Source organism: Nuphar pumila, chromosome 11 (assembly GCF_984573655.1).
Source record: "Nuphar pumila chromosome 11, dmNupPumi1.hap1.1, whole genome shotgun sequence".
Taxonomy (NCBI): Eukaryota; Viridiplantae; Streptophyta; class Magnoliopsida; order Nymphaeales; family Nymphaeaceae; genus Nuphar; species Nuphar pumila.
This window is the reverse complement of record NC_143259.1, coordinates 18,523,388-18,595,476: the sequence shown is the minus strand read 5'-3', so window position 1 is coordinate 18,595,476 and position 72,089 is coordinate 18,523,388. Positions and strand designations below refer to the sequence as shown.

General features: G+C 36.6%; 2 protein-coding genes across 2 annotated transcripts; one reads left to right on the top strand and one right to left on the bottom strand.

The window, feature by feature from the left end:
• Window positions 1–22,528: 22,528 nt before the first annotated feature.
• LOC149822139 (kxDL motif protein) lies at window positions 22,529–31,784 on the top strand. The gene is made up of 3 exons (XM_089980700.1): window positions 22,529–22,678; window positions 31,256–31,408; window positions 31,602–31,784. Exons 1-3 carry the CDS (start codon window positions 22,554–22,556, stop codon window positions 31,723–31,725), a joined length of 402 nt encoding a protein of 133 aa, XP_089836826.1. The 5' UTR covers window positions 22,529–22,553; the 3' UTR covers window positions 31,726–31,784.
• A 222-nt stretch (window positions 31,785–32,006) lies between these two features.
• LOC149822138 (S-adenosyl-L-methionine-dependent methyltransferases superfamily protein) lies at window positions 32,007–67,623 on the bottom strand. The gene is made up of 7 exons (XM_089980223.1): window positions 67,568–67,623; window positions 67,413–67,471; window positions 66,484–66,553; window positions 34,711–34,903; window positions 33,994–34,070; window positions 33,715–33,870; window positions 32,007–32,755 (listed from the first exon to the last, which is right to left on the bottom strand). Exons 1-7 carry the CDS (start codon window positions 67,621–67,623, stop codon window positions 32,632–32,634), a joined length of 735 nt encoding a protein of 244 aa, XP_089836349.1. The 3' UTR covers window positions 32,007–32,631.
• Between the last annotated feature and the right edge of the window lie 4,466 nt (window positions 67,624–72,089).

Genomic DNA, 72,089 nt, shown 5'->3' with positions numbered 1-72,089 from the left:
CTAACTTTAGAGGGCATCGAGAATACCCTCACTACTGAAATGAGGGACCCTGGTACCGTATCTACTGAAGAGGTCAAAGCTACTTTCATAAAATATAAAATGGACAACAAGTTAGTAAGAACTATCATGCTAACATATATGGACGATGTCCTTATTAGAGTATTTGAAGATTACCCTACGGCTAAGTCCATGTTTGAAGCAATTTCTAAGAAATATGATACTACTTCTAAAACACACATACAATTACTATTAGAACAATATAATTCATGTCGTATGCAAGAAAATGATAATGTCATTGACCATATAAATAAAATACTTATTATGGCAAAGGATCTAGTGATAGTTGAGAATGTGATTCCTGATTGTATGCAGATATCCACCATTCTGCATAATCTCCCATCTTCATGAAAGATGGCACAAACAACTCTTAGGTTGAATTCTAAAAATCTAACCTTAAAGGAGCTTCCTTCTCAACTAAAATTGAGCAGCAACATATACAACAAGATAGAAAAAATAAATTAAACTTCACTAAAGATGCTCCCAATCGCAGCTATAGCCCTTCTAGTCGCACACAATTTAAGAAGAATTTTTTTAAAGGCAATGGAAAATTTGATAAGAAGAAAGGTTCAACATTCTGCAAGTCGCCTCCCATGTCAAGTACTTCAAGTATGAAAAAACTGGATACTTCAAGAGAGATTGCAAGAGCCGATCAAACAATAATATTGGCAAGAATAACAAAAATAACCAACAAAAGGAGATGCGAGATATAATTTGCATGATATCGAAATGCTCATATGTGGATCAAGCTCTTTTCGGTTGGTGGGTAGACTCTAGGACAACACGTCATATAGCAATGAGCAAACACATAAATTTCAATAATATGCATGTGAAGTTTGTATATAAAATAATATTTAATTAACATGCATACAAATTTGTATGTAAAATAATATTTAATTAATAAGCATATAAAGATTGTACGTAAAATAATATTTAATTAACATGCATGTATATAATATTAAGATTTTAATAAGTCTACGTACTTTAACACATGCATGCATACTTTTTATATATATTTTAATGATTTTCAATATAATATATATACCTATAAAACAATATTTTAATATTATAAAATTCTAAGTAAAATAATATAAAAATCCTTACCTCAAAATTCTTGCATATTCTTTGAAAAGAAGGAGAAAATCCCTAAAGTACTAGAAGGGATTTTCCTCCAAAATAAAGTGATTCTACTATGAAAATTGCATTTACAAGCAAAAGTTTGAATGCGGTCAGGGTGATTCATACATTGATCCTCGCATAATGTATACAGATGAAAATGGGCACGATTGATTGATTGTGGCCTAGTATTCATGCGATATGTGGATCCGACGACAGAGTTGGCAGAGATGATCGCGGGGAAGCACTGCACCTTGTGCTGGTGCAATCACCAGCGAAGCAGGTTATATGTTCCCCCCTCAGAACATGCAGGTGCATGTTCTCGGGGCTGAATAAGCACCATGTAAGCACGTGGGGCTCGTTTCCCTGTGTGTGTTTGCATCACTTAGCATCAAAGTTCGATGCATTTGCAAAGACTTAAGTATCCTTTCCCACCATTAGCGCCATGAAACGACATTTTGAGTAATGTACCAAAATGTCCTCCAGCCAAAAAATAGAGGATAACCTTTTGTTTTCGCCCTATGTAGTAAACACCTCTGCTTGAAGAGTCTTAACCTCAAAATATGTCACCCTCTCTGTTCTGAATCACCCTTACACCTCCGGAGGAGCACCCTTTGTCGTTGTCTGTTGTCGAACCACCTTTTACTATCGTCTATTGTCGGACCACCATTTGTTAGTTGAGGATCTATCAGATATTAAATCAACAAGAGCAGATTCAAAAGTATACTCTGCAGCTGGCAGCTCCATGTTCTTCTGCAGAAGTTTTGACAACAACTTTGTACCAGGGGTCAGATCCCACATATTCTTTGCAAACAAACGAGCGCATTCGTAATGGCAGCCCACTGCACCATTCAAATCGATACATACTCATTGAAGAGAAATAATTGAAGATCTTTACAAAGAATGGGTTGACCCTGCCAAATGAAAGGTGGTTGAAAGCATGACAAAGCATGATAAGGTGGTTGGAAGCAAACTTTGTAAACTTTGTTCAACATTCAATGTCATTCAGTTATTTGTAATGATCTTCGAGTTATTATTTACCATGCCAATAAAAGTAATGATTTATAGTATTAGCATGTTTTGACGTGATTCAAACGACAAATATCATAATAATTGACACTAGAAAACACATAATATCTATTTACAATGATTCATACTTCAAATAATGTATAGCAATTTTAAAAGAAATCGCTAAATGGGCAACAATTTGAACACATAAATCGATGTACATATCGCATAATATACTACAAATCGATATGACAATTCAGCATAATCGCTTATTCATATTACAAATCGATACGATAAACGTAAGCATAATAGCTTACAAATCGATATTAACAAACAAAATAATACCTCTCAAATCGATAGTATATTACTACAACCGCGATTTGCGTTATACTATTCCAATATTTTCTATACAAAGGCAAATCGTTGTAGCCGACATAGACGTCATTGCGTAAATCTCATAAATCGTCAACCGAAATATAGGTCTCACAAGGCATATCAATTTTTGACAACGAGCGGGATGTGAAACGATGTTTCTTTTATAAATAAATGACACATATTTTGGTAACAAAGCTAAATCGACATGATTTATGATTTATGATTTATGATTTATACATTTAAAGCAGCAACGATTTATACATTTAACGTAGTAGCAATTTATGATATATAAAGTTACCAAGATTTGTACTCAAGTTTGCTAAATTGTACAACAAGGTTTACTGTTGAAGCCCAAACGTTACAATGATATGTACTTATAAAGGGTGTGATTTCTACATCGATTTGTAAGTTTGGAGCAGTTATTTGTATGTTTAAAGCAGGAACGATTTATACGTTTGATGCAACAGCAATTTATATTTGTTGATGATAGCGATTCATGTGACAGCTATTTAATTACAGGTATGACGCTTTAAAGCGATTTCCATAGAAATCGCTAAATGAGCAATGATTTGAATACGCAAATAGCCACCTCATGTTGCTACAATTGTTATTCCTCATGCACAGGTTTTAATTACATACTACAAATATCTAACCCTAAACCCTAAACCCTCACCGTAAACCCTAAACCTAAATCCTAAACCCTAACCTTAAACCATAAACCCTAAATATCTTACTAAACTCTAATGACAAACACTAAACCCTTAATATATTACTAAACCCTAAACACTAACCCTAAACCATAAACCCTAAAACCTAAACCCTAAACCTTAAACCTAAACCATAACCCTAAACCATAACCCCTAAACCCTGAACCCTAAACCTTTTTTTCGAAACCCGAAATCCTAAATCCTAAACCCTAAATCATAAACCCTAAACCCTAAACCTTAAATCATAAACCCTAAACCTCAATCCCTACAACTTAAACCCTTATTATATTACTAAACCCTAAACCCTAAACCATAACCCATAAACCCTAAACCTTAAACGATAAACCCTAAACCCTTAATATATTACTAAACCCTAAACCCTAAACCCTAAACCCGAAACCCTAAACCCTAAATTCTAAACCCCAAACCCTAAACATTGTGTCGATTTGTTCTTTAGTAAGTCTAAACATCGTGTTGATTTGTTTATTGTTTTTCCTTTCCGCCTTTTATGAATTGGTATCAAGTAAATCGCTATACGATATATCGTTCATGTAGAAAATACTCGTAAAAGCAAATCGTGATAGTTATAAAGTTGTAAATCGATTTGTACTTTACTAAGTCTAAACGTCGTGTCGATTTATTACTATACCTTAGCCTAAACCCTAAACCCTAAATCCTAAACCCTAAACCCTAAACCCTAAACCCTAAACCCTAAACCTAAACCCTAAACCTAAACCCTAAACCCTTAATAAATTACTAAACCCTTAACCTTAAACCCTAAACCCTAAACCCTAAAACCTATACCATAACCCTGAAACCCTAAATCCTAAACCCTAAACTTCGTGTCGATTTGTTCTTTAGTAAGTTTAAACATTGTGTCAATTTGTATACAACTATTTCCTTTCTGCCTTTTATGAATCAGTCATTAGGTAAATCGTGATACGACATATCGTTCACGTAGAAAATGCTCGTAAAAGCAAATCATGATAGGATATCGTTCACATAGATAAAGCTCGTAAATGCAAATCACGATAGGAAAATTCATTTCTGATTTAGGTCCGTTGTTGTACAGATTTTGATAGAACACTTCTTCTATAAAATAGTGATAACGATTTGCAACTTTAACTTAATGTCTGTTGTTGTACAGATCGTGATAGAATACTTCTATATAACAGTGATAGCGATTTGCAACTTTTTAATAGTTATCAAGTTGTAAATCGATTTGTACTTTACTAAGTCTAAACGTCATGTCGATTTATGTACACATGCATAAAATCATATTCTATATAAAACCCTAATATTGATCTGTGTAAAAACCTATTCTATGTAAAACCCTACCCTACCCGACCGAACCCGACCCGTTGTCTATGTCTAAAATCCTAATCTATTTAATCTCGCTTCCTCTTTTCTACGGCAGCGCAACTTCTTCTTCTTTCTCCTCCACCTTATTCTTCTTCTTCTCCCTTGTATTTTTCTTTCTTCTTTGTTCTTCTGTGTTTCTTCTACCTGTGCTTGATAGATGGGTTTTGATGTTGATAGCGTAGTTGTTTTACGTTGTGAGGAAAGATCTGTATAATCTTCGATAATGATTATGGTTGTTATTTTCTATGTATACATCGATATATTCATGACACATACGACTATGGCATATTTTTCGTGAAGTATATCAAAGCTTACGCAGAATATAATGACCATAATCATCTTCAATCATTGCCATCATACCAGAGCAAGCACAAATATTCTACATGATAGACAGAGGGCGATGTTAATGTTCATCTATTTGATCTATTCCTACTGTCAGACCCTCCATTGTTCGCAAACCATAATTCGTAGTTGGAAAAATATATGCCTACCTTTGATATACTTCATGACAAATATGCACATAGAATCGGTTTCTTCTAGCGGTGAGTGCCTGAGATGAAGTTTGTGAAGCATATTCTCAAGAGTGCACTCATTTTCTGCTGCAAAGCGATTCTATATGTCGATCGAATATATATATCTCTAGAGCTCTTGCTAGCTGGAATATGAACTCTGTACCAGGAGTGATAACATTGGAGGATCTCTGAAAACAAAGAATGTGCAGCACTCTGAAAGCAAAGAATGTTCAACTGAGGATATTTGCATGAGAAGCAAAGAATATGCATCACTCATATATTTTGTAATGAATGTGGTTGTAATGTATCGTTGAAGTTAACTCGATTTATAGTTTACTATGCCTAAACATCGTGTCGATTTGTTTATTGTATTTTCCTTTTTGCCTTTTATGAATCAGTCATTGTATAAATTGCGGTAGGACATGTTCACATATACAAAGCTCATAAAATTAATTCGCAAAAGGACAATCAGTATCAAGCAAATTGCTATATCAATTATCGTACAGTGATATCGATTTGCTACTAAGTCAGGATTTGTAGTTTACTAAGTATAAACATGGTATCGATTTGTTTATTTTTTTTCTTTTTCTTCTTTTATGAATCAGTCATTGTGTAAATCTTGATAGGATATATCATTCACATAGACATTGCTCGTAAAAGCAAATCGCAATTTGTTTAGTTTTCTTTTCATCATTTATGAATCAGTTATTTTGTAAATCGTGATGGAACGTATCGTTTGCATAGACAAAGCTCGTAAAGGTAAATCACAATAGGATATTCAAAGGGATTTAGTTTGATTATCTGATGGGTTTTGTGGCAAGGTTGTACAGATCATGATGTAGCAAATCATGATAGTTCATAGTCTTTATACGTATAAATCGTTTATACATTTAAAGCAACAATGATTTATATATTTAATGATTTATGATTTATACATTTAAAGCAACAATGATTTATGATTTATATAATGAGGATTGAGAATGATAAAGAAAGGGATTTACAAATTGTGTCATATCTTACTAAACCCTAACACTAAGCCCTAAACTAAATCCTAAACATTATACCTAAACCCTAAACCCTAAACGATGTGTAAATTTGAAGGCTAGATAAGACAACGATTTGTTTGTGCAATTGTATCGCGATTTCCATCCAGTTGTGGCAGACATAGACGTCATTGTGTAGGTTGAGATAGGACAATACATGGTATAACATCTTAAAAATCGATACTAGAAAATACCTAATATCTTACACATCGATATACATATCGCATAATATATTAATCATCGATACGACAATTCAACATAATATTCTTAATATCGATTTAAGATATTATTTTGATTCATAATATCAATTTCTATTGTAATTCTATATATCGATTTAAGATGTTTTGATTATTAATATCGATTTAAGATATTATTTTGATTCTAAATATCTATGTTTAAGATATCAATACGAATTTTCAAATCGACTTAAGATATTGTTCTGAATCTTAATATTGATTTCTATGCTGATTCTTAATATGGATTTAAGATATTGTTTTATTCTTAATATCGGTTTATAAGCTATTAATATTAATTTCCATATCAATTTGTATGATATTTGATCATCTGATTGCGTTATACTATGACAATATTTTCGCAACAAAGGCAGATCTTTGTGGCCAACAACGACGTCATTATAAAATCTTTTATTATAAGATGTGAACCTCCAAAAACATGAACCGACAAAAATCTTTGGCTGGTCCCATAAGCATTAAACTCCTTGGCTATAAAAGGAGTTCTTCACAATATTTCTCCCCTAAACGTTCCATAAAAATTTTAACGCTTAATCTTCTTTTGCCGGAGCACCCTTTGCTGTCTCGGTAAGTTTTTGTGTTGTGCAGGTTACCAATGGCTTATATTCCTAAGAGAAGAAACGCTTCGTCGCCAGCAGGGAAAACTCTTGACGAAATCATCTAAGAGTATGCTTTGTATGAGCAAGTAGAAGCATACTACAGAATAATGAAGATTGAAAATGATAAAGAAAGGGAGTAATTTGCTCATAAAGTATAGATCAGAGCCTAATCTGTCAGATATTGAAGATGATAATCCAACGATGAAAAAGAAGAAGGATGACAAAGAGAAGGATAATGAAAAAAACAAAGGAAACCAAGGCAAAGGAAGGAGGAGGTGGAGGATAGGAGAAAGCAAAGGAATAATAAGAAGGAGGAAGAGAAGCGAAGGCAAAAGGAGGAGGAGGAGAGGGAAAAGAAAAGGAAGAATAAGGAGGAGGAGGAGGAGAGGGAAAAGCAAAGGAGAAGGAGGACGAGGAAGAGAAGGAAAGACAAAGGAAGAAGCATGAGGAGGAAGAGGAGGAGAGGGAAAGGCAGTTGAAGGAGGAGGAAGAGAAGGAAATGGAACTGATGAAGTAGGATTTTTTTGAAAAGCAAAGGAGGATAAGGCAAATGAAGAAGGAGGCGGAGGAGAGGGAAACTCAAAAAAAGAATAAGGAGGAGAGGGAAAGGCAATTGAAGAAGAAGAAGGAGGAAGAGAAGGAAAACCAAATGATAAAGATGGAAGAAGAAAGGCAAAGGAAGAAGCATCAGGATGAGGAAGAGAAGGAAAGGCAAAGAAAGGAGAAGGAGAAGGCATACGAGGAAGAGAGGGAAAGGCAAAAGAAGGGAAGGAAAGACAAAGGAAGGAGAAGGAGGACGAGGAAGAGAAGGAAAGACAAAGAAAAGAGGAGGACGAGGAAGAGAAGGAAAGACAAAGGAAGAAGCAGGACGAGGAAGAGAAGGAAAAAGCATGCAATGACTGCGAAGGACGGAAGGAAAGAAGAAGTACAAAAGCAGAGGAAGGAAGGGGATGAAGAGGAAAAAAGTATGACCAAGGTACGTTAATCGCTACTGTATGTCGCGGTGTACTGTTAAAGGTATTATTATGTATAGTGATTACTATGAATAGTGATTTCTCTGTATAGTGAATTCTATGTATAGTGATTATCATGTATAATGATTACTACGATAGCGATTACTATGTATAGTGATTGACTGTGATTTGATATTTTATGTTACAGTCAGGTCAGAAGAGAAGAAGAGCAACAAGTGAAAAGCTAAGAGGGCGGTGTCAGTGGCCTGTAGTTCTGTCGTGGTTCAGAAAGCTGAGTGAATATCAGAAGGACCGATTACGAAAGATGCACTTTGGCAGTCTGGACCAACATTATTTTGAAAATTGCTGGAACACCATGACCCACTTGGTCAATAAGTGGAACCATAAGACGAACATGTTCCAGTTTGAGGGTTTTGAGATGACCATGACCCTAGAAGATGTGGCACAGATTACAGGTCTTAAGTGCCATGAAAGTGTTGTCTTAACACGAGATTCAAACTATAACCCAAGAGACAATTGCACGACCCTTCTAAGAATGTCGATGGAGGAATGGCATGAGTGTATTTTTGGTGGAGAAAATTCCTCATCAATGAAAGTTCATTTTTTCCGTAATAAATGGGAAGGTCGGTCCGCTGCATGTGCATCTGAAGCAGCTGACCAAGAGTTGTGCGGCTTCCTTCTTTATTTTTTGGGACTTACTTTATTTTTTTATTGTTCTGGTTCGATAATAAGTTACTTGTGGCTACAGTTCCTGAAAGACTTAGATGAAGTCAACAACTGGGCATGGGGTGCTGCTATGCTCACACACTTGTACAGTCAACTTTACCGTGCGAGTAGGGGTACGAAAACTGTCGGGGGTTTTTGGCCATTTGTCCAGGTATTTGTTTATTATATATTTAGTGCTTGCAGACTAAGCTCGTTGAAGGTTATAGTCTTACTAATATATTATTTTTGTAGGCCTGGACTTGGGAGCATATTGTTTCCTTGCATCCTTAATGTGGCCCTACGGTTTGTGGTTTTCCCATGATCGGCGAGTGGGCTTCAATAAATGTCAAGTGCGAAAATGCTCAATTCATTTTGGGTGGGCTGCAATTAAATGAAGTAAATGGTTTAAAATTGGTGTAATATTTAGCATTCTTAAGTAATCATCGCTTTATAATTTTGTCTTCCTTAGTACAAATTGTTATCTCCTTTGCATCTAACTTTCATTAGCGTAAATCGTTATATGGTTTAGCATTCTTAAGTAATCACCGCTTTAGGATTTTGTCTTCCTTATTAAAAATCGTTATTGCATTTGCATCTAACTTTCATTAGCGTAAATTATTGTAATGTTTAGCATTCTTAAGTAATCATCGCTTTAGGATTTTGTCTTCCTTAGTACAAATTGTCGTTGCTTTTGCATCTAATTTTCATTACCGTAAATCGTTGTAATGTTTAGCATTCTCAAGTAATCATCGCATTCAACATTTTGTCTTCCTTAGTACAAATCGTTATCACATTTGTATCTAACTTTCATTATAGTAAATCGTTGTAATGTTTAGCATTCTTAACTAATAATTGCATTCAGCATTTTGTCTTCTTTAGTACAAATTGTTATCGCATTCAGCATTTTGCATGAATAATTATGTCTATATCTAAACTACAATCTCGATTGTACAGGTTGTGTGGAGACCTTATGGGGATGGGGAGGACGAGGATAACGAGGTTGTTGCCAAGGTTGTGGGACTATCTGTTTGTGATATTTGGCTCTTTAGCAAATGTGAAGCCGAGATGCAGCATGGTAGTCGAGTATTTCTATAAGCTGGCTTGGGACAGTCGATACCAAAATTGCCTGTGGCATTAAAAAGGAAGATGAATAGCGGTGGGGCCACAAACGTAAATTGGCATGAACGCTTCAGGAAGCAATTGGATAGCTGGAACAAAAGAGGTGTTCGTGTCATACCATATGATTATAAAGAACGACAATATGACCCCAACTATTTCAAACAATATTGGCAACCCATGCATGAAAATCGACAGATTGAAGAGAAGCAACGTGAAAGTGAGGTCACTCTTGTCCCCAAGCGTGCCATCCTCCAACATAGACGTAACATCCATCGTGTCCATTTGGAAGATAGTATGATTTCATTTGTTACAGTATATGATAAGGAGCAAACATATCTCCCAAAGGAGAAGGTATCGTCTGACCAAAGGTTAGCGATGCTGAAGAGTGAGAATAAGGAGTTACGGAAGGATGTGCAAAACTTGAGTAAATAAATTGGGTCGCTGGTTGAGATGATTACCAGTGGATTTTATAAGATCAAGCGAATGAAGAGGCCACCGAATAAAGAGACTCCACCAAGTCCAAGAAAGAGACGAGTTTTATGTCCATCTGAGTCGTCAAGCGCAAGTGAATAAACATATGTGATTTGTGTATCCCGACAATTCTATGTTGTAATTCTGACATTCTTTGTTGTAATTATATAATTCTTTCCTTAATATGTGTAACACAGAAGTGCCACTAAAAAATCGACAAGACTACATAAACTTAGGTTTGTAATTATATAACTCTTTCGTGATTTCTACTTACGTATAGCAATTAATGACTTAGGGTTTATTATATATCGTGATTCCTGTTATAGTGATTACTCTGTATAGCACTTAATATGTATAGTGTTTAGAAAGTTACCACGATTTGTACTTACGTTTGCTAAATCTTATAGCGATTACTAGCTTAGGGTTTATTACTTTTAGTGTTTCTTGTGATAGCGATTACTTAATATATTGATTACTCAATATAGCGATTATAAAGATACCATTATTTATACTTACGTTTGCTAAATCATATAGTGATTACTGGTTTAGGGTTTATTATTTATAGTGTTTCCTGTGATAGTGATTACTTAGTTTAGTGATTAATATGTATAACGATTATGCAGTTACCACGATTTGTACTTACGTTTGCTAAATCGCATAGCGATTACTAATTTTAAGTTGATTATGCATAGTGATTCCTTTAGTTGCAAGAAACGTTGCATTACATTAGTTTAGAGTTTAGGGTCTAGAGTTTAGAGAGACGTCATCTGACACCCTAGTGATGTTATGTTACGTGTCATTCATTTACATGTACTAACATCGTGTTGATGATACTAGCAAATGAAACAATGTATTTTAATTAATGCGCAATGTAATGTATTTATTTGTTAATAGTCTTTTTTGCGTGATTTTTAAAAACTGACGGGATGTGAAACAACTTAAACAATAAATGAATGAAGTGTCATATTTCGCAAGACACACAAGACATTTCCTTTAATAGCATGGAACAGACGACGTTTCATTTAAAGAAGAAAAGGAGCCTTTTCTATAACCTGCTTCGTGAGCAATGAACAGAAAAACCAACGTTTCTTCTAACCTCCTTCGTTGTAAAAGCTATATCGATGTCTAAGAAAGATGCTACGATTCAGTCGAACGTCCACAAAAAAGGGTACCTTCAATTTCTATAACTTGCTTCATCTTTTTTTACGTCATTTAGAGTTCGTTTACTGAATATAATGCTACAGTTATTTTACTGAATATTCAGCTAATTTCAGTGCAATATCTATAAAACAAGGTGCCAGAAAACTCAATAAAGTACTCGAAGAGAACATCGACCGATGCGAGATGAATTTGTAGAAAGATACACTATCAGTAATTTTATACGTATGAAACCACTATCAGTTATACATTAAAGTATGTCATGGGTATGTATATTAACAAATGCACATTTGTTGTAAACAGACTATACACGATTTCGTCATGTATATTCAAAGCAAGGGAAGAACCATGTCGGTCTGCGTCGTCACCCCTTATTTTATGGTATATTGGTTATCTTATATGTTTATTTTGTCATTTTATTTACTAATGTACCTTCGTGTTTTAAACTTACTATTATTACTATTATGTTCAACAGAGTATTGTCCACTAAATGCCATACGCGGTTGGATTTCTAGACGGAATATAATACTGGAGTGATGATGACCAAATGGTAGACTTTTGTTCAAGTAAAAAGGTTTGTGACCATATCGATTTATAAGATGTTAAATCTATTTAAGATCTTGTTTTGATTCTTAATATCGATTTAAGCTATCAATAGGAATTTGCATATCGATTTAAGATATTGTTTTGATTCTTAATATTGATTTCTATGTTGATTCTAAATATCAATTTTTCATATATTGTTTAGATTCTTAATATCGATTTAAGATATTGTTTTGATTCTTAATATCGATTTCTATCCTGATTCTAAATATTGATTTTTAAGCTATCAACATATCGATTTAAGATATTATTCTAATTCTTAATATTGATTTTTATGTTGATTCTTAATATCGATTTAGGATATTGTTTTGATTCTTAATATTGATTTTTAAGATATCAATACGAATTTCTAAATCGATTTAAGATATTGCTCTGAATTTTAATATGGATTTCTATGCTGATTCTTAATATCAATTTAAGATATTGTTTTGATTCTTAATATCGATTTCTATGCTGGTTCTTAATATCTATTTTTAAGCTACCAATAGGAATTTCCATATCAATTTAAGATGTTGTTTTGATTCTATGTTGATTCCTAATATCGATTTACGATATTGGTTTGATTCTCAATATTGATTTATATGTTGATTCTTAATATCAATTTTTATGGTATCAGTATGCATTTCCATATCTATTTTTTAAGATATTTTATAATCGATTTGCAGATATTGATTCCTACATTATGGCAATCGGAAAAGCATTGGGTCTTATACATGTTGGATGTACGAGAACAAAAAATATGGCTATACAACTATTTGGACTATGACATTGGTGTAGACCGTGACATTGTGCATTTGGTAAGTTTCTATCTTTAAGATTATTGTATCTTGTACCGTGGCTCAGAATTTACTTGCTTTTGCATAAACCACAGGTTGGATTTTTCAGAGACATGTTGGGTATCGGCATTGGGCCGTGGAGGCTTCACGTCGCAGAGGATACTCCTTTACAAAATAATGGCATCGATTGTGGCGACTTTATAATGAAGTATATTAAAGCAATATACTATGGACGAGCACCAAAATTCACCGATGTATGTTGTACACTTAAACATGTTTTATTAACCTATATTATTGATGACTACATTTTTATATTGGTCTCATTTTCGGGTTTTTTTTAAGGATGATATACCTAGATTTCGCAAAGAACTATGCGAAGAATTGAAAGATTTTCTAGTTGAGAAAGATACAAAAACCCAGATTGCAAGATTACCTAGAAAGCTACAAAGGATGCGAGGCCCCCAGAAGTAAGAGAAAGTCACTTTAAACGTGTACCTGATATCAAGGATAACGTGAAGAGGGTTACGTTCTACTGCTGAGAGAGAGAGAGAGAGCAATTTTTTGTTCAACTTTCAATTTTCAGATTTTTTGTGTACAGACATTTGTAACAAATTTTGTAAGACTGTGTACAAAATTTACATTGATCCATAAACCAAAATTATGAACCTATCACACGTGTGTTGAATAAGTAAATCACCACCTCATGCACCCAAATCGCAATAATGTAAATTCTGCAATAATTTAAGATATTATATCAATTTTTGTGAGATATTGTTTTGTTAATATCAATTTGTAAGAAATATTGTTTTATTAATATCGATGTGTTTTCTAATGTCGATTTATGAGATATTATTTTGGTTGTTAATATTGATTTGTAATATATTATGTTGAATTGTCGTATACCAATTTGTAATATATTATGTTGAATTGTCGTATATCGATTTATAAGATTATATGTGTTTTCTAGTGTCGATTTGTGAGATATGATTTTTTTGTTAACATCGATTTATGTATAAGTGTAGCACACAAATGCCACTAAACAAATCGTTGTAATGATAGGCATTCGAAAATAAAAATCAAACAAGCGTTTAGCATTATGTATAGTGAAAATGCCACTGATTTGCTTTTATGAGTTGTGTTCCTATCGCGATTTACATAATGATTGATAAAAGTCTGAAACGATTTGCACAAACATTGACCGTGCAATTTTATCGTGATTTATACTCATGCACAGTGTGATTTTTATTCAGATGTGGCCGACATAGATGTCATTGTGTAAATCGTTATACCATTGCGATTTACACAATGACGTATGTCTTTTAGATAATGGGCTTTGTCTAAGTGAATGACACGTACCATCGCGATTTATACAATGACGTATGAAGGCTACGTGCTATAGTGATTTGTTTTTACGGGCTATGTCTATATGAATGATATTTTCTAATCGCTTTTACGGGCGATTAGGGTTTAGGTTTAAGGGTTTTGGGTTTTACTTCATTGATACAAATTGCTAATCCCTTTTGTGATTTTCATCGCTAATTTCTTTACAATCCTTTGTACACCGCATACATCGCTAATCCCTTTTGTAATTTTCATTCACATAGGGTGAGCATCACAACAATTTCTTAACATTACACATATCTAATCGCTTATTGAATTTTCATTATGAAGGGTGAATATTACAGGCCTTTGTTCACTGCATACATCGCTAATCCCTTTTGTGATTTTCATTCATGTAGGGTGAGCATCACAACGATTTCTGAACAGTACACGTTTCTAATTGCTTATTGGATTTTCATTGATGAAGGGCGAACATTACAAGCCTTTGTACACCGCATATATCGCTAATCCCTTTTGTGATTTATAAGATATTATATGTTTTCGAGTATCGATTTGTAAGATATTATATGTTTTCTAGTGACGATTTTTATGATATTTGTAGTATAATTTCTATTATAGAATTAGAACAAAGAATTATAACATTACAAAACAGAATTATCGATTTACAACAAAGAATTATAGAATTACAATAAAGAATTATCGATTTACAACAAAGAATTATAGAACTACAACAAAGAATTATAGAATGATAAACATTACAACGATTTGTAAGATATGAAAGTTAAATGCTATAACTATTTTGAAGCTGAAGAATCCACACATGATTCTTGTGTTGCGTTGCTCGCTTTTGAATTAAACAGAGTCTGTCATGAAACAGAACAATATCAGACACTACATTAAGTTCAACAAGAAATGTTAACATCCTCCCAAAATTGTTACATACCAAAGACTTGTCATACTCATGCCATCGTTTCACTCAAACAGGTCGGGTGGATTGCAGGTTCCAACATTGCAATGCACATCTGTATGGTATTGCTGCATGTTGAAAATTACACAAGATATTGATAGGTTGCACGTAATACAATTTACATGGGAAGCAATATACTGTATTACATACCTGTTCATGCGAAGGGGTTGGTTGTTTCTTAGACATTTTCTTGCCAACCAATTCCAGTACACCCTTTGTCCTCCGACGACTTCGATCAGAGGCAGGTTTCCTTTTGATACCCTTCGCTAGGTGAATATTTCTATCATAATCTACAACGTTTACTCCTGACTTGTCGAAGATGATGTTTACGCTTCAGAGCAACTTCTCACAAAAGTCAGAGAAAGTGTAATTTTTACCTATGTTATTCGATCCCGTTTTCTTAGATTGGTCTTCACGAGCTTCAACAGACTCATGGTAAATTAACTGCACTTTTTTAAGTAATTTTCTTGACACGTTTCTCAAACATACATAGGCGTCGTCACTTTTCGATGCCAAATCTACAACATGCATAAGTGACCTACATAGTTGTTGGTAACGGGAGGCTATCTGGCACTTCTCATCAATACTAGATGGACTGACATTATTTATCTCTAGCAGTTCAAACTTTGCTTGTCTCATCCATCTTCGCATTATATATAACTTAGGTATTTCTTGTATATTCTCTTAATTAAGTGTCTTTAATGCATGACAATATAAAATACCTTTGAATTTAAACATTTTGTACATACATTCAACTGTTTTGTTGTCAACATTGTATGTAACATGTGCTTCTTGCCTTTTTGGATATTCTTCTCCATCCCATACAACATGGTATTTGTGCATATTCTTATATTGCATATGTCCTTGTATGTTGTAATTCATGACTTGTATGATCTTCTTCTTAGTCCATTCAAATACAGTTAGTGTATACAGATCTGCAGGTTGCATCAATATTTTTATGCTCAAAGTTACAGGGCGGGTGTTGAAGCATTTCACATCTTGTTCAAGCTCATTCTGTCTAAGACCGTCTACAAATAATTTATATTGTTCCATAAAATGAAACATTGTTAAACATGAATATAATATTTTTTTCAGTGTGGCATGCATAGATTCAACTCTTTGTGTACTTATCATACATGAACAAAAGTATTATCTTCCATATGCCAATGCTCACTTCTCTTTGTCTATATATAAATGTGCTAACCACACAGTCTTCAAGGTCGTACATCTGAATCATTTGCTCTCAATCAGACATAAAGGTGACCTCGTCTATGCTCTCAAGTACACACTATCAAACCCTGTCTTCTGATTAAAAAAGTGTCATATGTTCTTTGCTGCATTTTAAAAGATATGCCACAAACATAGGTGATGATGTGCATATGGTCATACATGAGACACTGCAGCTGCAATTGCATGATCACCATCTGTAAGTACAGCTCCAGGGTGCTTCCCATTCATTGTCTGTGTAAATACTCTGAACAACCACTCAAAGGTTTCCTTGGTCTGGTCATACAAAAAAACACTGCCTAATATGCAACTCCGTGAGTGATGGTTTACTCCGACAAACTACGCAAATGGCCACTATTCCGCATTAAGCTCCACTATCATATAAAAAACAAGTACATCATTGAAGCATTCATAATCCACTCTTGACTTTGAATCTACCCAAAACATATTCACAACATACCCATCTTCATCCAGTTGCATTGCACTAAAGAAACCAGGGTCAATGTTTGATTTTTTCTGTAGATAATCAACCAAAGAACATATCCCTTCATTCTTCATGTTTTCTGACCTCTTCCTTCTCAAGTGGTTTCTTAGATCCATAGGTGTGAATGGTATATTCTCACGACCACCATCTACGTGCATGCAAAAATTATATGTCTTACTTGGTGCAATGCCGGCGGTATCAGCTATTTCAGCAATTATAGCCTGCACTTCAATTACTTTATGATGTGACCTTAACATAGGAGTCATAAATGAAACAAGTAATTCATGGTTATAATAATTGATTAAAGTACGAACTACATATTTCCCATTCGAAAGTCTTCTTAACAGCATTCTTGCTGGACAACCGCATCTTGAATCTGACTTGCTCCTTGTTGGATTTTCACTTGACTTCTTATAACCTTGCTTGGAACAAACATATGTCTTTCTCACCATGACACTTTGTGCAATTTTTGCCCAAGAATACCTTCTAACACTGAAGCCAAGTTTTAAGGCATAATCATTATAAAATTTGTATGCAGCTTCCTCATTATTAAATTGCATTCCCTCTACGGGAACAGAGTCAAGTGTACTATCATGTAGACTTGAGATGCCTGCACCTTTGTCAAGTGCATTGTCATGATCGTTTACCTCATTATCGAATTGCATTTTGTCAAGAGTGAATCCAATGCCTACACTCTTTACATAATATCTTACAAATCAATATACAGCAATTCAGCATAATATATTACAAATCGATATTAACAAACAAAACAATATCTCACAAATCATCACTAGAAAACACATAATAGCTTACAAATCGATATGCAGTAATTCAACATAATATTACAAATTGATATCAACAAACAAAACAATATTTCATAAATCAACACTAGAAAATACATAATATCTTACAAATCGATATATGGCAATTCAACATAATATATTACAAACGAAACAATATCTCACAAATCAATATACATGTTACTACAACCGCAATTTATGTTACATTGCATATACTGAGTGAATGGACGATACCGAATGAGGTAGAGGCCCTTGCTCGCATCTGTAACCAAGCATTCTTATCAACAGGTCCCAACGTCTTACAAATGTCTTCAAGTTTCCAATCGTTGAAATGATAAAATCTACCTGGAATAACAAAACAATGCCTTAATGACACTCATGATGACATACGTTCTTCAACAATAGCACGATGACATGGAAAGGTACTCACGATGCTTTAATGGAACTTGTTGGAATGTGTGTGCTTCATTGCTTTTTTCCATACTGCCTAACGAAAATGAAGAAGAAGAGAAGACTGTAAAAAGAGATGGCAGACAAATCCCTCTTTGACGCCCACCAATGATCGAACCAATTGTTTAATTTATAGTTATCTCCACGAGGTAGGAACGAACCAGGAAAAGTTTTCTATCTAACACAAGGCAGGAACGAGAAGGCAACCATGTGTTGTAGCACAAGCTAAAAACAAAGGCAAAATGTGCAAATCTATATACGGGGAGCGGGAGGACATTTTCGTCTAATGCATATCTATCTTACGGGAAGACATTTTTGTCAAAAGCATATCTACCTTTTTTATATGCTATTTTATTATAAAGTCATCGTGAGCAACATTGGCATATGAATTATCGTGGGTCCCAAGATATTCCTCCGTACACACAGGAACACACAAATTTATGTTCCGGAGAGAACACACACCACCCTCTCTAATCACCAGTAACTATATACGAGGGACTCTGTTGGGCTGAGTGCAGCTGGGTTGGCCTAAGCACTGCTTGGCTAAGCTGACCTGCTCAACACGGCAAAGAGGGAGAGGTGGTGCCAAAAAAATGCAGAGTTGCAGAGGAATGGTGGGTGTGGTTGGCTACTGCCCATGGTAGTGGGTAGTTATTGCCATTCTGCAAGAAACCGAGAAGAAGATGGTGTGGGCGGCACCGGGTGACTGCTGCAAAAACAGAAGAGGAAGGTGATTGGTAATGGTGGTGGTGGCCTTCACCACCACCTAGCTAGGCTGCAGAGGAACAAAGGAGGAGAGGGAGCTTCGGGCGACGTAGGGCGTCTGTAGGGATGGCAATGGACCAGGGGAAAGCGGAGCCCCGCCCTGCCTCGCCCTGTTTGGACCAGGGATGGAGGCAAGGACGAAGGTTAAAATCCATCCCCGTCCGGGGGTGGAGGCGGGGATGGACGTGCACTTTTCCCCACCCCGCCCCGTCCCCGCCATGATCCCCGCCTCATCCCCGCCCCGACCACTTTTCCCCGCAATATCCCCGCCTCATCCCCGTTTGAACCGGGGATGGAGGACATGAAACGGGGATGAAGGCGGGGGTGGAGGATAAAATCCATCCCCGCCAGGGAGGCGGGGCGGGGGTGGAGGATAAAATCTTGAGGCGGGGCGGGGGTGGAGACCTTGTCCCCCGCCCCGCCCCGCCCCGCCCCACTGCCATCCCTAGGCGTCTGCAACCAAGACAAAAGAAGAAGAAGATGTGTTGGGTGTGACGTTGGGCACATGCAGCCAAGACAAAAGAAGAAGAAGAAGAAGAGGCATCGAGTGTGATAGTGGGCACTTGCAACCAAGACAAAAGAAAAAAAGAAGAGGCATCGGGTGCGATGCTAGGCATTTGTAGGCAAGACAAGAAGAAGAAGAAGAGGTGTTGGGTGCAATGATGGGCACCTGCAGAAAAAGAAAATAGGAGGGAAGAGGAGGCTGAGGGCATAGGCTAAGGCTTCTGGTGTCATCCAAGGGTGGTGCACTGGTGGTCCGGCCAAGGCACCAGTTCTCTGGTGTTCTGGCTGGCATCTATAGAAAAAACAGAAGAGGGAGAAACTGTGGTGGTGCAGCTGCTGTGTTGCGGGAAAAGTAAAAGAGATGGCGGTGGTGGATCAACCACGACCTGAAAATAAGAGAGCAAAAGTTGGGTGGTCAACTCACCTCACACAGCAGAGAGAAAGAGAGACGGGTTGAGAGAGAATGAGTTGTGTGATGAGGGGGTTGAAAGAGTGGGTATTTATAAAAGGGGAGTGTGGGGGTTGAAGTGTCATGTGACATGAGAGTGAGTTGGATTGGGATTGGTGAGGGGTTTTCGGAATTGAATTGGGATGTGATGGGTAAGACGTTTTGGGGAATTGGATTGGGATGTGATGGGTGAAAGGTTTTTGGGAATTGAGTTCTTTGATCCTATCTATTTGGATTTCCTAACTAGATCCAAACCTGTGTAGTATTTTTAAACTTTATAAAAATTCAAATTATAGTTTATTAAATAATAATAATAATAATCTCCAGAAAACAAACAACTTAATTTGCTAAATAATCATAAAAAGATAGTAAATAGCTAAATATTTGAAATTCACCAGAGTAGATCAATTTTGAATAGGTAAATTCTACAATAAAATATTATTTGAAATTTTTTTAATATTGCATACGATGAGGCGCAAGGTTAGAAACGACTTTGAATGGAAAGTCGGTTTCATCCAATTAGATATTTTTGCATATGATGGTTTTCTTGGTTGTCGAATCTAGGCAATAATATCCCTTATGTTTGCTGCTATATTCTAGAAAAAACATACATTTTACTTCTAAACTGGAGTTTGTGATTATTAAACGGCCATAGACAGGGATAACATGCACACCCAAAGACTTTAAGCAATTTGTAATTAGGACTTCTGTGAAACCGGATTTGAAAAGAGGATTTCTTATGAGTCACGTCAGAGGAAAGTCTATTAATCAAATACACAACAGCCAAAACCACATAGTCCTAATATTTTTGCTGTTGATGCTTACGACACAACTATTTTGTTTATGCATGAACAAGTAATACGATGTTCAATACCACATGATTTCAAGTACGTAGAAATTATTCTATACTCTACACCCCAATCGCTTTGAAGAGCTTTTATTCGAGTCTCAAATCTGATTTCAACTTGCTTTTGAAAATTTTGGAATACAGAAAAGACGGGATTTTCTTTCAATAAGAAACAACCAAGTAAATCTAGAAAAAGCATCCAAAAAAAGTAACCATGTAAATGTCCTCTAATGCTAGGAATGAGGGAACGTCTCCACACATCTTAATAAAATAAATCAAGAGTTTCATCAACCGGGTGTGTAGAAGGTTCAAAGGGGAATATGTGACTTTTATCCATTTGACATGCTTCACACCAAGTACTAAAACTATTATGCAGAAAAGGAAGACTATGATTATTCAAAACTTGACAAGCTATGTGAAAAAACTGATAGCCCTTCCGCTTGTGCCACTGCTCAATGGATGCATGCTCTCCAATATATGCAGCACCTCATACCACTTCTCCTAAGAGACATCCAACATGTATAAGCCATTATCACTGGTACCTTGCACTCGTGTTGAGACTTGAGTCGTTGCACTCTTGCTATAGAATGAGCAACATACATTTTTCTTAATGTATTCCAAACATTGTATAAAGTGTTTAGTCCCACAACTTATAATATACAGTGTCAGATAGTGAGGACAAGATACAACTGAGTAATAGTTGATTCATACGTTGCCATTTAACATATTTAGGATTTTTATTCATCAGGTTGAGGTTTTGTTCCTTCAACAAACCCCATAAGATTATAACTTTTCAATAGAGGTATGAATTCAGATTCCCATAAAAAAAATTATCTTTAGAGTTTCACAGACAAAAAATGTTGCAAACTCGCAGGAACTAAAAGTAAGGGAAAAGGGTCACTCACACTTGTTGCAATATTGTTGTTTTCAGCAACCATGTATGACGTTTTCTGAGAATAACGCACCTACACAGATGAGGCACACACACGAACCATGAAAGAAGCTTCAGTTGTTCACGAGATTACTGGGGCTCTGATACCATGTTAAAGTAAAATGTGCTCACACACGTGAGATAGGGTTAACATGGTTTGACCAAGTGTTGGTATACATCCACGAGGGAACCGATTTTCTCTCTCTCTCTTCAACATTTTTCAGAAGTTCCTTTAATAGGCTAGAGATTACATTTAATTAGGAGGTTGAGTCTCCTTCAGATAAAGATTACAATTAAGCTAAACATCTTTAGAAGTTTTTCTGTTCCATTTGGCGTCATCGCTTTGTAGGAGTCTTGTAGCATCAGAGTCCTTAATAGGTTTCTTAACTTCATTAGGAATCTCAACTATCTGTTCTCTATCAATTTCATATATCTGGACTTCATTTAGAACATCCACAGCGGAAGAGATCGTGGGAATCCTTGTGAAGGTAGGACTACTTGTGTGGGTTGCCCTTGGAGTCTTGGTAGCCGTCGGTTCTTGATTAGGATCCAAAACCGATGTCGGATCTGGATCTGATTTAACATTAACACATGGTAACCATGGAAGGCAATAGAGAAAAAGAATAATCGCCCCCCCCCCCCCCCCCCCCAAAAAAAAAAAAAAGAGCTGGCAGCGATGGAGATGGGAAAAGAGTAAAAGGCTACTTTTGATATTTCAGACTACCTAACTCAGGTTAACCAAATGAGGGTAAAAGTAAGTTATAATAGGTCCTTATTTGACCGTTGAGGGAAAAGGTTAGGTCCATATCTGGGATTTCAGAAAAAAAATGGTCTATATCAGGAAATTACCCATTTTATTATTTTCATTTTTGAAAAATGTATATTGAGTTCGATTCGTTAAACTCGGACTTGTGAACCCGAGCTCAGCGGCAGCGTTTTCTCTTTCAGTTTGAATGGAGAAGATGGAGGAGACTGAGAGGGCGTCCATAGCGGCAGCCTCACAAGAGATCTCACGCCAATTCAAGACCCTCGTCAACACAGAAGACGTCGAAACTCTCAAGAATCTGCAGCTTCTGATGTAATCCTCTTCCCTTTCTTGGTGTTAAATTCGTTTCGACGAATTGAGTGGTGGAAATTTTGGGTTTTTATGTGCACTGCTTACTCGTTTCAATGAATTCACGAATTGGGTAGTCGGAAATTTTGGATTTATGGGTGAATTGCTTGTTGATTGGGTTGTTGGAATATTGAACCTTATATTGATCTGCTTATTCCTTTTGACGAATGTGGTGGTTGAAAGTTTTGGGTTTGTTATGTATCTGCTTATTGTTTTTTATGAATTGGGCAGTTGACATTTTGGAGGTTATGCATTGCATATTAGGTAGTCGAATCCTTGGAATTTTGTACGCTTTGCGGATTCGTTTCAACGAATTGGTCAATTGGGTCTCTTTGGAGACATCCGACAAAATTGGATGCGTCCGAAAAAAATGGAATTATGAGCTGTTAGATGCATTATTCATTTGTTTCAACAATGAGACACAGTTTCTTGCTCCAAAGGGAAGAAAATTTTGCTCATAAATCACCTTTTCCATGTTAAGATGAACAGAGTGATTTACAACCTGCCAAATTCCTTGAACATGCTTTGGTAGATCAAAAAGTGGACCTTTCTTGGTTGTAATGCATGATGTTTTGATATACGGTTGATGCTTTTGAAGTTCTAGAGGTTTGATGTGACCCTTGGTAGTTTTCTTCAAGTTATTCCCACAAGTTAATTTGTACAGTGTTTTTTATAGTTACAGGAATGGTCAAGGCTTTCAAGCTTTATGAGTTTCCTGTTATCTTTTATCAAGCAACAATTCCAGAAGAGCAGGGTCATACTAAACATGCAGAGGCACCTTTTTTTCTTAATTAAAGCATATTTAAGAAAGAAAAAACCCCGTCATTTCCAGTAGATATGGGCTCTATGGAGTGCGCATTCTGTTCTTTTTCCTCTAGTATTTTGACTGATTCCAATTGCCACAATGATGAGTGGGCTAAACCATGTGATGCATGATTTCTGAATTATAGTACTTGTTTGAGATATTTGTATCAGTTGCTTGAAGTATAATAAACATACTAAAATGGATGTCCTCTATAAAGCATGGTTTCTGTTACTTGAAAACCGTGCATTGTTCAAATGCTATTCTTTGCTGATTTTTTTTTTGTTAGTAAATTTATCTTTTCTTAATAATCTTTTATTGCTTCTTTTTTCTCTGGTTATCATGAAATCTGCAATATAATTTTCTCTTTACATGTTTTACTCAGAATTAGTTTTATTATCCTTTTTCTTAATTGAAGCTTTGACTTTTTTCTGATTAGCCCTCATTTTGTCTTAGTTGACACTGAGCTTGACTTACAATGAATATGAATTATGATTTGAACATTTTGGTGCCAAATGCTATTTTTCCTCTTGTTTTTGTTTGTTATTAACTTTTTTCTTCTTCTGCCTGATATTTTTTATTGCCCAGTTTTTAATTCATTGTAAATTATGAATTGAAGATTTTGGTGTCAAAATCTCAAGTTCTAACAGCAAATCAGAGCAACAAAATTTGATTATCCAACCTAGCAGCATATCAATCATGCAGTGAGCATACTATAAATACAAAAGGTCCTGGGGCCTAAACCCCCTAGCTTTCTCAGCAAAAAAGAAATAAAAGGCTTTTTTTTATTGATTCTCAGCAACATTATTGAAAATAGCCATAAAACAGAACACATGGGTCCCGATTTAATATTAATAAGAAGCATTATGTATGTCAAGATTTGGTGAAAACTTAGAATTGAGTGGACTGGAATTACTTGAAAAATCATTGAAATTCTTGGCTTTAATGCTAACTAGATTCAGAAGATCATGGTTTGTGCCCAAGCAATAGATTTGTTGTTACTAGGAGATTTGCTTCATGGCATCAGGGGCATCCGTCAAAGGGATCTAATATTAACCCTATTTCTTTTTTTGTTATGGAAAGGCTATCAAGGAAATTCAACTCAAGGAAAGTGAAGGAAATGTCATACCTAATAGTATAAATTCTTGAATTGGAGCCATAGTTTCTTTGTGGATGGTGCACTTTTCTTTATATGGGACAGACATACTTTTGGAGGTTGTGCTACTTGTACATGCAACCAAGTATATTTCGTCCCATTCAACATTCTTCCCAAGATTGTCTCAAGTCAAAGAGAAGATACAATAGGGACAAGGCCAACTACCATTCAAATATTTGGGTAAGGCCAATTTTCAAGTGGAAGATAAGATCTAGCCATTGTTTTGAGATGGTGTAGAAGTTTCAAAAGATGATTTAAGTATGGAATGGCAACTTCTCTCCATGGTGGCGATGATGGTGCTTATGAGATTCTCTTTATCATCACTTCCAATCTTTTGGACGATGTGATTTAATTTAGCTTTTCGTGCCAAGTTAGGATGGATATTGGACTCTACACAACCTAGTCCTTGGTGTAACCTAGTTAATGTTAAATGCCTCCCTAAAGAGTGCATATAGTTTAGTTCTAATCATAGAGTTAGTTCTTGGAGATTGAGTGTGAAAATGGAGCTGGATATAACTGAAGAAGGTTCTAGTCTTGTAGATGGATGGTAGGAAATTTCCAGTCAATTGAACTTTGGTTTGATCCTTGGGTTGGTGACTTCACCCTTAATTAGTCTCCTACAGCATAGAACCAACAAAAAAAAATGTATAGATGGTGTAGACATGTGTCAATCCATAAACAAATTTTAAAAGTTTTTAAAATACAAAAGAAACCAAAAATAGAAAAACTGAACTTAAAATATATAAAAATACAATTTTTAAAATATTGCAAAAATATAATGATAATATTGTGATATTTTCATTTTGGTGATATTTTGAAAATATCATAATATTTTGCCGATATTATCGGCCTAGCTGATATAGACTTAAAAGCATGGGACAAAGTCTATCTAGTACTATCGTCCACTACTAGGTTCCTTGATTGCTGAATTACCAAACCTTCTACCTCTTACAACAACTGCAAAAAATAGTTAAATAAACACGTGGAGGTGGTAAGCCCATCAAGCATGTAGCAAACCTATTATTTTCCTTATTATTATTTATATTTTTTCAATTTTTAAAGCTTCTCAGATTTTTCCAAGAAAACTTACTTTTTGAAAATATCTCTGAGAAAAACCTTTGCCAAGAAATTACCTTGAAAGATACAGGTGGCTAATGGCTATGGTCCAAATCAACTTGTGAGATAATGTGAACCAGAGTTACCAGAAGCTTCTTAGATAGGTGGGAAGCACGCTTCCTGAAAACTCACTTTAGAAGCACTTCTGAAACTTGATGAGAATCTCGATTTTCCCATGCTTCTCCTAGCTTTTCACACACTTCGTCCATGCTTTTTATACGTTCTCTTGCACTTCTTTTCATCTTTTTTATGTGCTTCCGCTCATGTTTTCCACTCACTTCCCGTGTGCTTTCTCTAAATTAATAGTTATCATTTTTAGATTTTGACAAAAAATTAATTCTTATAATAAAAAATTAGAAAATTTAAGAATAATCATTTTAATTTTAGTTTTTATCTGTGTTCTATTTTATTCCTATTCAATTCTCATATTGCTTCCTTTTTTATTCCTCCTTATCACTTCCTATAAATTTTAAAATGCCTCGCTTTCTATTCCTAGTCTGGCAACCTTGGTGCGAACACATGGAGATCGTTTCCTGTGCATAAATTGTTATGGAGTAAACATCAGTCATGGCACCCTGACTTTGAGACTGGTCTACCCAATAAGCTGCTGACATGTGCATGTCTTAAAGAATTTGGCTTCCATCTAATAAGTTGGTGTTGACTTTGTATCTAGGCAAAAGAGACTGCAGATCTTCATTCAATGTCCTACCACCAACAGTTTTGGAGGAAATTCATTAGCCTCTTTGGGAGAAAGAATATTATCAAGTTGGATTTGGAGCAAGAGTTGAAAATATAGTGTTGTAGTTGGCATGAAAACAAGGAAATTGATTGCTCCTGGAGAGTGGTGTTCCAACTTATCAGGAGAATATGGGAGATTCAGAACATGATGGTTTCTGAAGAAATACATTGACATCCAAAGACATAGTTGTTGATGTATTAAACTTCATTAGATCTGTTGTGCTCAATATTCTAAGAAAAATTCAAGACCTGATAAATCTCAAATCCTCTTAGTGGTTGGCTTGTTCAAGATTAATAGATTCAGCCTTTGTAAATCAGTTTGAATGATAAGTTTTAAACAGTCAATTAGGATGTTGGTGCAAGAGAATGAGATCAACTACCATGCATTGGACTGGTGGCTAGAAGTACTACAAGAGATTCCAAACTCAAGTAGCATAATTACCGAATCTTCTCAAAAAGGACATGGTTTAAACTTTGAATTATCAATTATGCACTAGAAGGGCATCTCCAATCGAGAAATTTTGTGATGGATTTTTTGTTTGTTTATTGTAATGGACACTAAAAATAAAATGAGAACAAACAAGGCTTTACAAATTTTATTATTTACTATTCCTTTTTATGATACTATCGTGTTTCTGCTTAACCTATAAGCCCAAATGGACTGAACTTCGTGATACTCTTAACAATTGTCTTTCCCTAGGTCGCATGGATATGGCTGTGGATACGAGGATACAACTTTATGAGTCCAATATGATTCCTGCATAAAAGGATATATAACTGGAGTGAAAATGGAGTGTCTATGTGAATAGGTCTATCCTCTCTTTTTTTTGAAGCATTTATTAAAAATATTATATTGGCTAACATCCCATTTTGTGTACCAGACCTTGATTTTTAAGTTGTTTATTTGAACTTCTGCCCAAGGTTGTAAGTAGCGTATCGTTACCCATATTGGTCGGCCCAATAGTAACACCGTATCATATCGTATCGTATCGTAAATGTATCGTAAATTTTTAATAAAAAATCAACAAAGTCCAAAAAAATTAGTAAAAATTCTAAAAAAATCTTATCACATGAAATAATAATGAATTTCACATAATACAACCATAAAATCACATATGAAGCATTTATGTATCTATGAGCCGCATAAGACGTCATCAAACATCAATTAATATTAAATATCTTGCAATTAAGAACATACCACAAGACTCATACTTTCATATTACATAAACAAAAACATCTCACAAGAACAAGTTTTTTAATAAAACATGATACATCAATAATCATAATCATCTTCATCATCAATATCTTTTTCTCCTCTTCCTTCGACATCCACATCGTCTGCAAGATACGTGGGGTCTTCATCATCTACTTTTTGTGCTCCTTCCATGTTAATTCACTGAATCTCTTCTTCATTTAAAAAAGTCACTACTTCTTCTTTAACCCATGCATCTAATTCATCAAAATGTTCCAAAATGGTAGGATCGAATCGTTCTTTGTGCTTTCTTGATGATAACTTTTCGATTTGCCTAAAAAGATGACATGAAAAAATTAAAATTAGTTGGATTTTGAATGAAAATGATAAATAAACTTTATAATTTTATATGTGTATGCCTCAGTTGTAAGTTGTAGTGAACGTAGGCGAGGTCATTGAGCCTTTAGTGCTCCAATCTATTTCTTTTTTTGGTATAGATTTGCTTAAATGCATTTCAGTTTCTCTCGCATCCACTTGCACTACATGTTTGTCTAAGAATGAAAATGACAAAAGCTCTCAAATTTGGAACATCATTTTCAAACCTAACCCACCACATGTTTGAAAAAAGAAAATAAGAAAATGAGAAATCAATAAGACAATAACAGATACAATCATACAAAACATCATAACTAAATAACAATTTGAAATTAAAATTGAAATGGACAAAATAAATTACCTAGATGCAACATGGCACGGTTTTGCACTGTTGCAGGACTTCCCATATCATATAACGCATTATCACAAGTTTTTATTTCTTTATGAATTCAATCTTTAATGTTATAATCAGGGTTCAACCTTTCAATGCAATATAAAAATTCCTTGTGGACTTCTCTGCCCATTTTAAACATAGGAGAGTATCTAAATGCAGGATTTAAATAATATGTTACTTCATGAGGTTGATGAAGTTGCTCAGTCTACCTATGATCAATGATGTTCCATATAAGTATGTATAAAAAAAAAAATCCTTTAAATTATTTCTAGTGATCTCTTTTGCCTTATTCATAGCCTCATAGAGATAACCCATAGTTGGTCTATCTTCACTATCAACCAATCGAAGCACCTTCACTGAAAGCATATTTATTTTCAACAACTTAACGCATGAATCTCAGAATTCACTTTTAAATACAATATCTACAATTTCTTTGGGCTTTCTTTTTTGTGTATGGGGATATGCATTTCACTCATCTAATGAAAACATTTTTTTTAGTGCAGCGCTATTCTTTACTAGACTTTGCACTGTCAAAAAATTTGTAGCAAATCTAGTAACTGCACTACGAATCAACTTAGCACTATTAGTGTACTTTCTCGTTAGGCTCAAAATTCATGCATGATTATAAATAAATTTAGTAATTTTTTGGCATCATTCAATTGTCTGATGTACCTCATCCATGTTGTCGATGTCTTCAAACATGAGGTCTATGCAATGGGCAGCACGTGGGATCCAAAAGAATTATCCAAAAAAATTTGTCAATTCTTTACATGTTGCTCTATAGTTTGTTGTATTATCAGTAATGAACTATACAATATTTTGAGGTTGAACCTCTTTCACAACCTGGTCATAAACCCTCAGCAATACATCTGTTGTCTTGAGCATATCAGAAAAATTAATTTATTTAAAAAACATGATTCTTTTGCGGCAATAGACTAGAAAATTTATTAATGTCCTTGACTTTTTGTCTGTCCACCAATCTACTATGATGCTACATTCAGTTTCTCTTCATGGTTGTCTCATCTCCTCATAATATGCCTTCACTTTTTTCACATTAGCATCTAAAATTTTTCCTCTCAAAACATAATATAAAGGCATTTTATATTTAAACTCGATACTGGTTATTGCATCTACCATGACCTGAAAATGAAAGGAATTTGCCGCATTGAAGGGAATGCATGCATCATAGAACCATCTCCCATCTGTGATATCTACCTGCTCGACTAAATGCTAAGAAGTCGTAGCAGTATGAATATCGAGCTGCGCCATAGGGGCAGTCTTAGGAGGAACAAAACTCCTAATAGAGTCTCTAGCTCTACCTCTTGGTCCTCTTCTCGAAGAACTTCCTCCTTCTCTTCTTTTTCCTCTTTTTTTTGTGCCCGTGGTGGCAGCTGTGACACTACTACTGACACCAGCCACACCTTCTTTCTTCATTGTAGAAATTCCTACTTCTGATCCTATGCTATGGGATGTAGGATCAGAAGTAGGAAGCTCATCTTCGTAATGCATATCTTCACATGGCTTTGCATGCCCCATTTCTACCTCATTCGTCTCTCTTTCTTGTATTTTTCCTCACAGATCATCAAGTAATTGTTGGTATTATCATTTTACGGCATCTGGCAATTTCCTTGACATGCATGCATGCACATTATAATGTGTTCTGGCTAAATGATGCTTCAACCGAGCGATACCATCCGAAAAACTATTTTGACAATAATTGCATTTGATTTTTAATCGATTTCTATTCATTACTTGAATGCACAATTGCCATGTCGGATCTTCCGATGCCATCTTCCTCAAAAAACACCCAATAACAAGCAAAGTTTTTACCTTAACCCACTTTCTTGAGTGAAAAAATGGGTAAAAATGTACTCTTGAGAAAATCGCAAAAGCCCTTTCCTCCTTTGCATACGAATCGCCTCTCAAATCGATCTCATGGAACCTAGGGTGTGTGGGTTCCCTTTTAACAGCCTCTAGACATATGGAGAACTCGGCCCCAAAAGGGCCTTTTAAACCCAAATTGAAAAAAATAGATTTTCGGGTCTTTTTAAGTGCACCAGACATGTATTAAACAATACGGGTCGAAACACGGGTGTATCGCACAATACACCCGATACGAGTTGTATCATAAACCCCAAAAGTAATGATATGTATCATACTATATCGTACATATGGCATGACATGGATAACCTTGCTTCTGCCACATTCTCAAGCTCTTCTACCAGTGTCGCTAGGTGTATTGTGAGATGAGATGATCTATTCAGATGCAATGGGAAAGTTGCGTATTTGTTAAATAGAATGAAAAACAAATATACTTGCATTGAAGTTGGAATTACCATGGAAGCCTGAGAATGGGTGCGCCATATCTTCTGATAGAACATTGTCTTTGATATCAAGACCAGCTAGATATTGGATATCAAGACCAACTAGATATCTCATCCATGGCATAGTTCTCTTCCATGTAAGTGCTCTTCTTAAGAAAAGAATTGAAGTCAGATATCGTCCTTGCAATTTTGAAGCTGTTTTGTTTGACTTCCATGAATGCAGTGAATTTTCAGCTTTCTGCGCTTCTTTGATGTGAAAAATTTTAGTTCCTATACCCAGTTTTGTGTCTACCATCTTTGCCAGTGGGAAAGTGGAGGATTGTAATTTAACCTCAAAGTAATTGACGTTGGTTCTGCATAGGCTGTTCAATTGTGAATCAGGAAAAATTATTTCAGTCCATTGATATGAAAAAATAGCTGCTTGAGCTAGCTCTGTGAATGCAGATTGGGGAGGCTACAGGATAGCAATGCAGTTTTATCACATTTCAATGAGTACTCGGAACAATGTTTCTCTGAGATTGCTAGTGATTTCTCAAGAAATACACGGCTCCTGAAGTCCATGAAGTCAGACCTGGATTACATATTTCAGAAGCTGAGGTAAAACATGTTGCCAACCTCCTGCTCAGTTTCATCGATTCTGTTCAATTCACTATAAAAAATTTCATTGCGAATTTGTGACTTGTCTTTCCAATTAATGAGATATAGTTGCCTGCACCTGCCTCATAGGTTTTCCCCTGGTTTTAGCCATTGAATGTGCTTTCTGACAGCAGGGTTTAAATTCATGATGCAGAACTATGAAGGCAAGGATCGTGAAACACTACCCAGATGCATTCCAGGAAACTACTGCATCATCAGTAGTTGATGAGAGGCCGGACCTGGAAACTCCTCTGAGAACGGAACATGCTACACTTTAGCAACCTGTTGTTTGAAGCGTATAGAATTGATCATTGAATAAAAACCAGGCCTTGTACCGCAGTACTCTCTCTCTCTCTCTCTCTCTCTCTCTCTCTCTCTCTCTCTCTCTCTCTGGCATGTTTCATGCTGTTGGCCCAGACCAAGGGTCAACAGACCCATTTGGGCCATGGCTATGTTGCATATTTGAAGAAAATAAAACATTTAAAACGTGATATACATGGCTGTTGTGTCAAACAAGATGGATTGATTAAAGTCGAACTATCCTATTTACAGGGTCTCAAATTTGAACCTATCAGAGTCTATCCCCCCACGTTGCATTTGAAAAAAATGCAGACAGCTGTTGGTGCATGCAATGGACGACTGCTTGGATAAAGTGATTGAATTGTCGGGTACTTCATGCATAAAGTAGAAAGTTATGATTGTCGCTAGTCTGCTCTTTCCATCCCCCGTGAGATCTATTCAATTAGGGCATGTACTGGGATGTTCGAGTGCCCTGGACTTGCCTTCACGAGTTCAGTTCCTCCTGAGATCAAACCTGCGACAAGTATGGAGCAGCACTGTTTGCCTAGTCCACTCTTGAGATTTACCTCTATAAGGTGAGCCCAATTAGGGCTCAATCCTGGTGGGTTTTCTGTAATGAAAAAAAAAAAACAGAAAGTTAAGGCCAACCCCACTTTGCCCTCCACAGCACCTCGACATACAACTCCAATAGACGTGGCCCTTTTTAGCTGTTGGTGCATACAATGCCACAGGATTGTGATAAACAACTTCCATAAGAATAGGCACAGTGTGGAGTGTGGACATCACAATCATGATACATTTTTTAATAAGAGAATAAGAAAAGAACTTCGAAAAGAAGTTCCAATTTATCCTTGGTTTAAATGGGAATTTTCCATTGTGATGACTCATGTTTTGAATAAAAGAACAAGTATTGGACTGTTTGCCCGGTTTAGTACTTCAAACTTGCTGCAAACCCATGTGCTCGTCGGTAGACTGGAGGTGAATGTCTGTACAGCCTCCCACTCCTCCCTGCTCAAACAGAAATAAGGAATGACATGATCAGGGCCATAATTTCCCTTTTCTTTTTTCCTCATGTTTGATCAATCAAAGAGATGCATAAATGTGGAGAACAATTTCCGCAAGCAATTTTGAGAGCAAATCAAAACGACCAATAAGGCTTACAAATTTAGGTTCCATTAGGTGCCTTTGATTCAGTGGACATACGAAGTGGCATTTGTCCGGGACCTGTGAGTACAAAGGGACGGGAAGCAAGTGGTCCCCACCAGGACTGCTTGGTTCCCGTGTATCAAATGTGGGACACCACCCGGGCAGGACCAGACTGTCCCTGTGTGGGTGTGTCCCGCTGCTGCATATCAAACGCACCCTTAAGGAACATTAAGCAGCAAGCACTTTGTGGAAGCAGATCAAACTCGGATTTCAAAGTACTACAGACAACTGGATTTATGGCATGCAGCAATGAGTTTGTAGCTCCACAAGAAATGGCTTTGTTAATGACTATGCTTTACCTGTGGATCGGTATGAACAGAGGACAAAGCAGAATTGTCTAGGCTGCTAATCCGAAGTCAAGCGACTAGAGACTGGAAGAGGAAACAAAAGGTTCAAAATTTTGATTGCACAATGGCACAACCTTCATCAAAGTGGCAAACTTGGCCTATGGACATGTCCCAATTGATTCACCAGAGGGAACCACAAGCTCAAAACGCAGGCTTGATAAACTCAGAATCCATTCAAAAGTTCGGTCAAAAGGTGATGGACTGTCAAGGCCTGGAGCTACAATAAAGCCACCATGGAGTTCCCATCCAGTCACACAAGTTCCTAACCAATGATGGCCATATATTGTTTCATTCCATCAAATTAGATGCTTTTGGAAAGAAACAAATTGCAAAAAATGTGGCTGCATCTGTTCTTAAATCTTATAACTTGTCATGAGTACATATAAAGAAATCTGCATTAAGTGATTTACCAACCTTCCACCAGGATGGCCAACATAAACAATTACACTGATGAGGCCACCCGAATCCAGTATTCCACTTGCAGCTTGCAGTGCCTGTAATGTTGTTTTTGATGCCGTTATTATCGTCTTGTCACCTCCAGGAAGGTAGCCCAAGTTGAAAGCAATAAGCCTGTTGTGAGAAAAACAAGCTACTCAGCTTTTTCTTTGATGTAAAAACCCAAGTCTGTCTGATAAGCACAGCCAGAGAGAGAGAGAGAGAGAGAGATTAGTCCAAAGGCATTTGCTTGCATACCTAATGGGTTTCCCCTCTGGTACAATATCCTGCATCTTGCTATGACAGAGAAGGAAGAGCTCAACCTGTTCTATCTGCTGTTAAAAATAGGTATATTTGTAATCATATATATATACAGTCATGTAATAGGTAATGCATCTTTTTACCTATGAAATTAGGACTGTCCATTAAGGACAGTTTTGTCTTATTTTTAGTTTTTATATTTTTATTTTTTATTTTTTGTTAGGGGCTCTATGGTCACTGAACCATAGAGCCGTTGGGAGCAAACCCAACGGCTATATTTATAGCCTTTGAGAGCTCCCAATGGCCTTGTTGCTTGTGCTTTTAATGTGTATAAATAGGAACTACTTGTCCCCATTCTTTGTTATGCTTTGCTTAAGCATTCTTATCAATAAAAGATTATTTTTTATATTTTATGGTCTTATTAGCCCTTGTTGGCTCTTTGTATTGTCCCATGGTGGACTTGTGCTTGTGTTATTGTATGTCCTTAGTGGCTCTTGTTCTTGTACTTCCACTTACTTCATGACATCTGCATCAAAGTACAAAAATACAGTTTATCTGGTCAGCTGAACATTAGAATCTTCTGCCATTTGGGGACAGAGATGAGCCTCAGGTCGTATATTAGTGATGGTCAACTCATTTCAAGATGATAAAGTCTGACAGAATGCCACACTTTTCTTAATTCATAACCATAACAAGTGCAAGATCTAACACTACCTGGATTGGATCAACGAACTGATTCAGCAAGGATGAAGTACTATCAAGAGCAGACTGCTGTACATCCAAACCATAGACACGGCCTTTCCTTGACTCATCTGACACCATTTTTAGCAATGCCAATGTATCAAGGCCATTGCCGCAAGTGGCATCAATCACTGTATCTCCCCTTTGCACCACATGCTGCCAAACACTGTCAAACCAGCAGTTAGAACAATGTTTTATGTGTAGTCTAATCACCATAGAGGAAGTCAAAGAAATTACAGCAAATGTCGAGTATCATTGCACATAATCAAATATCCATCTCCAGCTGGACAGAAATGGCTGCAGTCATTTTGTTTAACTGCCTACCATGCAATCAATGGCTCAAAAGCAGTTTTTTGTGGGATGCTTGCTAAATATAGATCACTGAGTGTAGCTTATCAGATAAATGAGCTCAAGATACTACAGCAGAGCTGTACATCCGCTAAGCAGAGCCCAAGCATAGGCTGTGCAATCTCAGCTCAGAACTACCTACATTGGGTCATCTAAAGTCAAGCTTGAACAAAACATTCAAGTTCAGCCATGTTAAAAATAGGTTCATTATTAAAGGCAAAGGAACAAAGAGGGAGGCCAAACTCATGACCTGAATCCAAAGACCATGTTCATACCACTACACCAAATGCTCCTTTTTGTGATAAAATCTATCTAACAAAAGCTATATATACAAATTAATTCTTTGATGGCCCTGAATTACTATGGGTCCTGATACGGCCCAGGCGGATGCACACCCGCACGCAACCTAGGCGTGCCCTCACTCGGGCCGTTTCCTCTTGTCTCTTTTGGTCTTTTTGTTATTTGGTTTAGTGTTTTGGGTTGAGATCAGAGGCCCAACATGTGGAGACCGGATTTGAATAAGTGGGCAACTCTATATATGCTCACCGTGTGGAACCCTAGCAGCTTAAGAATTGAAGTTTGCTCTCTCTCTCTCTCTCTCTCTCTCTCTCTCTCTCTCTCTCTCTCTCTCTCTCTCTCTCTCTCTCTCTTGGGATTGACATGCAGACGTCCCCCAACTCCTTGTTCCCAGGTTGCAGCGCCTCCTCTTGGACGTTCCTTGCGGAAGTGAGGCTTAGGCAAAGGCCAGGAAATCGGTAAGCCTCCCGGTGCTATGCTGTAGGCATCGAACAAACCGGTAGCATGTTCCCGCTTGCCGCAGCCCCCCCTTGCACGTTGGGTGTCTTGTATAGGCTATCTCACATGAGAATGGGCCTCTCCAACGTCAGATCTACCTTTGCAGGCATGATTGGTGGTTTCGCATTCCCTACGCACGTTTGATGTCTCGTCAAAAGCACCAAACAAAACCACAAATCACCTATTCGTGCAAGTATGTGTCGGATCTTGATGCAGAGAGTGTGGGCCGCACCAATTTGGTATCAGAGCCTATGGAGCACCAACACGAGGTGATCAGCACCTCGCCCCCCCCCCCCTCCCCCCTCACGGACAAGGTAACCCCTCCAACGATCTTGGTGTCTTGGTTCAAATGATAAGTGAGATGTGGTTTGCACAATGTTGTGAAAAGCATTGAGGAGAAGAGAGGCACTCCATCAAAAACTGAGGCGAGGCATAAGCCTCAAATTTTTTTTTTTGAAAACTTAAAAGAAACTATAAAAAATATCTAAAATTATAAATAAATAAATAAATGCTTTATTGATGAAGCAACAACCAAAAAGAAATAAAAAAATTCAAATAAATACCGAAAAATATGAGAGTAACATGTAAAACTAACATTAATGCAACTTGATTGTTATATAGTGATGCCTTTTGAATTGAAGAATGAAAAAGTGACATACAAAATGGCCATGTTTATGATATGATTAAGCTTATGATTAATTAAAATATAATGTTATGACACCGTACTTAAATCCAAAAATATAAGATGGTCATCTCTATCATTTGACAAGGTTTTGATTGTCAATGAAAAAAATTCAAACTTCAAATGAACCCTGAAAATTTGCAATTTGGTATAGTGTAGTAAACTTTTAGAATGTGGCATTAAAGTAAGACAGACTAAAATCAAAGGCAATCACGGATATGTTTAGAAAGCAGCCAAAAAAATCTGTCTCTAACCAACGGGGCCTCCGCTTGTCTGGTAGGAGCAGCTAGTGCATGTCACCTTGTGTTGAGGTGCTGCATGTTAAAACCCAATGGTACAGTTGTATAACTGGTAGGGGTTTGACTAAACCCCAGCTTGCCTTTTCAAAAAAAAAATTGAATGGGAAGAGAGAGAGAGAGAGACCCAGACAAAGAGAGGGACAAGAGAGAGAGATACAGACAAAGAGAGACACAAGAGAAAGAGGAGAGAGAGAGACAAGGAAGTGTACATGTCGGGTTCTTCTTCTTCTTCTTCTTCTTCTTCTTCTTCTTCTTCTTCTTCTTCTTCTTCTTCTTCTTCTTATCTACCAAAGACGCAGGGAGACCGAGAGGGCTATTTAGCCCTAAAATTGGGTCAAATGGGAGCTTTGACCCCCATTTGACCCAATAAATATGAGGTGCATGCCTCATGCTTGAGGCGTGACTCAAGGCAAATACGCCTTAGCCTAGCGTCTCAAGGTGAGGCGCACCTTGAGGCACGCTTTTAACAACTGTGGTTCTGCGATAGGCGAGATGCGTGCGTCAATGGAGCAGTGGTTCGACTGCCATGAGCTTCACATCAAGACCCTCGAAAGGTGGTGTGTGCAGCAAAAGAAGAGGCCTTTGCACGACCCCTTGGGATCCATGCTAGTCTCTGCACGCCATACGTTCGAGTAAAGGCTCCAACAGTCGATTGTGCCTTCCCAGTGGCAGGAGGACTATCGAGTCCTTCGTGACTCCCATATTCGGAACGGTTCCCCAACATGTTGTTGGGACTCCTCAGGGTCGTCCCCCTTCAACCCACCAAACCCCTCTTTGGGCGGCATGAAGTACCTACATGCCACTTGTTCGGTGAAACCACACATTACTGCAACACCCTGAAGCGGACACATATTGTGACTCCCGGCTAAGCCCACATACAAAGGTATGATTTTCCTAAGTTGAGCGGATCAAATGTACATGATAGGTTGTTTAAGGCCCAAAACTTTTTCACGAGTCAATCGATGCTAGAAGAATACAAAATGGATTGGGTGATTATGAACGTTCAGGGGTAAAGCCTCCCGGTGGTAAATGCAAGTGCACAAGAGGCCCACTTGGGATGAGTTTGCAGACCTAGTTATGCGGAGGTTTGGCCCTACCCCCCATGATAACTTCGACATTAAATTGAAACAATTGAGACAACGGGGGTTCGTGCAAGAATTTCAAGCGAAAATTGAAGATTTGAGTTCAATGGTGCGCAGTTGGTCGGAGCATGTGCTTATGGGGGAGTATGTTGGTGCCCTCAAAGAGGAAATACATATGGGGTTGCAATTTCATAACCCTCGCATGTTGAGTTTGTGTTTTATCCTCTCGCTGCATAAAGGAGAGAAATAAACAACTCACGATGTTGTGGAGGCTTAATAGACCCCAAGACACCTGATGTAGAGGTATTCTTCCCTACAAGCGGTCTCTCAAATCGAGTGGGGGGTCCACGACCCCTAAGATGGAGCGTTTGAGTAGAGCTATCATCGAAGAGAAGAGGAGGAAAGGGTTGTGTTTCACATGTGACGAAAAATGGGAACCCAGTCATAAATGCAAAGTTATACGTATGTACATGGTATTGATGAGGAGGAAGATGAAGGGCACTGTGAGGAAACTGAATTTGAGGGGCTTAATGACCTGAATTTGGGCATCTCCTACCACGCTCTATAAGGAGTGATAGCCCCTTATTCGATCAGGCTTGATGAGGTTAAGAATAGGCACCAAATTAATGCTCTTACCGACACGGGCTCGACTTATAATTTCATATGAGACGATCTTGTGCACACTGATCATGCATAAATTATGCATTGTAGATTCACGTTTTTATGCATGATTCATCGCAAAAATGGAATAAAAACTCATTCTTATCACGTTTTTCAGGGCATTGATTAATTTGCAAAAAGAAGAAAAATTGCACAAAACAAGTTTACCTGAGTGTTTTTGAATTTTTTATTTCTTTTAATAGCCTTCTTTTGAAAATATTTTTTAGAAAATATAGTTTTAGGAATTTTATAAAAATAGGTAGAGTGTTTAGAAAATAATTAGTTTAACCTAATTTTGTTTTATAAATAGCATTACGGAGAAAGGGGTCGTCGTCCTCTCATTGGGAAAAATGTCAGCATCTTCTCTCCCTCTTCTCCTCTCTTTCTCTCTTTTAGTTCTATCATTGGTTCTTCCCTGTCTCTTCCTCTCTTTCTCCTTGATTTCATCTTTCTTCTGATCTTATCGTTGGTGCTTCTTACAACGTCATCGAAGCGTGTGGTCAACCACGGGAACGACCACTTCTTCTTCTCAACCCCTCCATCGGAAGCAACTGCGAGGTTTGCTTCTTCTCCCCCATATCTCTAGTTGTTTTCCATGTTTAGATTTATTTTGTTTCATCGCATGCATAAAAACATATTTTCGCATTGCCATACATCATAGTTTATTTGCAGCAATATTGTTTCATTTAGGATAGTCTGATTTCATATTTTCGTTTTCTACGTATTAGATTACAAGATGTTGCATTGTTAGTTTGTCGCAATTTAGTGAGTTTGTTAGATTTAGTTGAATTTGTTTCTTATTATAACATTGGTTTTTAGAAATAGTTCCCTACTTTTGTTTTGTGTTTTGCTTTTTTTGTATTTTGCGTGTTTTGCAGGGAAGCTTTCTTGTACGAAGAGCCCTCCAAAGAGCCCCTCAGGGACGTGCCCTTGAGAAAGGGACCTTTAAGCCTGATGGTTCAACTATAGCATCCAAGCAAACAAAAGAGGCTAAATCACACGAGAAGAAGACCCTTGCAGATTTTAGCTTTCTTTATTTTTTTTAGGGTCATAGTGTCATTTACTTTACGTTGGGTTGTAATAAGGCCTTTTTATTTTTTAGCCATCCGCAAAGGGTAACACATTTTATTTACATTTTATTTAAAGGCAATAAAGATTGTTTTCTGTGGGGTACAAAAGTCTTTTTAAATACGTTCCCTGTGTTCGACCCGGACTTCACCACTAGTGTGAACCGAAAATTTGAGATTTGATGTACAATTTGCACAAACGAGTTTTATTGAGAAATATCTTTTAAAATACTTTCACGAAAAGTTGGATCAAATTTTTGGCGTCATTGACAGGGAATGGCGTTTTTAAAAACTGAGTACCCACTTTATTGCCTCTTTCACGTTTATTTAGGATTGTTTAGTTTCTGTTGATATTTAGGGTTGCTTAGTTTGCTTTTGTAATTTATTAGGATTGTTATAACCATGTTGAGTACAACCCATAGAGCCTGTTTATTTTTATTGCACAACCCACCTATTAGGATACCCTCTTAGGTGACTTTGAATGTAGTTTGCTTTTGCACTCTATATCTGCATTGAGTGGTGGTTGTTTATTTCTTGCTTTCAGTATTTTATTTTATTTTGCCTGCTTTCGTGGTGTGGTTTGATCGCGACTGCGCGCTAGGTAGATAGAAAACCAACCCCTAGGATGGTTGCTACACCGGTCTCTACCTAAAATGTATGCAAAGGCGATGCTCACTTGACCCCGATCTTATCGAACCTGTAGAGGATCTGTAGTCTATAATTAGGTGAGTCTACAGATCCGGCCCCATGGCTGAGGAACAATAGATTACCCGCCCCCTGAGGGAGCATTTCATTCATAATGAATATACTCTCGCCTCCTGTACCTCGAGACCTGATGTAGAAGCAAACACTTTTGAGATCAATGTCAGCATTAGTCAAATGCTTCCATCTTTCTACAGCCTTAGTAATGAGGATCCTTATCACCACCTTGATGAAATCCTAGAAATTTGCTTTATTGTGCAAATTCATAACTTCGATGATGATGCCTTAAGACTTACACTGTTTCCTTTTTCATTGAAAGATAAGGCAAAGCATTGGTTGAAGTCCATTGATTTGATTCGAATTATTACATGGGAACAACTTCATAAAGAATTTCTAAAGAAATACTTTCACATTGGTAAAACAATGCCATTAAAGGTCTCCAAAACCCACGCCAATAACATAATCATAATGCCATTAAAGGCCAAAAAACACATACAAAGGTGTATATAAATACCTCTTGTCTACATGTAATAATACTTGAAATGAGTGTATCAACGACAAGAACAAGAGAATACGCGCCAATATGAACCAAAAACATCTCTTGTCTTCGAAAAAAGACACTCAAAATCAAGTATCAAGCCAAACACAATACATCGCTTGTCTACATAAAATGGCACTTGAAATGAGTGAAAGAAACCAACCATGGGCATACATTTCAGCGACTAGAACAAGGACACAAATGCCAACATGGACTAAAATCACACACCATGGTGTGAATCAACGTGCCTTGTCTACATATAATAACACTCAAGACAAGTATGTTCAGCTGCTAGACCAAGAGAACAAAGTCAACAAAGGGCTACCAACACACAAAGGTGTAATAAAAATCTTGTCTACATATGATGACACTTAGATAAGAGTTATAAAAGGAGAAGACTTTTGAGGCAATAAGACTTGTAATGACAAACATTTAACAGATTATCAATTTCAATATATCTTAAAACACTTATAGTTTCAAACTTTAGACATCCAGCACATGTATACATAATTAAGAGCATCCATAATAAAATCAATGGCCAAAATAAACGAGTGACACACTCATAATTAGAGATCACATAACAAGTCATTTTAGAATCAAACTACAAGTTGACAATCTAAAATGACATAACACGAGGTGCACATAACTCACATCAACAAACATCTCTAATATAACAATAATAAGGCCAAACAAATGATATATTAAATAACATGTGATAGACAAATATAAATGTCATAAAAAAGCAATAAACACTTAAGGGAATCATTTTCCAAATAGAAGTTTTTACAAAAAGGACCGATTAAAATCGAATCAAAGGTCCAATATAATCAATCACAACAATATGCCTCATAACAACAATTTTGCATAAACACGAATTATGCTTAATCATGATCAATTCTTTAATTTATACCAAAAAATACTTATCATGAAACATTAAGCAAATAATGCATATGAAATTTCTATATCATGTAAGAAGAGGAAGCTCATAAAAGCTCTCATAATACAACATGCTCAAAAAAGCATACATAAAATAGAGAAAATATCTCATTAAAGTGGGATAGAGCCCACACAAGAAGATGATTTTGAATGCAATAGGTTCAATAATGAACCAATAAACATGCACATAAAGTGCAAGTACACACACCCACTAAGGGATGAAGCCAAAAGAAGGTTATGAAATCATTTATCATAATGCAATCATATTTTAGAAAACATTGAGTTATCATGTAATGAAGCAAGGTGGTCTTCCACAAATGTTCTTCGAACACTCAAAAGGAGGTGTCTAAAAGACACTTTGAGCAAAACCCATAAAAAGGGTAAAAGAGGAACAACACACATGAATAAACAATTTTATTCATGTAAAAGAATGCTTAAAAAGCATTACAAAACGGTTATCAAAATGTATTCACGATAATCTAGAGATGAAAAATCTAGAACCATTCTCAAACATTGAGAACATCTTAATGCTATCAATTGTAATACAAAAATACATATTTTCAAAAGATGACACAAGAGAGTTTTAACAAGGAACCAAGGCATATGCATAGATAAAAGAAACAATATGAGAGACTAAGTGCATACATTCTCACAGAAAAAGCACTCATGCAATAATTAAAGTCATATGTCTCATAAAATAAACATGCTTTCAATCAAGTTTAAGCATACATGCAAATGATTATATAAAATTTTACATTTTTAAGCATGTAACGAATCGATAATTTCAAACATGAATATACATGTCTATCGAGGATAAAATACAAATTGTATTTTGACGATTATATATATATATATATATATATATGTGTGTGTGTGTGTGTGTGAAAAACAAGTTTATATTTTATAAAATAAGACATCATTATCAAATCATTAAGATAAGACAATGATTGATGAAACATCTAGAATAAATAATTCATGGTTATATATATACATATGTATGTATATATATATATATATATTAGAGTTATTTTCAAAAAAAGGCTTCAAGATTCAAAACATACTACATATATTTAGTTTCCTTAAATAAGTTCAATGATGGTTAAAATACTATTTTAGAAAAAACCATACATTTCCATACATTTCCTTTCAAAACATACTATATATGTATATATATGTTTACATATATATCTATATATATATATATATTCAATGGTAGAAAAAAAACAAGTGTTTTTCTCATGTGTAATGCATGGGCTAAATACTTGAAAAGTGTAAGAATACATGCCAAGTAATCCCAAATAGAAGGAAGAGAGATAAGAGATAACAAACGCTTCATCAAAACGTAGAGAAAGAAAAGAAGTAACAAAAAACTTCACCACTTTTTCAATTTTTTGAACATCACGTTTTCCGATACACCGAAGGACTAGCTTGATTATAACCGTGCTCTGATACCATGTTAGAAAGTATGCGAAAATGAATTACAAGAATGCATAACAAAATGGTCCACTAAGGGACACCACAATAAGGCTACGAAGAGGCATAAGTTGCATATGCTTTATTGAATGAGGGTCTAAAAGGTCATTCCTTACATGGGGGAATACCCCTATATTTATACACAAAGGAGTGAGAGAAAGAGTGAGAAAAGAGTGAGAGAGAGAGAGAACATTGGGAGGCCCAAAAGGGGACTCGTTGGAAATGTGACCGTTGGGGGTCCAACGACTCCTTTGGTTGGGACCCCCAATGCAATGCATTAAATGCATTTTACAATAAATGAAAAAGGAAAAAGGAAAAAGAAAATATAAAATAAAATACATGTAAAAAGATGTAAAAAAGATTAAAATGCCTTTAATGGGCAGAATTACAAAAATACCCTTTATCGGGTATGATGAGATAAATATATATATATATATGATTACATATATTTTAACACAAGCTATGTGCTAGCTCTGCATACTATGTTTCTAACTATCCGGCAATACCGCTCTATTCTGAATTCGTTCAGAAGCAAGTAAATGCTACTCAAGGTTTCGCCAGACCGGTGCACGATCCATATGCACCAACCTATAATCCGGGCTGACGAAACTACCCAAACTTTGCGTGGAGAAATCCACAAGAACCACCCCATATGCCCTCCCAGACGCAGGCCAGACCGGGTAACTACAAACAAGGTTATCCAAGACCCACATTCCCACAAGCCCCTTTCCAGCTTAGCGCGCCTTCTCCCCAAGAACCCACAGCGAGTCAGTCCTTTCAGGAGAAGCTTTCCGAGGCCTTCTCTAACGTAAAGGCCAACCTCAATTCTCATACGCAGACAATAGCAAAACTAGAGACCCAGATGGAACAGTTGATGGAACAGTTGGTTGAGGCCTTGAGCAGGCGCAATGAAATGAGCATTTCGAGTCAGCCTGTTGTCAACCCGAGAGGTAAGGAACCTATGCACCATGGCCTGCACATCACAAAATCTCATCATGAGCAGGCTAACTCTATTATGACCCTTCGGAGTGAGAATGAACTCCACCTCATTCAGGAGAAAACTGAAGAACCCAAAGAAAGACTTATTGACCAGTCGATCTCTCCTACCAGGCCCAAAGAAAGCGGCCAGGGCCCACGGCATGTGCCTTCTCCTTCGTATATTCCTAGAGCCCCATTTCCTCAGGCATGTTCACATAAACTTTCTCCTACTCGATATCATCTAACAAGTGTTTGTTTATGCACAGTTTCTTAAAGACCTTTGCACGTAGAAGAGAAAATCAAGATCTATGCCCAAGAAGATCTTCCTGACTGAGCAGGTGAGCTTCGTGTTTCAGCACCAAGCTCCACCTAAACTTAAGGATCTGGAGGCACTGATCATCTCTTGTGTCATCGAGAACATGACTATTGATCATGCACTGCTCGACCTTTGGGCCAGTGTGAACATATTGTCGGGTTTCTTTTATGACATTTTTGGGATTGGGAATTTAAAACCCACTATAACCATCTTACAGTTAGAAGACAGGTCTACCAAGCTTCCCAGGGGAATCTTGGAAGATATGTTAGTCAAGGTCGAGGACTTTTATTTTCTTGTTGATTTTCTCGTTCTGGATATAGAAGGCATTGATGTCGCTCATCGGACCCCGTCATTCTCGGCAGACCATTCTTGGCCACTGCAAACTCGTGTATTAACTGTCGTACTGGGGAGATGGATGTTTCTTTTGGCAACAAGCGATTGCGGATAAACATATTTGATACTGCCACGAGAGCGACAGGAAATAACGAATGCTTCCATATGAAGGACGTTAAATGGAAGCAATTTGATCCACAGTTGGATACTTGCATGGATAGATATTAGGTTTATGGCTCACCATCATATGAGAATCATCCCCACGAGATTCACCATGATTTTCAATTAAATATGGTGATTACGCTCGTTCCTAGCAAGAAAAAGAGTCATCGCCGGGTCAAAAGGGATAAAGTTGGAGGAAATGTAGTGGACAGGGCGAAGGATGAAACTATATATCTCAGACCTCCCGATTGAGCATGACCTTGAGTCCATTGATCTCATGGACAATGAAGGGTAACCAAAGATCTGTCTGGCTGAAACGTAAAACTTAGCATTTTTTGGGAGGCAACCCATACTGTTGTTGTAATTTTAGTAATCCAGTAGTTTTTGTTTCTTTTTGTTTTATGAGCATGTATAATAGATCATGTATACATTTCATTTTTTGGATATGATTTATGAGTTACAGATGACAGGACAGCTTCCAGCAAATATATCAGGTAATATCCATCCCTTCTCTTGTGTGTCTTTTGTTTCTAGTGTGCATTCATTTAGTTACATATAAGCATGGGGGAGTGCCACCGACGACAGTGTCATTCAAGCATGGGGGAGGGTATAGTTTGCATAATCTAACATTTTAGAGAATTTTTAAGCCCCACGAAAAAAAATCTGACACTAATCTGGAAAAACATGGTTATTTATGTGAATTTCAAAGAAACGATGGTAAATGAATGTTAGAGTTTATTTTGAATCACAAGTATGAATATACACAGCTTTATTTTTGAAAAACTAAGCAAATGAACAATATAAAAAATAAGAGCTTAAAAATGAAAAAGTGCATATGTTTAGTTGTTTGATGTCTTCGTTATTCCCTAGTAGCTTGGCTCAGACACAAATTGAAATGTTTGATTCCCATGTCGAAAAGGACAATGAAGGAAATCACTTCTTTGTCTAAGTTAATATCTATGGCCTATTTGGTTCGAGCAAATATGGCCTCAAAGATGTTTACACATGGTGCCCTAAAGTCATCTGGTTTGGGAGTCACTGGAGCAAAAGCTCGTTACATGGACTTTATAGAGAGCTTAAGAGATGTTGACATTACACAGTGCACATGATAAGAAGAAAGTTATACGTAAAACTATAAAAATAGAAGGTCTACTGACTCGAGCAATTAAGTCCGAGGAATACTTTGTATATGGTGCCCTAAGGTCGTTTGGCCTGGGAGACACTAACCCAAAGCTCGTTACACGGGTCACGAAAACCTAAAAATTGGTATAGTGTTCAACGGAAAAAAATGAGGAAAAAGTGTGGAAAATTAAAAATTAAAAAAGAAAAAAAAATCAAGAGCATAAAGACAAAGTTCACTGCTTAAAAATAATTATGAAAACCTGTGTAAAAAATATATAAACGAGGATAAATAAACAATGACATGTGTATATTTGATTTTCTAAGAATAAAGCATAAATGATTATGATATTTAGAAAAATAAAGAAAAAAGTTTTTATTTTGTGATGGTATGTAAAGACTCTAAATATGTTTTGAGAGTGTAATGTCATAAAATATTTGTTTAAACAAACTCCTTAGTTGTCTAATGTTTCTTGAAGTTGAATATTTATGTATACATGATAGAGATGTTTGTGGGTAGCATCACTACAAACCCTCACGAGATCTTACTCGTCCAGTGGAGTAACCCAAGGGTTTAAAGAGCTTGTTGGATACGCTAAATGCAACAATGATTCCTACGAAAGTGAGTTAGTATTTGATTTGCTTGTTTTGCTTTTACTTTTTCTGTGAGGGTCAGTTTGCTCGAAGACTAGCAAACGATAACCATAAGGGAATTTGATCATGCATAAATTATGCATTGTAGATTCACATTTTTATACATGATCCATCGCAAAAATGGCATAAAAACTCATTCTTATCAATGTTTTCCAGGGCATTGATTAATTTGCAAAAAGAAGAAAAATCGCACAAAACAAGTTTACCTTAGTGTTTCTTTTGAAAATATTTTTTAGAAAAAGTAGTTTTAGAAATTTTATAAAAATAGGTAGTGTTTAGAAAATAATTAGTTTAACCTAATTTTGTTTTATAAATAACATTATGGAGAAGGGGGGCGTCGTCCTCCCATTAGGAAAAACGCCAGCCTCTTCTCTCCCTCTTCTCTCTTTGTCTCTCTCTTTTCGTTCTATCACCGGTTCTTCCCTGTCTCTTCCTCTCTTTCTCCTTGATTTCATCTTTCTTCTGATCCTTGCTATCGTCGATGCTTCTTACTCTGTCATCGGAGCATGCGTTCAACCACAGGAACGACCACTTCTTCTCAACCCCTCCATCGAAAGCAGCTGCGAGGTTTGCTTCTTCTCCCCCATCTCTCTAGTTGTTTTCCATGTAGTTTAGATTTATTTTGTTTTATCGCATGCATAAAAACATATTTTTGCATTGCATACATCGTAGTTTATTTGCAGCAATATTGTTTCATTTAGGATAGTTTGATTTCATATTTTCGCTTTCTACATATTAGATTAGAACATGTTGCATGTTGTAATAAGGCCTTTTTATTTTTTAGCCCTCCGCAGAGGGTAGCACATTTTATTTACATTTTACTTAAAGGCAATACAGATTATTTTGTCTGGGGTACAAAAGTCTTTTTAAACACGTTTCATGTGTTCGACCCGGACTTCACCACTAGTGTGAACCGGAAATTTGAGATTTGATGCACGGTTTGCACAAACGAGTTTTATTAAGAAATATCTTTTAAAATACTTTCACGAAAAGTTGCATCACACACACTTGGTTGTCGGGTGAAGGAGCACCCCATATTCGATGTTATGGTTGGTGATGGCATCAATCTGAAGTGCCCCGAGGTGTGTCATGACATGATGTCGAGGCTCCAAGAGTCAATTTTGAGGTGGATTTGTATGTGTTACCCATGCGTGGGGTGGGTGTCATGCTCGACATGTGTTGGTTATGTTCGCTTGGCATGATCACATGGGACTTCGTCCCGGTGTACATGGTCTTTTGGAAGGGTGATACCACGGTGACTTTGAAGGTTCATAAGCCTCTTAGCTCAGGGGAGGTTCCAGCCAAGGGAGTGTAAGAAAGTGAAAAATACGCTACAACAAATGTCTCTCAACAAGTTCTCACAAATACATCATAAGAACCACAAAGGTTCACAAAGAGAACTTAAGAATACACACAACCCGAAACGGGTATAAAAATGAAAAATAAACAATTTTATTGATTTGAGATAAAAACCCAAAACAAGAGTAAGTATTTACAAGGGGAATAGCCCCATATTTATAGAGAGGTAGAGAGAAGCCTTAAGAGAGCTGTTGCACTCTCCAACGGCTCTAATAGAGCTGTTGGGAGTCCAACAACTCTTTTTGGATTTACCTTTTTGACTTGGTCAAAAAGGTATCTTTTTGACTAGTCAAAAAGGTAAAGGCCAAATCAGTCCAATGATGGACTGGTTTGGCTAATTCTAGTTGTATTTTAACTAGAATTAATTAAACGAAAAATCCTAACTAGAAAGGAGATAAAACATTACATGTCTATGAGATTACATATGAGATATTATATGAGATTACATATTTTAACAGGGAGCCCTCAAACTTACGGTTGGATAACCGAAAGTTTGCCTAAGAGAGTGAAACCTAGGAGCAGCGAGAGGCTTGGTGAAGAAATCGGCCAGCTGATATTCTGTAGCAACATAGGGAAGATTGATGGCGCCACGCAAAAATTCCTCTCGAACATAATGACAATCCATTTCTATATGCTTGGTGCGTTCATGAAATGTCTGATTGCTTGCAATATAGATAGAGCTCTTGTTGTCACAACACAGATTTGATGCTTTTGGACTTTCAACTCCCATATCGGAAAGTAGACGTCGAAGCCAGACTAATTCCATAGTAGTTGTAGACATTGCCCTATATTCAGCTTCAGTTGATGAGAGAGAGACCTTTTGTTGCTTCTTACATCGCCAAGACACCAAGGATTCTCCTAAAAAGACACAAAAACCTGTAGTTGAGTGGCGGACATTTGGATCACCACCCCAATCTGCATCAGTATAAGCAAGCAATTCTAAGTTAGAGGAAGCGGATAAAAATAATCCTCGAGAAATAGAATTTTTGATATATCTAATAATACGCAAAACTGCTCCCATATGAACAGAAGTTGGAGCATGTTGAAATTGACTGGCTGTATGGACCGCATGTGTAATGTCAGGTCTTGTGATAGATAGATACGATAGAGCCCCAACAAGTTGCCTATATGGAGTCGGATTCTCGAGTGGCTCTCCATCATCAATCTTTATTTTGACATTCACAATCTCAGGAGTATCAACATATCTTTTATCTGAAATACCTGACCTGGCAACAATATCTAATGCAAACTTAGATTGAGTTAGCAAGTAACCTCTAGGTGAGTAGGCAACTTCTATACCAAGAAAATATTTCAAAAAACCCAAATCACTCATTTCAAAATGTGTTTTGAGAAATTTTTTAATATCATAAACTCCCTGTTTATCACTTCCAGTGATAATCATGTCGTCAACATAGAGTAGAAGGATGATAATACCTGCATCAGAATTCTTAACAAACAAAGTTGTGTCAGTAAGACAAAACCGAAAACCAAAATCAAGCATAACCTTACTAAACTTATCATACCAAGCTTTTGGAGCTTGCTTGAGACCATATAAAGCCTTGTTTAGGCGAAGTGTTTTCCCTTTAGGTATATTCATTCCTGGTGGTGGGTCCATGTATACTTCTTCAGCTAAAGTTTCATTTAGAAAAGCATTTTTAACATCCATTTGAAAGATATGCCATCCCTTTATTGATGCAAGAGCTATTAGGATTCTAACAGTGGCCATTCTAGCTACTGGGGCAAAGGACTCTTCATAGTCTATTCCATATTCTTGAGAATAACCTTTTGCCACCAACCGGGCCATGAATCTTTCAAGAGTGCCATCACTCTTGGTTTTCACCTTGTACACCTAGCGACAACCAATAGGTTTCTTGTTGTTTGGAGGATGGTCTTGAATGGTCCAAGTATTTGCTTTTTCTAAGGCTTCTAATTCGACTTTCATAGCCTTGACCCATTCTGGTTGATCCTTGGCTATATCATAACTGAGAGGTTCTTCATAGGAATGAATTAGAGCAATAAAGGCTTGATGTTTTGGTGAAAAAGACTGATATGACACAAACTTTGCAGGAACCCTCGAGATCCTAGTGGATTTTCTAGATGAAGAGGCAGATTCATGTTCCCTTGTGTATTTATCCAGGGCACATTGTCTTTCTAAATTTCCTCGTCTAGAGTATTGAATACAATCTTGACTATTTCTATGAGGATCAAAATCAATCACATCCATCTGATCATCTAGATCAATTTCTCTTTCACTATCCTTTGGAACTAGATCCAACAAGAAGGAATACTCATCTATTTCAGTAGAATTTTTGTTTTCAAAAAAACTTTCATTTTCTAGAAAGGATACATTCCTTGAAACGTATAACTTGTTGTTTTTAGGGTCAAAACATCTGTATCCTTTTTTATTATTTGCATATCCTAAAAAAGTACAGGGTATAGCACGGGGAGAGAATTTATCATTCTTATCTGTAAAAACAAAGCACTTGCACCCAAACACCCTCAGTCTAGAATAATCAGGTTTTTGTTTATAAAGCTTTTTAGTAGGAGAAATATTCTTTATTGAGGATGAGGGCATCCTATTAATAAGATACACAGCAGTTAAAATAGCTTCGGTCCAAAAAACTTTAGGAACTTGATGTGTGATAAGTAGTGTTCTAGTTGTTTCTATAATGTGTTTGTGTTTTCTCTCAGCTAACCCATTTTGTTGAGGGGTATAGGGACAAGATTTTTGGTGTGAAATTCCATGTGAGTTCAAATATTCTTTAAATTCAGTTGATAAAAATTCTCCCCCTGAATCAGTGCGAAATATTGAAATATCATTCTTAAATTGATTTTTGACCATATTATGAAATATTTGAAAAAAAGAGAACACTTCAAATTTGTGTTTGAGAAAGTAAATCCAGGTATATCGTGTAAAGTCATCCACGAAAATTACATAGTATAAAAACCCACCTTTTGACGTAACTGGTGCAGGACCCCAAACATCAGAGTGAATTAATTCAAGTGGTCGAGTGGAGACAAAAGTTCTTTCTTGAAATGCTAGTCGTTTCATTTTTCCAAGAATACATTTTTCACAAGTGAAAGTTTCAAAATTACAAATTTTTTCCATGTTTGGAAAGTACTGAAGCTTGGATATACAAGGGTGACCAAATCTTTGGTGTAAAAGATGCAAGCCTACTTTTTGAACATTGCAGCATAATGTTTTCTTGGGTAATTCCAAAAAATCCATGTAATATAAGCCTCCTTCTCTATGGCCTTCCCCAATCAGCTTCCCTGACTGGTGATCCTGTACTTGACAATCATGAGAAGAGAAGGAAACATTACACCCATGATCAGTTAATTGAGAAACAGATAAGAGATTTAGATTAAGTTTGGGGATATATCTAATCTTTGGAACACAAAATCCTTTTGAGTTTTGAGAGTTATTTTCGAAATTTCCTATTCCTTTTATCTCAAGGGATGTTCCATCCGCAGTAAAAACACTCGATCCACTTGAGTCATAACAATGCGACAGTAATTTTAAATTTGGTGTCATGTGAAAAGAAGCACCAAAGTCAAGAAGCCATAGGGGTTTACCTGGATCGGAGGTGCCAACAGAAGAGATCGTAGCTCCAGCTGAGGGAGAAGTTCCTTTAAGAAGAGGTTGTAGAGCCTCCACCAGCTGAGACAGGGACATGTTTCCAATGGATGTCTCATTTGATTCTTTTGATTCAACAACAGCTACCTTCTTCTCATAAGATTTTTTCAACTTTGGACTGTAAGTTTTAACATGTCCGGGTTCATGACAGTAATAACAAATAACTTTTCTCCTTTCAAAATCGCCTCCTTGCCTTTCATTGTTTATTCTCCCAATATGTGGAGGTTTGTATGTGCGAATGTGATTACCTCGTCTAGATACAGCTAAAACTGTATCATCATCGCTTTTGTCGACTCGTTTCTTGAGTCTATTTTCTTCCATACTTAGCTCTTCAATGGTATCTTCAATAGAGGGAACATTTCCCCGATGTAGAAGAGCGGACTTGGTTGATTCAAATTCGGGTCTCAACCCATTTATAAATTGAAAAAAATGCTCCGCATTTACTTGATTTTGGCGAAGCTCAATGTCTTGTGGACAATGCCACTTTGGTTCAAGAAGAGCCAACTCTTCCCATAGTTCGGATAAGCTATTGTAGTATTCTCTAATACTTCTCTCTCCTTGAACCATATTCCGAACCTTTTCTTGTAAGTTACATATATGAGCAATATCTTTAAGAGAATACATTCTCTTAAGATATTCCCACGCATCATTAGCATGTTCAAATTTTGCGAGACTTGAACACTTCTTTATGTCTACACTAGAAATTAGCCAAGACATGATCTTGGCGTGACCCATTCTCCATTCTTTCCATTCCTTTTCATATGTAGAGATGGCCTTAGTTTTTTCCACCTCCAATGAGGTACTTCTCTTCCACCTTCTTCTTTAGTGAGCGTTAGTTTAGGTTCTTTATCGGTTCCATCAACTAAGCCCCATAGACCCTTTCCCCAAATAAGATGCTTCATGATTGAAGCCCATGTTACATAGTTTGAATCGTTGAGTTTTATGGACTTAATGGTGACATTATCATTGTCATCCATTTTACAAGCTTGGGAATGAGAGGGGAAGAAGAAAAGCAAGTGGGAAGAGGAATATTTTAACCACAAAGATCGAAAATAAGTAGCCTTCCACGCCCTTCAAGGCTACACACGAGCACTCCTTCAAAGAGACTTCACTTTCTTGAAGAGTAGTTGCATGGCACGCTTCCCAATACACGTCCAACGACCTTGCTCTGATACCATGTAAGAAAGTGAAAAATACGCTACAACAAATGTCTCTCAACAAGTTCTCACAAATACATCATAAGAACCACAAAGGTTCACAAAGAGAACTTAAGAATACACACAACCCGAAACGGGTATAAAAATGAAAAATAAACAATTTTATTGATTTGAGATAAAAACCCAAAACAAGAGTAAGTATTTACAAGGGGAATAGCCCCATATTTATAGAGAGGTAGAGAGAAGCCTTAAGAGAGCTGTTGGACTCTCCAACGGCTCTAATAGAGTTGTTGGGGAGTCCAACAACTCTTTTTGGATTTACCTTTTTGACTTGGTCAAAAAGGTATCTTTTTGACTAGTCAAAAAGGTAAAGGCCAAATCAGTCCAATGATGGACTGGTTTGGCTAATTCTAGTTGTATTTTAACTAGAATTAATTAAACGAAAAATCCTAACTAGAAAGGAGATAAAACATTACATGTCTACGAGATTACATATGAGATATTATATGAGATTACATATTTTAACAGGGAGCCCTCAAGCTTTTTAAGGGGTCGGGTGAGGCAACATGGCTAGTGATACAACCAGTTGCCCCACCTGAACATGGAAAACATGAGTCTGTTTTCCCCAAACTCCAACCGGTGTTAGAAGGGTTTTTGATGTATTTGGAGAGCCGAAGGAGCTGCCACCATATCGTTCACAAGATCATCATGTGGTATTGGCACCGGAAAGTGGATTCATGTATATGATGCCCTATCGCTACGCACACGGGCAAAAGGCTGAGATAGAGAAGCTACAGGGGAAATGTTACGAGGTGGCATTATTCGCCTAAGCACTAACCCCTTCTCCTAACCCGTGCTTCTCGTGAGGAAAAAGGAAGAGACATGGCGGTTTTGTGTGGATTATCGAGCGCTCAATGCGATCACAGTTAAGGACAAGCATCCAATAACAATGATCGATGAATTGCTCAATGAGCTTCATGAATCCACAATCTTCACCAAGTTGGATCTCTCTGTCGGATATCACGAAATCCGAATGTCGGAGCAAGATATAGAGAAGATGGCCTTCCATACCCATAATGGTCATTTTGAGTTCTTAGTCATGCCCTTTGGCTTGACTAACGCACTCGCGACATTTCAAAGGCTCATGAACGACCTCTTCTAACAAGTGCTATGCAAGTTTGTACTTGTCTATTTTTACATCTTAGTATACTCTAAGAGTCTAGAGGATCATGTGGGGCATGTCTCGTATGCACTTGGGGTGCTTGGGGACCACAACTTGTATAATTTTGGATAACATAATGTTTCATATTTGGGTCACATTACAACGGAAAAGGTGTGACCACCGATCTTGATAAAGCAAAGGACATGTTGAGTTGGTCCAAGCCCCAGTCCATTCAGTCTCTAAGGGGTTTTTTGGGTCTCACGGGGTACTATAGGAGGTTTATAAGGTCGTATGGTGTAAATACCCCAAATTTTCCAGCTTCGCTCACAAAGCCTTTCCTCTTGCCACTGGGACCCGCTCTCTAGTTGGTCGACATCTGATCCAGGGCCATCCAGAGCCCAAATTTTGCCCCAAATTCAAATACTTCAAAATTTAATCTCAATTTCAATCATCAATTTTTGCCTTCGAACAGAAATGTTCAATTCTTTGTCTCTGCCAGAGGTCCGGGATTTCAAATCTCTCGTTGAGGGTTTGCTTTTTGCATCTCATTTCATATCATCTCATATCATCATTTCGTGTCATTTCATGTTATCTCATCACATTGCATGTCATTTTCGAGATCCAGCACTCTGGTTTTTCAAAATCTTCAAATCCAAATTTGATTTTAAAACCCTATTTCGAAATAAATTTCAAAAAACCTGGGTTTTTAGATCGATATTTGCAATTTGTCAACCCCCAGGATCTTATATTTCTTTATTTAAAAATATTTTCCTTAGAAAAGCGATCTGGATTCATTTTAAACTCAATTTTTAATTGATCTCAATTCTCATATGAGACCCATCAAGGTGGTGTCGCTTCTGGATTCCTTCATTTCTCAAATTTCAGACTTTTAGTTGATTTAGGACTCTGTCTTTTTATCTCTTCAAACCTTTTTCAAAATTTTATTTTGGTTTTAAGTCAGAGGTAGTCCTATCCCTCGTCAATTTCTTTCATTTTGGCCAAAATCTCAGAGTTTCAGTCGGACTAGGACTCTATCTCAGAGTTTCAGTCGGATTAGGACTCTCTTTCACTGATATTTTTACCTATTTCCAAGAAAATCTTTCAAAATATTTTATTTTGGCCCAAAATTTTAGAGTTTTAGTCAGATTAGGACTTTATCCCAATTCATCGTTTATTCTTGTTTTTCACTTGTTTTCAAAAACCTTCTCATTTGACTTTCAAAAGACAAAATTTTAGAATTTCAGTCAAACTAAGACTCTATCACAGAGTTTCAGTCGGATTAGGACTCTATCTTTCATCTCTATTTTCACATGTTTTTGAGAAAATCTTTCCAAATCCTTCGAAAGAAGTCAAAATTTTAGAGTTTTAGTCGGATCAGAACTTTGTTCCAGAGTTTCGGTTGGATCAGGACTCTAACCCTAACTTCATTTTTTGAGAAAATCTTTCAAAAACTTCTTTATTGATCTTTCAAACAATCGAATTTCAAAATTCCAGGACTTCATTGTAGAGTTTCAAAATTTTAGGCCTCTACCCCACAGTTTCAATCAATCCAGAACTCTACTCTGATTTCCTCTTTTTACTTTTATTTCACTTATTTTTCGAAAACAAACCCAATTCTCAGGGTTTCAAAATTCTGACACTTTATCCTAGAGTCCCAATTGATTAGGACTCTAACCCTGGTTTCATCTTTTGTTCATTTTTACTAACTTCTGAGAAGATCTTTCAAAATCTCTTTGTTTTTCTTTTAAAAACTAAAATTTAAGAGTTTCAAAATTTTAGGACTCTAGTCAGGAGTTTCAATTGGTTTAGGACTCTAATTTTCTCTAATTTTCTCCTTCGCTTTTATTCTCATTTGTTTCAAAATCTTTTTTTAACCTTTATTTTAACCTTTTCAAAAACTCAGATGTGGGGCCCACACACCTGGCGCCACATCCGAGAGATTTTTAATTCATTTAGGACTCTAGAGGATTTAGAATTTTGATTTTCATTTTTTGTTTTAAACTCTTTTTGAAAATCTTGTTTTTAACCCCTTTATTTTCAGGTTTTTAAAATCATTTTCTGAAAAAACAAGTGGGGCCCACACTAGGTGACGCCACATTTGAAAATATTTTGGTTAACATAGGATTAGTCAATGTTCTAGTTAGGTTAGAAGTTTAAAAGAGTCAAAATTGATTTTAAAAATCTATTTTCACTTTAGTGTTTTTAACTTTTTTTAAGGGTTTTAAAAACCAAATGTGGGCCCACCTAGGTGGCGCCACATTTGAGATATTTTTAAAAGATCAATTAGGTTAATTAGAGACCAATTGGGAAGGTTGAAAAGTCAAACCCTGCTGGAAAAATTGCCCCTCTTAATTGATTTAATTAGAAAGAGTTTTAAAAAATAAAAACTCCTTAATTAACCCTAATTAAGGAGGTTTTGAAAAACTATAAATAGGGGACTCTAGGGGGTCAAAATGTTTTTCTCACTCTCTCTCTCTCCCAAATTTCGTGGTGCTCTCCTCTCCTCCACCCTTCCTCCTTTCTCCATTGTTGCAACCCCAAGGTAAGTTCATCTTCCGCTTCTTTTACTTGTTTTATTTTTTTATTTATTTTCTTCGCGTCTTCACCATTGTCACCCCTATGCATGACCCCTTTTCGTTTTTTTATTCAAGATTCATGCTCCACGATTTGATATCATGATCCATTGATCATCCATGTCTCTTTTCATCTTTTTGATTCATCAAAATCGTTGACATCATGCTCATTATATTAAACACCTGAAAAAGATCGAGATTCGACCGTTCGATGATCGAATCCCTCTTTTAATGGCTATATCAAATTCTAACCATGCTCTCCCTAATTTTTTCATATTAATGTTTATTTTATGTGCTCAAGCATCAAATCCAAATTCATTATATTATTTGTAGTTTTTTCTTTATTATTTTTCATGTTTAGAATAGGTTATTTATGCATTGTCGATAATCTGTTAATTTCGATCCCGGGCACGCGAGAACGATGTTATTTCATGTTTGATTTTCTGTCAAAAAAATATGATTTTTTTAGGGTCAATCCATGCGTTTGTCAGTGATTTCCTATAAAAAAAATCAGATTATTTTGGGTTTTGTAACCCTGTCAAAAAAATCTAAAACTGAAGTATGTTTTTTTAACTGTGAAATCGCTATGTGGATTTGGGAACGACTTGCCGAGGCAATATCTCCCTCATCGGAGATCCGATCAACAATCCATAAGTTGCAGCGTGTTCGTTATCATGTCTATTATTCTCTGTAAAATTTTCAGATTTTTATATATCTGTTTGCTATTTTTCCTCTGTCAGAAATCAGAATCGGTTTTAAAGAGCCCATTATGCATTGTCTAAACCCTAGATCGACTTGCGTAGATCGTATCTCCCTAACCGGAGATCCGATCGATGATCTGTAAAAAGGAGTATCTTCATCTGCGTGTTTACTGTCATCTGATAAAATTTTATAATTTTTTAACACAGTTTGATGTATTTCCCTGTACCCGAAACCGGATGTCTTTATTTCAACTCGTTACATATAAGCTGAAATCAAGCGTATATTGTCAGAATGATATCTCCCTAACCGAAGATGATTTTTCTGATCTGTAAAAAGGAAAATTTTTGTTTATCTGTCTAGCATCTCTCTGTAAATTTTTATTAATTGCTATGGTGGTTTGATCCCTGATTCGGGTCTGACATTGTGATAGGTACGTGCCCGCGGGTGAAATTGCATATTTCATGTTTTTATTTAATTTTCATATCAAAATAATACCAAAAATCCTATTCTTCGATTCTATTTTAACGAGCAAAAATTGTTATCTTCATGATATTCCGATTTTTTTATGAAAAGTTTGATATTTTTAGGGTTTGATCATGTTTATAATCATGTTAGGGTGCTTCATACCCGATTTGGTGTTGATTTGAATTTGTTTGATCTTTAAATCAAAATTTTTACAAAAATCTTTTCTGAAAACCCTGATTTTAAGGCAATAGTCTTGTTTTCAGGGGGATTTTTATCATTTTTCCTGAAATTCCGGATTTCAAAGTTGTTTTCTTTTATTATTTATTTAATTTTATATCATTTTTTATTATATTTATCTCAGAGAAACATGAGAAAAGGCTTATATCCGGATAAATTCAGCAATTTCCATATATTGCTGAATAAATCCTGAAAAGTCGACATATCTTCACTAACAAGTTTGCTAGTTTTGAAGGGACATTCAAGACTATATTTTCTTTATTTTTCTTTTCTTTATTTCAATTTATTATTGATGTAAATTGTAAAAACATTGAAATAAGAATTTAAATTCCTGGTTAAAATAAGATTACATTGCATATAGTTTTATTTTTCAATAATGTTAATGTGTGATGGATGATGATTCATGCATATTTCAAATTCACCATGGTCTACACGAATGGCACAAGCACTAGCTTCTAAGGAGTTGATAAACTCGATGGGTTTCGTATTTGTGGCCATAGTCAGAATACGAACGAAACCCAGATTTATCATCTTTTTCTAAGCCACAATCGACCTACACTCTTAGGCTATCTTCAAAAACCATTGCATATTTCAAGGTTTTCTAAATATTTTTCTCCTTTTAGAACCAAATGGGTTATATGGTACGGAATGTTGGGCTGCCAAGAGACATCATATTCAAAAAATGAGTGTAGCTGAGATGCGTATGCTGAGATGGATGTGTGGAAATACAATAAAAGATAAGATTTGGAACAAGGAGATACGTAAGAAAGTAGGCGTTGCACCCATTGAAAATAAGATGAGAGAGAATCATTTACGGTGGTTTGGACATATTCGGCGAAGGCCTAATGATGCTCCAGTTAGAAGGATGGAGAATTGGGAAAATATATTAGTTAAAAGAGGTCGGGGTAGGCCTAGGAAGACATGGATGGAGGTGATAGGAAAGGATATGAATGCTTTGAACCTCACCAAGGACATGGCATTGGATATAAATGATTGGAGGAGAAGGATTCATGTGGAAGACCCAGAATGATTTTCTTTTTTGGTTCATATCGCTGACCCCAATTGTTTTGGGATGAAGGTGTAGTTGTTGTTGTTGTTGTTGTTGTTGTTGTTGTATCTGTCTCCATAGTCAGGGATATGAGGCGAACTTATTCCATTGAAATTCTATAAGGCACATGAACTTCCTTTTTCAGAGGATTTCCTCAAATTGCATTCATTCATTCATCTAAGTTAGATTACATCATAAAAAGATTTCACAGGGCTACACGCCCATTCTTTTGATCAATTCATAAAATCATCTCAGAAAAATCGATTTTCTCCAAGTTATCCTGAATTTTCTCAAAATCGATTTTCTCAAAACATCTGACTTTTCTTCATAAATCGATTTTCCTTTTCTTCAAAAAGCATTTTCCAATGTGATTCACGATTTTCCAATCATCCTCTTTTCCAAGTATTTCAAATTTCTGAAGCAAACATCATGTTTTTTCAATCTGTATTTTTTCAGAATTTCATAGCACATGCCTAATTCTTTGTGCATTTAGGAAATAGAACATCGATTTAGATAGTTGAACAAAGCAAAGCACATGATTGATCCTTTGTTCGATTACCCTTGGTTATGGCGCCAAGAACGGTTGAACCTCGTACCGACAGGCGAGTCCCATTCTTCGGAATTATCCTGCATTTTAAAATAGAGGCGAGTTATTTTCAAAATATTTTTCAAAGGTCAGTTTGACTTGCAAAAGTAAAATTTTGCAATGATAACATATGGTTGTATTGCTTCCCCCCTCATTGCCATGTTAAAGAACGGGTTATTTGCATGGACCCCTCAAGCCGACAAAGCCTTCGAAGAGCTTAAGCGGGCCATGAGTGAGGTACCAGTCTATGTAGTCAAAAAACCCTGACTAGGCGCCAACTAGCTCACCTAGTCGATCTAGGCGTAAGTAAAATGCCTAGGCTTTGCAATTCCTAGGTGGGGTACCTTAAAAAGTACCAATTTTGCCGACTAAGGCGTGGAGTCAGTGGCTAAGCTTCATCCGCCTAGGCCCGAGGGTAGTTTAGTAATTTATTATTATTATATATTTTGTTGATTTTTGTGTATATATATATATATGTGTGTGTGTGTGTTTGTGTGACTTGTTATGTGAAATCATGAAAACATGTTTAGTTATTATATATATATGTGTGTGTGTGCTACTTTGCTTGTAGGATTTTTTATGTGAAACATTAAAAACATGTACAATTAATTTTAATTTATTATATTTTATATATATATATATATATATATGTGTGTGTTACTTTGTTTCTAATGATTTTTTCTATAAAAGCCCGAAAGCATGTTTAGTATTATGAATTATGTAATATGTTATTTATATATCTATGTGTTATTGTGCTTCTATGAAAGGTTGAAAGCATATTTTGTTGATTATACTGAATATGTTGCGAATAATTGAAATATATATATATATATATATATATATATATATATATATATATATATATATATATATATATTCTGGTTATGTATATTAATATATTTTGTGAAAGCATGTGTAATTTTGTACTTGTGTAATTAAAACATCTTGTTTGTAAAAAAATTTAACATGTTTTTATGTATATTTTGTGAACTTTTTTATATTTTAATTGGGGTACCGACTAGTCCCGCCTATTACTTGACTAGTCTTTTTAGGGGTCTACCAACTGGGCAATGCCTAGCGCTTTGACTACATAGGTGCCCATCCTTGCATTGTAGGACTTCTCCAAGGAGTTCGAGGTGGAAACAGCTGCATGTGATGTCGGGATAGGGGTTGTGCTCATACAAGAGGGCCATCCCAGTGCCTTCTTGAGCAAAGTCATTCCAAGCGCAAAGAGAGGCCTATCGACATATGACAAGGAGATGATGACCATTGTGCATGCCATCGAGAAGTGGTGGCCCTATTTCTTGGGGTGTCATTTTGTGGTCAAGATTGATCATAAAAGCCTCAATTACTTAATGCAACAACGAATCTCTACCCCTATATAGTAAAAGTGGCTGGCCAAGCTACTCGGATAGGATTTCAAACTTCAATACAAGAAAGGGAAGGAAATGTGGTAATTGATGCTCTCTCGAGGTTCCATAAGGTTGATGGACAGCTTATGATGCATCCAAACACCTCGAATGTTGGCCAAGCTAATGTAAGAATGACCTTAGATATGATAGATCGACCAATGAGTAGAGCCAACCAAGTCGTGCATTGAGGCCCTAAAGTCATAACTATCCTCGTTGAGGAAATTTTTCCTCTCAACGAGAACCTCAGGGTCGGGGCATAGTAATCTTAGAAGATGGATGGTCTCATCAAGGGTGATCATCAGCTCTCCAAAAGGAAGCCAAAAGGTACCAATCCTCAGCTTCCAACGCTCGGCTATGGCCATGCTAGAGACCAGTTGACTCGATACTCACTTAAGTTAGCAATCTTCTAGTTTGCATCTGCACCATTTGGTGCAAGGAGACCTTGTTCTCTACAAGGGGCATGTTTGGGTGCCACAAGACTTTGAGTTGATATCAAAGTTGATGAGAGAGTTCCATGACTCTCCCATGGCCGACCATATGGCGATGTCTAAGACCTATTTGAAGGTCAAATCCCATTTCTATTGGCGAGGGATGAAGCGAGATGTGAGGGAATACATGCAAAAGTGCCAAATGCAAAAGTGCCAAAGTAACAAATACGAGGCCACCAAGCCTCTTAGTCATCTTAGCCCCTTGCCTATTCCAAAAAAGGCTTGGGTGGAGATTTCCATGGATTTTGTAGAATCACTCCCCGACTCCCAGAAGAAGGTGATATATGTGGTGGTGGACCGATTCACCAAGTATGCACACTTCATAAGCTTGCCCAAGACTTATACGGTGAAAATGGTTGCAGAGGCATTCATGGAGAATGTGGGAAAACCCTACGGGGTGCCATGCACCATTGTATGCAATTGATATCCCACCTTTGTTAGCGGCTTTTAGAGAGAGTACTTCACTCTCGTGGAGACTCAGATGTGTTATACCTCGGCCAACCATCCCCAAATGGATGGCCAAACAGAGGTCATCAATCGGACGTTGGAGATGTATTTACGGTGCTATGCAAGTGAATGCCCCAAGAAGTGGAGCAAATATTTGGCTTAGGCTCAATATGCTTACACACAAGCCACCATTCCTCCCTCGGAATGTCTCCCTATAAGGCTTTTTACGAGCAGCCGCCCCCTAGTTGGCTCACTTACGAGCATGGAAGTTCTTTAGTGAATGAGGAAGACAAGTGATTGCGTTCTAGAGATGAGACGATGTGCCTCCTCAAGAGGAACATCGCCAAAGCCCAGCAACGAATGAAACAAATCTACAACAAGGGCAGAAGCGATCGGGAGTTCCAAGTGGGTGATTGGGTACTCCTCAAGAGGTTACCTAAGGGGCAAAAGTCATTGTTTGGAAGCTTTTGCCCAAGTACTACGGATCTTACCAAATACATGAGAGGCTTGGCAAATCGGCGTACCAGCTCAAGTTGCCCCACAACCCCCTTGGCCTCCTATGCTAGAGGTGGAAGCCCAGGTTGAGAGAGCACCCCGACCCCTTAAGGTGCTCAAAATGAAGAGATTAGAGCAAGTTGGGCGAAAGTGGAGGAAGTATCTTGTTGAGTGGGATCAAGGAAGACTTGGGGAAGCTACTTGGGTATGGGAGGACAATTTGTGGAAGATTCTCCCACTTTTCTCCCCTTGTGGGCAAGTAGATAGGAAGTGTGGTGGAGCTGATACGGCCCACGCAAATGCACACCTGTGCACAGCCTAGGGGTGCCCTCACTCGGCTAAGCACATGGATGCCCACGACCTTGGGTCATTTCATCGTCTTTTTTGGTCTTTTTGCTATTTGGTTTAGTGTGTGGGGTTGAGATCCGAGGCCCGACATATGGTGACCCGGATCCGAATAAGTGGGCAACCCTAGCAGCTTATGAATTAAAGTTCTCTCTCTCTCTCTCTCTCTCTCTCTCTCTCTCTCTCTCTCTCTCTCTCTCTCTCTCTCTCTCTCTCTCTCTCTCTCTCTCTCTCTCTCTCTCTCTCATTGGGAACATATGAAGTTTACTCCAACTATGTCCAGGTAGCTTGACCCCTGGCTAGGCTTGGACAAAGTGAAATACCTAAGCCTCGTACTCACCAGATAGGCTTGACTTCTGGCTAGGGTTGGGCATTTACAGTTGTATGACACATGCATTTGATGTTGATAGACATGTATTGAATATTCAAAAGAAACTGTAAGTAATGCAAGGCTTACATCAGGTCTGTGTGGAGTCACAGAAAACCATAATTACTAGAAGCTTATTGCTACATGGGGAAGCACGCTTTTGCAAAAATGCGCTTCTGAAGAGGGAAACTCCACGCTTCCTTGAAATGAGGGAAAACTTTGAGAAGCCCAATTTCGAAATATGGAAAACTCGCTTCTCTTTAATGGGAAGTTACTTCTCCCTTCGCTTAACATTTTTTGTTTGCTTCTTCTCCCTCTTTTTTTTTAAACAAGCTTGTATGTTGATTTTATATAGTTTTCAACTCATTTTCATGTCATTTCTTATTAGTTTGGCACCCACCCCATATTGCTTGCTCTGTGTGTGTATGTTTTTTCGTTTTTCATGTGCTTCCATATCACTTCACAAGCGTACCTCTCTTCCCTCTGCATACTAGTTTTAACACTAGCTTCCTCACTTCTGCTTTGCACGTTGCTTCTTGTATCCATTTCATTTCCCAGTAACTATGCAGAAAATTACCATAGGAATTTAAAATTTTCAGCTATAATTGTATGGGCATGTTGTACAAGAGCCTGCCATAGCAACAATAGGTAAGATTACTCGTCCATGAGTTTACGAACTCAAAAGATAGAAAAAGAAGAAAAATAGGGAGACAAAATGATTCAAGAACCATGAGAAGAGACACAAGATTTTAAAGTGAGAGAAATTTTAGCTCTAGATAGGAACATAGAAACAATCATGCATGTATGTATATATACAGAAAGAGAGAGGAGAGAGATGGTCCACCCACCTGTCCTCACCTTAAAAAATCATATTTAAAGATGTTTTTCAGAGAATTTAACCACACAGATGTGATCATAGTTGAAAACCTACAAACAGACTCCAAGGTCAAGTTTTTTTATGTAAATAGGATTTTACAAGTATCTAAAAATCAATGGTTCTGAAATTTTCTACATTACAAAATCATATCTACACACTAAAAAAATTTGATCCAAGAGTCTGTCTATAGGTTTTCAACTATGGAGATCGCATTCATATGGTCATATTTGCTGAAAAACATCTTTAAGTACGATTTTTGAAGGTGAGGACAGGAGACTAGACCACTATATATATATATATATAGAGAGAGAGAGAGAGAGAGGGAAGAGGGACCATCCAACCAAAGGAAGGTCCAAAATCTACAACCAATGACGACTCGATGCCTCCCTTTCTCCAATGCTTGAGCATCTCATCGATTGGACCTCATATATTTGTTCTTTATACTTTATTTAGTAAGAAATATGTTTTACATGAAGACTTTACGATATATAGGCAAGTTTTTCAAAACATGAAAAATTGATGGCTCACAATGCATTTAAAACTTTCAAAACGTGGGTCATTGATTTTTAGCACTTTCAAAAATGCATCTAGACATTGAAAATTCACTTACTAAATGAATGATAAAAATACAATATGTAAATCCGATAGATGAAAAACTCAATCATTAGAGAAGGAACGCCATTGATTATCATTGCCTGTAGATTTTGAACCTCTCTCTCTCTCTCTCTCTCTCTCTCTCTCTCTCTCTCTCTCTCTCTCTCTCTCTATATATATATATATATATATATATATATATATATATATTCAGGGTTCAGCATGTCAAAAATTGCATACTTGTGCCTGGCATCAACATTCATATCAGTCCACTATCCAGGTAACATAGAATGTAAATGAAGGCTCTATCAAAGGTTTAACTGACTGACACTCGTATAGACTCAATAAGACTATTTTATGCCCTCTTTCTTTTTCATCCTTGTCCAATTGGCCTGTGGAAAATTCCAAAACCATTTTCAGTTAAATCAAAGATCTACTCAATTAAAAGGTCATGATATCTCATGACAGAAGACCTCAAAAATAACAAGTGTGGGGACTTCAGAATGCACCATCTCCTTAGCGGTTGATGTCATGCTAAAAGTTCAACTAAGAAGGGACAATTGATTAGAGATAAAAAAAGATAGGGTATCATCATACACATTGATGGTGATCAGAGGTCAGCAAATTATATCTAGTTGATTCTAATAAGTCATCCTTGTTTCCAACTTTCCCCTCAATGAAGTGAAGCCATGAACTATCTATGTTATGTCTTTCCCATGAAGAAGTGGATTCCTAGAAATATTTTCATGTATATTGATTATTAATTAGTTTTTAACTACAACTTGATCGACCAATATATCAGTCACCTGTTAGATATTTATGTTAGAAATACTATTAATCATGCAATTATCAGAACCAATATTCCCAAGCCATCAAACTCTTTCGAACGAATTTCTCAGTTTAGCGATGAGCATAATCAACTATTTTTATTACTAAAGCTCTTTTTCCCTCAAACATGCATATAGAGACAGATTTTGCAAATATCATCCTGATTATGAGTCTAAAAGATATCTTCCACAGCTTCGGAAAACAAAAAAGCAACATAATTTCTCCCAGCTGAACATAGGAGCTACGTAACAGGTAGTCCGCATGCCAGAAAGACAACCAGGAAAGTGCTCACATTGCTCATGTAATTATTGAGTTCGACTTGCGTCTTTCTTCAAGAGAAATATCCAACTCCCAAAAATACCACTTCTTCCTCCACGTATTGTGAGGTCAAGAAAAACTGAAAGTAACTGACTACATTTTGCCCCTTCTTTTCACCACCAATAGAAATTTGTATTTGGTAGAAACTTTATCAAATCCTTCTCTCTTTTTTCCCCAAAAATCGCATGATCTAGACAACTAAATCCATGTATGTCTATTCCCATAAAAAGTCTTAGCATTTTCATTCAAAGTTATGCAAACCCCTGGCCAAGGTTCTCCATTATCCAAGCAAAAGAAAAAAGTTTTATTAACTAGATCACATTTTCTGAATACCACAAAGGACTATGCTGCGCTTGACAACCCAAAAAGGAGAAAAGAGAACATAGTATATCAAAGGCAATCTGTAGCATCTAGAAAATCCACATTTGAACCAAATATTCAAGCTAACATCATTAACCATGACTTTGAACAGAAATGATGAAAGCAAGTGGAAATTTGTACCTACAAATGAGCCACCTCAGTTGCCCTACACTTGCCCATAATGTATCCCATTAAAGCATCCACAGCCCTCGAATCTATGAGAAAAAAAGGAAATAAAGATTCACTGCAAATTTCAAGCAAAAAAACAATGTGAGAGGTAAGAATGAGCCAAGCATTCTTTATACACCACCACCAGAGCACGTACGGAGAAATGATTTCTACAAGGACCTGCAAAAAGAAATTTTACAATAATTCTGGTTGAACATGCAAGGAATTGAATTGCATTCTACTATCAACCAAAATATACAACAAATAGTGTCTGAGCGACAACAACTATTTGTAGATGTAGATGTAGATGAAGCAATAAACTGAGAAACAACAATAACCACCATCCTACCGTCATAGCTAATGAACTTTGCAATAATATGAAGTTATGAACTTTTGTGTATTTTAACTTATAAACTGATCTCTCTCTCTCTCTCTCTCTCTCTCTCTCTCTCTCTCTCTCTCTCTCTCTCTCTCTCTCTCTCTCTCTCTCTATATATATATATATATATATATATATATATATATATATATATATATATATATATATATATATATATATATTAAAATTCATGATGGAACACATCTCCATGGCCAAGATTCTCGAATAAGCCATTCGGTACAGACATGACTCCACCTTTAGACGCTGCAAAACTCACTTGAGCATTCCACATGTATTGAAGTAAAGTGACCAACTGTTAACAAAGCCTCAACTTGAAAAAAAAATCCCCATCGTCTTCACAAGGCAAATGTGCTTCCTTAAACATAATTTCTAGGATAATGATGAAAATACCTTTATCCTAAGACTTTTGCAAAAAAAATCACTCCTTCCACACTATGGACCTTAACTACCAATACCAATCCTATCCGGCCCATTGTAAAGAAAAAAAATAAGAGCCTAAAAAGTACCTAAGAGTGGAGACGCCTCCTGGATCGGATTCTCCGTGGAAACTCCACGCCTGGTGGTTCTGCGAGGGAGATGAAGGGGTCTTTTAAGGTTTAGGGTTTGAGGAGAAAACGAAAGTTTGGTTCCGAAGGGAGAAAGGGGAGGAATTAGGGCATACATTTCCCTAAATGGCAAGAGATGAAGGGAACCGCGCGCGCAGATGCAGCGAGCCATCGTCACTCCTCTCTCTCTCTTTTCTTTTATTTCCCTTTCTCTGTTTTCTTTCGAACAGGAACTGAATAGAAATGGAATGGTGCGCACGCGATCTGGGATTCTGGAGTGTAAACTCGTCGGATACATATCGGATTACGTTTGATCCAAAACCGAATTCTGTACGACGGATCCGGATACCAGTCCGGTCCAATAAAGTCGGGTGGAGTCTGGATTCTGGAAACGTGAATGTCCATTCTGGATCCGGGAAGAAAAAGAAGGATGAAAGCAGGCTTTTTATGTAAAATGTTGTAAGGTGACCCCAATTTTAAACATAGGTCCGGTGCAAATTATTGATTTGAATCCAATCTGAATAAGAAAATAATCTGATTTAGTAAATTCGGATCTGATTTAGAATACACATTTGGAGCTTATTTTAAAGATCCATGTTCAAAAATAATTTATTGAATTTGGATTAAATGCAATACCAAGCTCAATTTTGTCGCATCCTGAATTTCAGGCATGCAATTTCTATGTCGGGACCTGTGGGTTATGGGTTGTGCCTAGCCTTAAGATAGTGGTGCAGTTATGTTCAACAAAATTTAGACCTTGGTCCAGTCTTTGGGCACAATTAGGCTCAAAGGATGCTCATAATTAATAGCTTTCCAATGCACCAAGAATAACTCAAATTGAAAGAGTGGTTGAGGATATATGGCCTTCTAAAGTTGGTCAGCACAAACTCGCCCTAAGTTATAGATGAGAAACGACGGTTTGGATGTTCGTGAACAGAGATCTGATGGATTTGAATCTGAACCAAAGGCTCTATAATCTACTTAGGAATGTGTGCAGAGGCCTATAATAGTTGGTTGTGGTTTGAAACACGTGGAAAGGCTGAAAAAAATGTGTAATAGACACCAAATATGATCAAATGGCTAAATTTGGTAGGCATGTTTTTTGTAGCTGGGTTCTACAGCTTAAAGGTTGGGTCAATGGTTCAACCACGACTTGGTTAAATTAAGGGGGGGTTTTACGAACATGAAAGGAGATATCAAGAGAGGTTGGGACATTGGGATAGGTGTAGGTCGATTCTGAAAGTTAGAATTGCCCCGGTATGTGGACAATACTTACCCAGTAGGTGCAGTTTTGGGTGTTCGGGTTGCGGGATGGTTTAGAGAGGCTCCCAAGGTGTTAACTTAGGTATACATGGGAGTTTTCTAATTTTGTTGAAATAGACATAGGAGTTGAGTTATGCAACTCATTAAGTAACTCACTTGTGTACTTGGTTTGATTAATAATGATTCTTTCTTTGCTTTGTTTAATATGAAGCCCAAGGAAGAAACTCATCTCAAATTCTTTTTGCATAAGCTTAGAAAATTCTATACTCGTAGAGTCATTAGTAGCATCGAAAATAATATCATCTACATATATATGACCTATTAAAATGTCATTCGCATTCATTTTGATGAAAAGTATAGTATCACCTGACCTTTTGTAAAACTTTGATTTATCAAAAATGTAATAAGCATCTCATACCAAGCATGAGGGGCTTGTTTTAATCCATAAAGAGCTTTATTTAATTTGAACACGTAGTTTGAGAAATGAGGATCTTAAAATCCTGAGGTCGTTCCGCATAAACTTTTTCTTTGATAAATTCATTCAAGAAGGCATTTTTGACATCCATTTGATATCATTTAAAGTCAATGATACATGCAAATGTTAATAACATCCTAATTGCATCTAATCTAGCTACTTGAATGTAAATTTCATCAAAGTTAATTTATTCTTCTTGGTTATATCCTTGAGTAACAAGTTTAGCCTTATTTATAATAATTTCATCGGATTCATCAAGTTTGTTTTTAAATATTTATTTTATCTCAATAACACGATGATCTTTAGGCCTTGGATCTAAATCTCAAACATCATTTATTTCAAATTAATTAAGATCTTATTGCATAGCTATTATCCAAGATTCATCATTAAGTGCTACGTCAATTGATTTAGGTTCTATTTGATAAACCAACCCAAGAAACTTGCATATATTATTCAAATAAAGTCAAGTTATTACCCCTTAATTTAGGTTACCAAGAATATTTTCTTTGGAATGATCCTTAACATACCTTCATTCTTTAGGAAGATCATTTTGTTGGATTCTCTTCTCTTGCAAATCTTTTAAATGAAGGTTTATCTTTGATTATGCATTATTTTCTTGGTTCATGTTTTCACATTCGTCCTTGCTTTCAAAAATCAATATCTCATTATCAACATTGTTTTCATTTAGATAGATGTTAGATTCATTAAATATAACATGAATCGATTTCTCAACAAACGAGTTCTTTTATTAAACATTCTATAAGCTTTAGAATACAAGGAGTATCTAAGAAATATTTCTTCATTACTTTTGAAATCAGATTTGTCCAAATTATTTTTACCATTGTTTAAAATAAAACATTTACAACCAAAATATTTAAAATATAAAATATTGGCCTTTCTTCCCTCATAAAGCTTATATGGAGTCTTTTTAAGGATAGACATTATCATAACCCTATTTATAATGTAGCAATATGTGACGTTGCAAATCCTTGAATATATTAGTACCTCCAGGATGGATGGTGTACTTGGTTTTATGGGCTTCGTCGAGAATTTCTTGTCTCAGCTCTGGGTTATTTGGTACCAGTGCCATCCTCTCATGCGGATACTTCCATTATTTTCAATATAAAAAGATGTACCTTCTTCTAATGTTCGTGCTTTCAATCTTTCATATTGCACGTCTTGCTTTTGCTCCGCAATGATCCTCAAAAGAATCTCAGGTTGTATGGTTAAACCAAATAATTGGATAAGTCCATGACAATCTATAAATGGTTTTCATGTAATAAAATCTTATACCAGCTTCCAACTTATTATAAGACTGACCAGAACACTATCGAAATTGCGACTAAGTGCATTTGCTACGACATTTGCCTTTCTTGGGTATTAGGATAAGGTAAATTCACAATATTTGATAAATTCTAATCATCGTCATTGTCTCATATTCAATTCCTTCTGAGAGCAAAGATATTTGAGACTCTTGTGGTCCGAAAAGACATCAAATTTATCTTCATACAAGTAGTGTTGTCAAAGCTCCAGTGTGAACACCACTGCTACAAGCTCCAAAACGTGGGTTGGATAGTTTCATTCGTGAGTCTTTATTTGTCGTGATGCATAGGCTATAACTTTATCGTTCTGCACCAACACACAACCTAAACTTGTTTCAGAGGCATCTATGTATACTACAAATCCTCTTCAACTCGAAGGCAAAGCTAGGACAGGGACTGTTGTGAGCTTTGTCCCCAAGATCTGAAAACTCTCTTCCTATTCATTCATCCATTCAAATTTAATTCCCTTGTGTAGAAGCTTGGTCATAGGCAAGGCAATTCTCAAAAAGTCTTAGATGAATCATCGGTAGTAACCTGCTAAGCTAAGAAAACTTCTAATGTCGTTGATGTTCTTCGGCTGCATCCAATCTAGTACAGCTTCTACCTTGATAGGATTTGTGAATACTCCATTCTTAGATATCACGTGACCCCAAAACATCACTTCTTCGAGCCAAAATTCATATTTGGAAAACTTAGTGAACAATTAATGTTCTCTAAGGACTCCTAATATGATCCTCAAGTGTTTTTTTATGTTGCTTCACATTCTCCAAATAGATCAGGATGTCGTTAATGAATACAATCATAAATGTATTCACATATGGTCGAAACGCTCGGTTCATGAGATCCATGAAGGTTGTTGGCGCATTAGTGAGCCCGAAAGGCATCACTACGAACTCATAATGTTCATACCTTATTCGAAAGATAGTCTTTGAGATATCTCTATTCTTAATTATGAGTTGATGATAACCAGTTATAAGGTCAATCTTTGAAAATACTTTTGCCTTTTGAATTTGGTCGAACATGTCTTCTATATGTGGTAACAGATATTTATTCTTGATGGTAGCTTGATTGTGTATCATGTAGTCAATGCACAATCTCATTGTTTTGTCTTTCATCTTCACAAATAATATCGGTGCACCCCAATGTGATACACTTGATCGAATGAATCATCGATCCATAAGCTCCTACTGTAACGCCCCAAAATTTCGACTAGTGATTTCGAAAACCTTATCGAAAAACCTTTCAAAGATTTAAAGTTTGAAACTTTTAAAAACGACAGCGGAAGACATTTAGAAAGGAACACAAGTCAACAATCTTGGGTACGTTAGCTGAAAAACCATCATTCACATGTACAACAACTTAAAAGAAATTTAAGAAATAAGGCAATAGATTTAAAAATCTGCAGTTTATTACAAAATGAGCATTTTGTCCCGAAGTTCAATAAATCTAAAGAAAACTCCAAAAAAAACTCAGAGCCAAGCCGCCAGCAGAAATAAGATAAATCTTGATCCATGTTGCACCGCACCATCGGCCGCCAGTGAAGTCCTACTCCTCACCTGCCCATGAAATGGGACAGTT

Excerpts from the sequence above, each read along its gene's own strand:
- LOC149822139 (XM_089980700.1), top strand. The coding sequence starts at position 22,554 with ATGGAGAAGATGGAGGAGACTGAGAGGGCGTCCATAGCGGCAGCCTCA. Across the intron at positions 22,679-31,255 it reads AAGAATCTGCAGCTTCTGAT|ATTGGGGAGGCTACAGGATA; the intron begins GTAATCCTCTTC and ends CTGTGAATGCAG. Across the intron at positions 31,409-31,601 it reads TACATATTTCAGAAGCTGAG|AACTATGAAGGCAAGGATCG; the intron begins GTAAAACATGTT and ends TTCATGATGCAG.
- LOC149822138 (XM_089980223.1), bottom strand. The coding sequence starts at position 67,623 with ATGGCTCGCTGCATCTGCGCGCGCGGTTCCCTTCATCTCTTGCCATTT. Across the intron at positions 33,871-33,993 it reads CCAGAGGGGAAACCCATTAG|GCTTATTGCTTTCAACTTGG; the intron begins GTATGCAAGCAA and ends TTCTCACAACAG. Across the intron at positions 32,756-33,714 it reads GTTGGCCATCCTGGTGGAAG|GGAGGAGTGGGAGGCTGTAC; the intron begins GTTGGTAAATCA and ends CTGTTTGAGCAG.